The following is a 72089-nucleotide window of genomic DNA, read 5'->3' as shown; positions in this document are numbered from 1 at the left end:
GGTTCTTTGCCTACTATGCCCAGTGGGTGCCCGAGTACGCTGACAAGGCCCGACCCCTCCTCCGTTCCCCCTCATTCCCCCTCCCGCCCGAGGCCTGCCAGGCCTTCCACCTCCTAAAAACTGCTATCGCCAAAGCCGCCATGAATGCGCTAGACGAGTCTGCACCATTCCAAGTCGAGGGCGATGCCTCCGACTTTGCCCTGAGTGCCACCCTCAACCAGGCGGGCAGGCCCATCGCCTTCTTTTCCCGCACACTCCAAGGCCCCGAGATCCGCCACTCCTCTGGTGAGAAGGAGGCACAGGCCATAGTGGAAGCCGTCCGGCACTGGAGGCACTACCTGGCCAGAAAACCATTTATGCTCGTTACTGACCAACGATCAGTTGCGATCATGTTCGACAACAAACAACGAGGTAAAATCAAAAATGATAAGATATTACGGTGGAGGATCGAACTCTCCACCTACAATTATAGTATCTTATACTGGCCAGGTAAGCTCAATGATCCTCCTGATGCCCTGTCCCGTAGTACTTGTGCCAATGCACAGGATGACCGACTGCGGGCACTACATAATGACCACTGTCACCCGGGCGTCAGGCGGTTCTACCACTACACCAAGGGCCACAACCTGCCCTTCTCAGTCGAGGAGGTCAAGGCCATGACTAGGGACTGCCAAGTCTGTGCGGAGTGCAAGCCGCAATTCTACAAGCCAGACAAGGCGCACCTAATCAAGGCTACCTGCCCCTTTGAACGTCTCAGCATTGACTTCAAAGGGCCCCTCCCCACCCACAACCACAACACGTACTTCCTCAATGTCATCGACGAGTACTCGCGGTTCCCCTTCGCCATTCCCTGCCCCGACACGACCTCCGCCACCGTCATCAAAGCGTTGCATGACCTTTTAATGCTGTTCGGTTATCCCAATTACATTCACAGTGACTGGGGCTCCTCCTTCATGAGTGAGGAGCTGCGTCGGTACCTGCTCGCCAGGGGAGTTGCCTCGAGCAGGACGACCAGTTACAACCCCCGGGGGAACGGACAGGTGGAGAGGGAGAACGCGACAGTTTGGAAGGCCGTGCTGCTAGCCCTCAAGTCCAAAGGCCTACCAGTCTCCCGTTGGCAGGAGGCCCTCCCTGCCGCACTCCACTCCACCTGGTCCCTTTTGTGCACTGCAACGAATGCTACCCCTCATGAGCGGATGTTTCTCTTCTCCAGGAGATCGGCATCCATGACATCGCTTCCGTCCTGGCTCCTGTCCCCGGGAGACATCCTGCTCCGCAAGCACGTGCGGACCTCTAAGGCGGAGCCCCTGGTGGAGAGAGTCCGTCTCCTCCACGCCAACCCACAGTACGCATACATAGCATACCCCGACGGGCCTGAGGAGACCGTCTCCATCAAGGACCTGGCCCCCTCTGAGGCCCCTGCCGCCCGCGCCCGCAACCTCCACCCCGCTCCCTCTCTGCTCCCGTCGATCCCTCGGCCTGTTACTACTCCGTGCCAGCCGCTGTCATCCCGCAGTTTCGCCTCGAGCCAGCCAAAGCGGTGGGGAACGTCATGCCGCCTCGCGACCCAGCACCACCGACCACACGGATACCGCCGGACACTACCTCAGCGCCGCAGCTCCGACGTTCAAAGAGATCGACCAAACCCTTCATTCGTCTCGACCTCTGACGACACGGAACCTCCTGATGGACCCTGTTCGTTACTCCCTGTTTGTTCACTGTGTTTGCTACTCCATATTTTCACCCCTTCTAAACAAGGGGTGAATGTGGTGATACACCACTGTACTTCCCTAGCATTGTACATAGTTATATAATAGTTGTGTGTAACATGGCCCTGTAATCCTGTGTATTGTACTGTGTATTGTACTGTAGCTCTGTAGAGGTTCGGTCACCTGTATGTAACCTGACCTGGCCACGGAGAGCTCCGCCTTGGCCACTCCCCCGGGAGTTAGGTATAAGACCCAGCTTCTGAGACCTGACCCATTTTGTCTGGGGTCGTCTGTGTCGTGTAAGCTTCCTATGTAGTGTATTAAAGCCTTGGTTAAAGTCTCACATGTCTTTGTGGTTCTTGACGCTTAGTGCATCACTGGGCTTTCCTGTGTCTGAGACCTCACCACTAATGGTTTATCCCTCCCATCGGCAAGGCTTTCTTAATCTGGGATCAATAAGAAGTCCAACAGGTTTGTTTTGATGTCACTAGCTTTCGGAGCGCTGCTTCTTCCTCAGGTGAATGAAGAGGTATGTTCCAGAAACATATATATAGACAGATTCAAAGATGCCAGACAATGCTTGGAATGCAACAACGCAGAATCGCCGAGCAGAAGCTTATAGCCAAGTTCCGCACACATGAGTGCAGCCTCAACAGGGACCAGGGATTCATGTTGCATTACATTCATCCCCCACCATCTGACCTGCGAAATCCTAACAACTGTCCTGGCTTGACACAATTCACACCTCTTTAACCTGGGGTTACCCCATCTCTGGATCTGGAAAGATTTAATCACCTGCTAATGCTCGCATTCCAAGCGTTGTGACATCAAAACAAACCTGTTGGACTTTAACCTGGTGTTGTAAGACTTCTTATTGTGCTCACCCCAGTCCAACGCCGGCATCTCCACAATCTGGGATCTCATCATTCGTGGCTAATCCCTCCCAGGAATTGTATCCAGTCTTTTTCCTGCATTCGTTAAGATGAATATTGGAACACATATATCAGACGCCAACATTGCAACAAAGAGATCAAGTGTAAGACCTTGTAACTGGAAGGAATGAGTTGTAATGGCTAAATTCAAGCGAGGCTTATGAGGAGATATCTAAACATAAGTTCCAGGTGGAGGAATTAGTGAGATATTGTACCTTGATGCACTGTACATAAAGGCTTGCCATTCCAATAATAAGTGAGGGTTACAGATGAATGAGGAATCCATGAAGTCAAAGTGAGAAAAGGAAAATGGCAGCTATCTTAGCTTGCCTGCCCCCATCAGTTTCATTGAATTTTTCCTGCCTCTGGCCTGTCATTCTGCAAGACAACATCCACTGCCTTGTCTCTTAAGAGCCCAGCAAAGAAGCTCACTTCATCTTCATTTGTTGTATGCATGTCTCCTGGTGCAAGTGTCATGCTCTGCTGTTCAGTTTCTTTATTGTCTGAGAGTGGATTGGGATTGCCATGTACAGATATGAATGCTGTGCTCTATTCCTAAAAGCTTTCAGGCTCCATTCAAATTAGTCTTGGACATTCTGAAAAATACCAGTGTAAGAGTTTACTGAAGGTCAACATGCTGGCAAAGGTTGAAGGAGCAAACACTTGTTGGTACTCTGCAAAGCTGTGGCTTTGTTTGAAATCCTCTCACAATTCTTAGCATTTCCCTGAAAAGATTATTGTCTGTACTTTTAACATGAAATTTGTGCTTTTAGGCCATCATAATCTTAATACAAATGAACTCATCCCACAAATTCTGGCAGGTAGTAGTCAACGTTGGAAAAGGCCTGGAGGAATTTTGAGTCGCTTTCTATTCTTTGTTGATTAATACTGCACAATAAGATATTATGGAACTTTTGGAATTGTTATTTCCACATTGATGAATCACAGAATTGATTGTTACAGCACAGAAGCCAGCTGGGGTCACTGTCTGTGTGAGGTTTGCACTTTGTCCCCGTGTGTGCGTGGGTTTCCTCCTGGTGCTCCGGTTTCCTCCCGCAGTCCAAAGATGTGCAGGTTAGGTGGATTGGCCATGCTAAATTGCCCCTGAGTGTCCAAACAAGGTTAGGTGGGGGTCACTGGGTTACGGGGATAGGTTGGAGGTGTGGGCTTAGGTAGGGTGCTCTCTCCTAGGGCCGGTGCAGACTCGATGGGCTGAATGGCCTCCTTCTGCATTGTAAATTCGAATGATTCTATGATTTAGCCCATTGTTTCTGCATCGGCTCTCTGAATGAACATTTCACTTACCGCCATTCTCCTGTCTACACCATGTAGCTCTGCACACTGTTCCTTTGCACATCCTCTTGAATTAATTGAACCTGCCTCCATCTCACTTTCAGACAGTGCATTTCGACCTTAACCACTTGGTGTGTGAAAACATTTTCTTCCTTTTACTTTTGCTTCTTTTGTCAATTACTTTAAATCTGTGTCCTCTCATTCTTGATCCTATCATGAGTATCTCCCTATTTACGCTGACCTGTCCCATCATGATTTTGAATACCCCCATCAGATCTCCCATCACCCTTCTTTCCTCCAAGCAAAACAGTTCTAACTTCTCCAACCTATCTTCATAACTGAAACACAGAAACATAGAAAATAGTAGCAGGAGGAGCCCATTCAGCCCTTCAAGCCTGCTCTACCATCCGTTATGATTATGGCTGATCATCCAACTTAATAGCCTCATTTCGCTTTGTTGCTCTCGTTGGTTGGCTCTGAATATGGCGGTCAATATGGTCGCCTTCCTTAATCCTAATTATGTTTGCTCTAGAGTCGCCAGGTATCTTTCGATACCGCCACAAGGTTCAAAAAGGATAAATACGGCAAATTTCGGGAATCTTGAATAACAAGAGATTATTGTAGGCCTCGTCAAAAAGAAAAAGGAGGTGTTTGTCAGGGCTGGAAGGCTGGGAACAGAGGAAGCCTGCGTGGAATATAAGTAGGAAGGAACTTAAGCAAGGAGTCAGGAGGGCTAAAAGGGGTCACGAAAAGTCATTGGCAAATAGGGTTAAGGAAAATCCCAAGGCGTTTTACACGTACATAAAAAGCAAGAAGGTAGCCAGGGAAAGGGTTGGCCCACTGAAGGATAGGGGAGGGAATCTATGTGTGGAGCCAGAGGAAATGGGCGAGGTACTAAATGAATACTTTGCATCAGTATTCACCAAAGAGAAGGAATTGGTGGATGTTGAGTCTGGAGAAGGGTGTGTAGATAGCCTGGGTCACATTGAGATACAAAAAGACAAGGTGTTAGGTGTCTTGAAAAATATTAAGGTAGATAAGGCACCAGGGCCTGATGGGATCTACCCAAGAATACTGAAGGAGGCTAGAGAGGAAATTGCTGAGGCCTTGACAGAAATCTTTGGATCCTCACTGTCTTCAGGTGATGTCCCGGAGGACTGGAGAATAGCCAATATTGTTCCTTTGTTTCAGAAGGATAGCAAGGATAATCCAGGGAACTACAGGCCAGTGAGCCTTATGTCAGTGGTAGGGAAATTACTGGAGAGAATTCTTCGAGACAGGATCTACTCCCATTTGGAAGCAAATGGACGTATTAGCGAGAGGCAGCACGGTTTTGTGAAGGGGTGGTCGTGTCTCACGAACTTGATAGACTTTTTCGAAGAGGTCACAAAGATGATTGATGCAGGTAGGGCAGTGGATGTTGTCTATATGGACTTCAGTAAGGCCTTTGACAAGGTCCCTCATGGTAGACTGGCACAAAAGGTGAAGTCACACGGGATTAGGGGTGAGCTGGCAAGATGAATACAGAACTGGCTAGGTCATAGAAGGCAGAGAGTACCAATGGAAGGGTGCTTTTCTGATTGGAGGGCTATGACTGGTGATGTTCCGCAGGAATCAGTGCTGGGACCTTTGCTGGTCGTGGTATATATAAATGATTTGGTGGAAAATGTAACTGGTCTGATTCGTAAGTTTGCAGGCGACACAAAGGTTGGTGGAATTACGGATAGCGATGAGGGCTGTCAGAGGATACAGCAGGATTTAGATCGTTTGGAGACTTGGGCGGAGAGATGGCAGATGGAGTTTAATCCGGACAAATGTGAGGTAATGCATTTTGGAATGTCTTATGCAGGTAGGGAATATACAGTGAATGGTAGAACCCTCAAGAGTATTGAGGGTCAGAGAGATCAAGGTGTACAGGTCCACTGAAAGGGGCAACACAGGTGGAGAAGGTAGTCAAGAAGGCATACGGCATGCTTGCCTTCATTGGCCGGGGCATTGAGTATAAGAATTGGCAAGTCATGTTGCAGCTGTATAGAACCTTAGTTAGGCCACACTTGGAGTATAGTGTTCAATTCAGGTCGCCACTCTACCAGAAGGATGTGGAGGCTTTAGAGAGGGTGCAGAAGAGATTTACCAGGATGTTGCCTGGTATGGAGGGCATTAGCTATGAGGAGCGGTTGAATAAACTCGGTTTGTTCTCACTGGAACGACGGAGGTTGAGGGACGACCTGATAGAGGTCTACACAATTATGAGGGGCAATTATGAGTATAGACAGAGTGGATAGTCATAGGCTTTTTCCCAGGGTAGAGGGGACAATTACTAGTGGGCATAGGTTTAAGGTGCGAGGGGCAAGGTTTAGAGGAGATGTAAGAGGCAAGTTTTTTACACAGAGGGTAGTGGGTGCCTGGAACGCGCTGCCGGAGGAGGTGGTGGAAACAGGGACGATAGTGACATTTAAGGGGCATCTTGACAAATACATGAATAGGATAGAAATAGAGGGATATGGACCCAGGAAGTGTTGAAGATTTTAGTTTAGATGGGCAGCATGGTTGGCTCGGGTTTGGAGGGCCGAAGGGCCTGTTCCTGTGCTGCACTTTTCTTTGTTCTTTGTTGTCATCTGGAAATGTGGAGATATTGGGCTGGATTCTCTGTTCCTGCGGCTAAGTGCCAGCATGGGACACGTGTGGCGTTTCATGACTGGCAAATCGGTGCATACTCCTTAACGATTCTGGTACCAGTGCGTTGCTAGCATCGGCACCATGTGAAATGCCTGCGGATTGCGCAGAAAAAGGGCGGAGAATGGCCGAGTCCAGGGTCGCACATGCGCACGGCTGACGATCTGCAGCAGTCGCGCCGTACAACATGGCGCCGGGCGTGTGCATAACCTACCCGGCAAACCGCGACTACAGGCCACCCCCTGGCCAACATCCACCAGTTGCCCCAGCCCTAGCAGAAGCCTTGCCAGCCAGCGGCATGGGTCCCGGCCGAGTGTGGCAGTGCTGGACACAGTCTGCAGCCAGCTCGTAGGGTTCCAGACAACTGGGATCACTTCTGTCCCTGATGGGAGTTATGTACAGGCCACCTAGCAGTATTCAGGATGTAGGCCAGAAAGTAAATCAGGAGATAGAGAAAGCATGTAAAAAAGGCAATATCACAATAATCATGGGGACTTCAATATGCAGGTGAAGAAGGAAAATGAGGTTGATAGTGGATCCCAAGGAAAGGAATTTGTGGAATGTTTAAGAGACTTTCTTGGAGCAGCTTGTGGTAGAGCCCACTAGGGAACAGGCAATTCTGGATTTGGTGATTTGTAATGAGGCAGACTTGATTAGGGAACTTAAGGTGAAGGAACCCTGAGGGAGCAGTGACCACAATACAATAGAATTTACCCGGCAGCTTGAGAGGGAGAAGCTGCAATCAGATGTAACAGTTTTACAATTAAATAAGGGTAACTACAGAGACATGAGGGAGGGGCTTGCCAGAGTTGATTGGAAAAGGAGCTTAGCAGGGACGACAGTGGAACAGCAATGGCTGGAGTTTTTTGGGGGTTTTTTCGGGAGGCACAACAGAAATTTATCCCAAGGAGGAGGAAACATGCTAAGGAGAGAAAAAGGCATCCATGGCTGACGAGGGAAGTCAAGGACAGCATAAAAGAAAAATAAAAAGCATACAAAGTGGTGAGGATTAGTGAGAAGTCAGAGGATTGGGAAGCCTTTAAAAGCGAGCAGACGACAACTAAAAAAGCAATAAAGGGGGAGAAGATGAAGTACGAGTGCAAGCTAGCTAGTCTTATAAAAGAAAATCGGAGGAGTTTTTTTCAATAAATAAAAGGTAAGAGAGAGGCAAAAATAAACATTGGACCACTGGAAAATGTGGCTGGAGAAGTAATAATAGGAAACAAAGAAATGGCAGAGGAACTGAATAGTTTACTTTGCATCAGTCTTCACGGTGTAAGACACCAGTGGGATGCCAGAGTTCCAGGAGAATCAAGGGGGAGAGTTGAGTTCAGTGGCCATCACTTAGCAGAAGGTTCTGGGGAAACTCAAAAGTCTGGTGGATAAGTAACCCAGACCCAATGAACTACACCCCACGGTTCTAAAAGAGATAGCTGAGGAAATTGTGGAGGCATTGGGAATGATCTTTCAGGTATCACTGAAGACAGGAAGGGTCCCAGAGGACTGGAAAGTGACTACCGTATCATTACTGTTGAAGAAGGGAGGGAGGCAGAAGTCGGGAAATTATAGGCCGGTTAGCCTGACTTTGGTCATTGGTAAGATTTTAGAGTCCGTTATTAAAGATGAGATCGCGAAGTACTTGGAAGTGCATGGTAAAATAGGACTGAGTCAGCACGGCTTTGTCAAAGGGAGCTCATGTCTGACAAATCTGTTAGAGTTCTTTTAGGAGGTAACAAGAAGGTTAGACAAAGGAGAACCAGTGGATGTGATTTATTTAGATTTCCAGAAGGCCTTTGACAAGGTGCCTCATAGGAGATTGTCAAATAAGTTAAGAGCCCATGGTGTTAAGGGTAAGATCCTGGCATGGATAGACTATTGGCTTACTGGCAGAAGGCAGAGAGTGGGGATAAATGGGTCTCTTTCAGGATGGCAGCCGGTGACTAGTGGTATGCCTCAGCGGTCTGTGCTGGGACCACAACTTTTCACAATATACATTAATGATTTGGAAGAAGGAACTGAAGGCACCGTTGCTAAGTTTGCAGATGATACAAAGATCTGTAGAGGGACAGGTAGTATTGAGGAAGCAAGGGGGCTGCAGAATGATTTGGCACGCTAGGAGAGTGGGCAATGAAGTGGCAGATTAAATGCAATGTGGAAAAGTGTGAGGTTATGCACTTTGGAAGGAGGAAGTTAGGAGGAATTTTCTAAATGGGGAAATGATTTGGAAATTAGAAGCACAATGGGACTTGGGAGTCCTTGTTCACAATTCTCTTAAGGTTAATGTGCAGGTTCAGTCGGCAATTAGGAAGGCAAATGCAATGTTAGCATTCATGTCGAGAGGGCTAGAATACAAGGGATGTACTTCTGAGGCTGTAAGAGGTGCTGGTCAGACCCCATTTGGAGTATTGTGAGCAGTTTTGGGCTCCGTATCTAAGAAAGGATGTGCTGGCCTTGGAAAGGGTCCACAGGAGGTTCACAAGAATGATCCCTGGAATGAACAGCTTGTCATATGAGGAACGGTTGAGGACTCTGGGTCTGCACTCGTTGGAGTTTAGAAGGATGAGGGGGGATCTTTTTGAAACTTACAGGATACTGCGAGGCCTGGATAGCGTGGACGTGGAGAGGATGTTGCCACTTCTAGGAAAAACTAAAACCAGAGGACACCATCTCAGACTAAAGTGATGATCCTTAAAAACAGGTGAGGAGGAATTTCTTCAGTCAGAGGGTGGTTAATCTGTGGAACTCTTTGCCACAGAAGGCTCTGGAGGCCAAATCACTGAGTGTCTTTAAGACAGAGATAAATAGGTTCTTGATTAATAAGGGGATCAGGGGTTATGGGGAGTAGGCAGGAGAATGGAGATGAGAAAAATATCAGCCATGATTGAATGGCGGAGCAGGCTCGATGGGCCGAATGGCCTAATAGAACATAGAACATAGAACGATACAGCGCAGTACAGGCCCTTCGGCCCACGATGTTGCACCGAAACAAAAGCCATCTAACCTACACTATGCCATTATCATCCATATGTTTATCCAGTAAACTTTTAAATGCCCTCAATGTTGGCGAGTTCACTACTGTTGCAGGTAGGGCATTCCACGGCCTCACTACTCGTTGAGTAAAGAACCTACCTCTGACCTCTGTCCTATATCTATTACCCCTCAGTTTAAAGCTATGTCCCCTCGTGCCAGCCATTTCCATCCGCGGGAGAAGGCTCTCACTGTACACCCTATCTAACCCTCTGATCATTTTGTATGCCTCTATTAAGTCTCCTCTTAACCTTCTTCTCTCCAACGAAAACAACCTCAAGTCCATCAGCCTTTCCTCATAAGATTTTCCCTCCATACCAGGCAACATCCTGGTAAATCTCCTCTGCACCCGCTCCAAAGCCTCCACGTCCTTCCTATAATGCGGTGACCAGAACTGTACGCAATACTCCAAATGCGGCCGTACCAGAGTTCTGTACAGCTGCAACATGACCTCCTGACTCCGGAACTCAATCCCTCTACCAATAAAGGCCAACACTCCATAGGCCTTCTTCACAACCCTATCAACCTGGGTGGCAACTTTCAGGGATCTATGTACATGGACACCTAGATCCCTCTGCTCATCCACACTTCCAAGAACTTTACCATTAGCCAAATATTCCGCATTCCTGTTATTCCTTCCAAAGTGAATCACCTCACACTTCTCTACATTAAACTCCATTTGCCACCTCTCAGCCCAACTCTGCAGCTTATCTATATCCCTCTGTAACCTGCTACATCCTTCCACACTATCGACAACACCACCGACTTTAGTATCGTCTGCAAATTTACTCACCCACCCTTCTACGCCTTCCTCTAGGTCATTGATAAAAATGACAAACAGCAACGGCCCCAGAACAGATCCTTGTGGTACTCCACTTGTAACTGAACTCCATTCTGAACATTTCCCATCAACCACCACCCTCTGTCTTTCAGCTAGCCAATTTCTGATCCACATCTCTAAATCACCCTCAATCCCCAGCCTCCGTATTTTCTGCAATAGCCTACCGTGGGGAACCTTATCAAACGCTTTGCTGAAATCCATATACACCACATCAACTGCTCTACCCTCGTCTACCTGTTCGGTCACCTTCTCAAAGAACTCTATAAGGTTTGTGAGGCATGACCTACCCTTCACAAAGCCATGCTGACTATCCCTGCTCATATTATTCCTATCTAGATGATTATAAATCTTGTCTCTTATAATCCCCTCCAAGACTTTACCCACTACAGACGTGAGGCTCACCGGTCTATAGTTGCCGGGGTTGTCTCTGCTCCCCTTTTTGAACAAAGGGACCACGTTTGCTATCCTCCAGTCCTCTGGCACTATTCCTGTAGCCAATGATGACATAAAAATCAAAGCCAAAGGTCCAGCAATCTCTTCCCTGGCCTCCCAGAGAATCCTAGGATAAATCCCATCAGGACCCGGGGACTTTCTATTTTCAGCCTGTCCAGAATTAGAACATAGAACATAGACATAGAACAATACAGCGCAGTACAGGCCCTTCGGCCCACGATGTTGCACCGAAACAAAAGCCATCTCACCTACACTATGCCATTATCATCCATATGTTTATCCAATAAACTTTTAAATGCCCTCAATGTTGGTGAGTTCACTACTGTAGCAGGTAGGGCATTCCACGGCCTCACTACTCTTTGCGTAAAGAACCTACCTCTGACCTCTGTCCTATATCTATTACCCCTCAGTTTAAAGTTATGTCCCCTCGTGCCAGCCATATCCATCCGCGGGAAAAGGCTCTCACTGTCCACCCTATCCAACCCCCTGATCATTTTGTATGCCTCTATTAAGTCTCCTCTTAACCTTCTTCTCTCCAACGAAAACAACCTCAAGTCCGTCAGCCTTTCCTCATAAGATTTTCCCTCCATACCAGGCAACATCCTGGTAAATCTCCTCTGCACCCGCTCCAAAGCCTCCACGTCCTTCCTATAATGCGGTGACCAGAACTGTACGCAATACTCCAAATGCGGCCGGACCAGAGTTCTGTACAGCTGCAACATGACCTCCCGACTCCGGAACTCAATCCCTCTACCAATAAAGGCCAACACTCCATAGGCTTTCTTCACAACCCTATCAACCTGGGTGGCAACTTTCAGGGATCTATGTACATGGACACCTAGATCCCTCTGCTCAGCCACACTTTCAAGAACTTTACCATTAGCCAAATATTCCGCATTCCTGTTATTCCTTCCAAAATGAATCACCTCACACTTCTCTACATTAAACTCCATTTGCCACCTCTCAGCCCAGCTCTGCAGCTTATCTACATCCCTCTGTAACCTGCTACATCCTTCCACACTATCGACAACACCACCGACTTTAGTATCGTCTGCAAATTTACTCACCCACCCTTCTGCGCCTTCCTCTAGGTCATTGATAAAAATGACAAACAGCAACGGCCCCAGAACAGATCCTTGTGGTACTCCACTTGTGACTGTACTCCATTCTGAACATTTCCCATCAACCACCACCCTCTGTCTTCTTTCAGCTAGCCAATTTCTGATCCACATCTCTGAATCTAAATTGCCAACACCTCTTCCCTACGTACCTCAATGCCATCTATTCTAATAGCCTGGGTCTCAGCATTCTCCTCCACAACATTATCTTTTTCATGAGTGAATACTGACGGAAAATATTCATTTAGTATCTCGCCTATCTCTTCAGACTCCACACACATCTTCCCATCCCTGTCCTTGACTGGTCCTACTCTTTCCCTAGTCATTCGCTTATTCCTGACATACCTATAGAAAGCTTTTGGGTTTTCCTTGATCCTACCTGCCAAATACTTCTCATGTCCCCTCCTTGCTCGTCTTAGCTCTCTCTTTAGAGCCTTCCTCGCTACCTTGTAACTATCCATCGCCCCAACCGAAACTTCACACCTCATCTTCACATAGGCTTCCTTCTTCCTCTTAACAAGAGATTCCACTTCTTTGGTAAACCACGGTTCCCTCGCTCAACGCCTTCCTCCCTGCCTGACCGGTACATACTTATCAAGAACACGCAGTAGCTGATCCTTGAACAAGCGCCACTTATCCAGTGTGCCCAACACTTGCAGCCTACTTCTCCACCTTATCCCCCCCAAGTCACGTCTAATGGCATCATAATTGCCCTTCCCCCAGCTATAACTCTTGCCCTGCGGTGTATACTTATCCCTTTCCATCATTAACATAAACGTCACCGAATTGTGGTCACTGTCCCCAAAGTGCTCTCCTACCTCCAAATCCAAAACCTGGCCTGGTTCATTACCCAAAGCCAAATCCAATGTGGCATCGCCTCTTGTTGGCCTGTCAACATATTGTGTCAGGAAACCCTCCTGCACACACTGTACAAAAAACGACCCATCTAATGTACTCAAACTATATCTTTTCCAGTCAATATTTGGAAAGTTAAAGTCTCCCATAATAACTACCCTGTTACTTTTGCTCTTATCCAGGATCATCCTCGCCATCCTTTCCTCTACATCCCTAGAACTATTTGGAGGCCTATAGAAGACTCCCAACAGTGTGACCTCTCCTTTCATGTTTCTAACCTCAGCCCATACTACCTCGGAAGTTGAGTCCCCATCTAGCATCCTCTCCGCCACCGTAATACTGCTCTTGACGAGCAGTGCCACACCTCCCCCTCTTTTGCCTCCTTCTCTGAGCTTACTAAAACACCTAAACCCCGGAACCTGCAACATCCATTCCTGTCCCTGCTCTATCCATGTCTCCGAAATGGCCACAATATCGAAGTCCCAGGTACCAACCCATGCTGCCAGTTCCCCTACCTTATTTTGTATACTCCTGGCATTGAAGTAGACACACTTCAAACCACCTACCTGAACACTGGCCCCCTCCTGCGACGTCAAATCTGTGCTCCTGACCCCTATACTCTCATTCTCCCTTACCCTAAAACTACAATCCAGGTTCCCATGCCCCTGCTGCATTAGTTTAAACCCCCCCAAAGAGCACTAACAAATCTCCCCCCCAGGATATTTGTGCCCCTCAGGTTCAGATGTAGACCATCCTGTCTGTAGAGGTCCCACCTTCCCCAGAAAGAGCCCCAGTTATCCAGAAATCTGAATCCCTCCCGCCTGCACCATCCCTGTAGCCACGTGTTTAATTGCTCTCTCTCCCTATTCCTCATCTCACTATCACGTGGCACGGGCAACAACCCAGAGATAACAACTCTGTTTGTTCTAGTTCTGAGCTTCCATCCTAGCTCCCTGAAAGCCTGCCTGACATCCTTGTCCCCTTTCCTACCTATGTCGTTAGTGCCAATGTGGACCACGACTTGGGGCTGCGCCCCCTCCCCCCTAAGGACACGGAAAACACGATCCGAGACATCACGTACCCTTGCACCTGGGAGGCAACATACCAAACGTGAGTCTCTCACGCTCCCACAAAATCGCCTATCTGTGCCCCTGACTATCGAGTCCCCAATTACTAATGCTCTGCTCCTCTCCCCCCATCCCTTCTGAGCAACAGGGACAGACTCCGTGCCAGAGGCCCGTACCCCATGGCTTACCCCTGGTAAGTCCCCCCCCCACAAGTATCCAAAGCGGTATACTTGTTTCTCAGGGGAACGACCGCAGGGGTTCCCTGCACTGACTGCTTCTTCCCAGTCCCTCTTACAGTTACCCATCTATCTCCAATCTTTGGTGTAACTAATTCCCTGAAGCTGCCATCTATGACCCCCTCTGCCTCCCGAATGATCCAAAGTTCTTCCAACTCCAGCTCCAGTTTCCTAACTCGGTCTTGGAGGAGCTGGAGATGGCAGCACTTCCTGCAGGTAAAATCAGCAGGGACACAGGCATCCCTCACCTCAAACATCCTGCAGGAGGAACATTGCACTCCCTTCCCTGCCATCCCTCTAACTTTCTACCAAGATTTGGCTAACAACTAGATTAAATTTAAAAAAAAATAATAATAATAAAATATGGTACTTACCTCACACCAAAGGGTTTTATTATTAGGTTAGAGGAGGAGGGCGGGTAGGAGACACTACACGTGTAGTGTCTCGGGTTTCCTCTCCACCAGAATTTATTGGTGAGGGTCTTCCCAGAAGTCCGCGGGTCGAACTTCCTGTTCCCTCCTTAAACACTAAAATTTTTTTTAAAACAGCAAAGAGGGACCGAAAACGGGACCAGGTAAGTGTTTACCGCTGAAATTGACTAGCCTGCTCCTGTGAAGGTCTCCCAGAAATCACTAACGTACCGCTCCCGCTGAAATCGACTGGCCTGCTCCTGCAAAGACAAGTGTTTTTAAAGGAGAGACTTACCTCCCAGAAATCACTTGCGCACTGCTCCTGCTGAAATTGACTAGCCTGCTCCGCTCCCGCTGAAATCGACTGGCCTGCTCCTGCAAAGACAAGTGTTTTTAAAGGAGAGACTTACCTCCCAGAAATCACTTGCGCACTGCTCCTGCTGAAATTGACTAGCCTGCTCCGCTCCCGCTGAAATCGACTGGCCTGCTCCTGCAAAGACAAGTGTTTTTAAAGGAGAGACTTACCTCCCAGAAATCACTTGCGCACTGCTCCTGCTGAAATTGACTAGCCTGCTCCGCTCCCGCTGAAATCGACTGCCGCTCCCGCTGAAATCGACTGCTTCTATGTCTTATTGTCATGGCATTGGGAACTTGGCCGATTGGGGATGGAGAATCGTGGGTGGGCCAGCTGATGGCGGCCAACACTGTTGAAATGGCACGCTTTTGAAACGGCACGTGGCGCTCGTCATGCTGATGTCAGTTTGGAGGGGGCGGAGCATGATGGACGGGCCTCAAATGGCGCCAGCCCCGATTTTGGTACAAAAATCCATTCTCCGCCTGTTCACTGTACACTATTTTGGCGTCGGGCTACGGAGAATCCAGCCCATTATATTTTGTTCCCTCATCTATCTCATTAATATATATGTTCTCGGGGCAGCATGGTGGCACAGTGGTTAGCACTGCTGCCTCACGGCGCCGAGGTCCCAAGTTTGATCCCGGCCCTGGGTCACTGTCCCAGTTTGCACATTAATAATAATAATTGCTTCTTGTCACGAGTAGTCTTCAATTAAGTTACTGTGAAAAGCCCCTAGTCGCCATTTGCGTGGGTTTCGCCCCCACAACCCAAAGATGTGCAGGGTAGGTGGATTGCCCACGCTAAATTGTCCCTTCATTGGAAAAACTGAATTGGGCACCCTAAATTTATAAAAACAAATATATATATTTTCTATCCACCTCAATGCATAACCCCTAATCCCATGCATTTTAATTTTACACACTGATCTCTCATGTGGGGCTTTGTCAAAGGCCTTCTGAAAGTCCAAATATACCACACCCACTGGCTCCCCCTCGTCAACTATTCTTGTGGATCGTAGAATCCCTACAGTGCAGAAGAAGGCCATTTGACCCATTATGTCTGCACCAGTGCTTGGAAAGGTCACCCTACTTAAGTCCACGCCTCTACCCTAACCCCGTAATCCAGTAAACAGACCTGGGGCGTCATTCTCCGACCCCCCCCGCCGGGTCGGAGAATGGCCGTTGGCCGCCGTGAATCCCGCCCCCGCCGAAGTCTCCGCTCCCGGAGATTGGGCGGGGGCGGGAATCCGGCCGCGCCGGTTGGCGGGACCCCCCGCTGGATTCTCCGGCCCGGATGGGCCGAAGTCCCACCCAGGAATTGCCTGTCCCGCCGACGTAAATCAAACCTGGTATTTACCGGCGGGACCAGGCGGCGTGGGCGGGCTCCGGGGTACGGGGGGGGCGCGGGGCGATCTGACCCCGGGGGGTGCCCCCATGGTGGCCTGGCCCGCGATCAGGGCCCACCGATCCGCGGGCGGGCCTGTGCCGTGGGGGCACTCTTTCCCTTCCACCTCCGCCACGGCCTCCACCGTGGCGGAGGCGGAAGAGACTCTCCCCACTGCGCATGCGCGGGAAACTGACAGCGTCCGCTGACGCTCCCGCGCATGCGCTGGGAAACTGACAGCGGCCGCGGACGCTCCCGCGCAAGCGCCGCATTTCCGCGCCAGCTGGCGGGGCAACAAACGCCATTTCCGCCAGCTGGCGGGGCGGAAATCCCTCCGGCGTCGGCCTAGCCCCTCAATGTTGGGGCTAGGCCGCCAAAGATGCGGAGCCTTCCGCACCTTTGTGCCGGCGTGATGCCCGTCTGATTGGCGCCGGCTTTGGCGCCAGTCGGCTGGCATCCCGCCGTTGGGGGAGAATTTCGCCCCTGATCTTTTGGACACTAGGGGCAATTTAGCTTGGCCAATCCACCTGGCCTGCACAACTTTGGACTGTGGAAGGAAACCAGAGCACCCAGAGGAAACCCCTGCAAACATGGGGAGAATATAATAATAACAGCTTGCTGTCACAAGCAGGCTTCAATCAAGTTACTGTGAAAAGCCCCTAGTCGCCACATTCCAGCTCCTGTTCAGGGAGGCCGGTACGGGAATTCAACCCGCGCTGCCGGCCTTGTTCTGCATCACAAGCCAGCTGTTTAATTCACTATGCTAAACTAGCCCCTGCCCGTTGTGCAAAGTGCAAACTCCACACAGACAGTCACCCAAGGCCGGAATTAAACTTGGGTCCCTAGAGCTGTGAGTTAGCAGTGCTAATCACTGTGCCTAGGAACTATTCTTGTGAAACTTTTGTGCACTTGCCCCAATATCTTTAAATCCTACCTAATGTGCAATGCCCAAAACTGAGTGTAATATTGCAGCTGAGGCTGAATTGTTTCTTATGAAAGTTCAACATGACTTCCTTTCCTTTGTGCTCTAATTCCCTATCAATAAAACTTAGGTGTAATAATAGATGTGTAGTTTTAAATGAGTACAAACATGCATGTGATTTTAAATACTAACAACAATTTTGGACTGTGAATTGTGACACACTTACAATGCCAGATCGATTTGTTTACATGCAGTGTTATTAATAAAGAATCTTTCCATGAAATATCTATATTTGTGATTCCAATAATAGATAATATTCTAGTATTCCACAGGAATCATACATAGTAGTACAGAATTTTCAGTGGCTCATTGATCAGGAAAGGTTGTTCCAATCTTCCCAGAAAACCTTATTCACCTTCAGAAGAAACATTGGCTGTTATTTCACTCTTGTCACGCCCTCCCCCCTCCCACCTCCTCCCTCCCCCCTTTCACCGCCCTCCGGGATCTGGCAGCTAACCCCACAACCATTTAACGGTGGGAGGACTGTTTAGTGCCACAAGGGGGCTAAGCTATGAAATCTAACCATAGGAAACTACGAAGGTATGAAGGCACATTAGCTGTGGTACATTGAGAAAATGCATGAAAAGGTATGATGGTCGACAGACGACGGGTAGCATTCAAGGAATTAATCCATGGTTTGCAAATAACTTACATTCCTTAAGGGCAGAAAAACCCATCAAAAAAAGTGATCCAACCGTGGCTAACAAGAGAAATTGCAGAATGTATTAGATCATAGAAGAGGTTTATAGAGTTGCCAAAAGAGTAGTAAGTCTGAGGATTGGCAGCATTTTAGAATATGGGAAAGGAAGACTATTTTTGTTTTCTTTTATAAATTTAGAGTGCCCAATTCATTTTTTTTACCAATTAAGGGGCAATTTAGTGTGGCCAATCCACCTACCCTGCACAATTTTGGGTTGTGGGGACGAAACCCACGCAAACACGGGGAGAATGTGCAAACTCCACACGGACAGTGACCCAGAGCCGGGATTGAACCTGGGACCTCGGCCCTGTGAGGCAGCAGGCTAACTATTGCGCCACCGTGCTGGGAAAGTTAGATTAAGGGTGCAATCTAACCAAATTAAATCAGAGGCCGTTCTGATCGGGATTAGTGGGGTTGTTCCCGGCGCTTGTAGTGCCTGGAATGACTCCTCGCTCTAACTGCACTCTGTTGCTATTTTGGGCCCCGGTGGGGAACGATCCCCGAAGTCAAACTTAGCGGCATTCCCTGCATTAAGGAGCTCCGACGAATATTACTGTTTATTTATCATATTTGAATTAACTTAGTACAGCTTTCTTCTGATTGATTTTACCTCATTCTAAAAAGCATTACGATAACAACACTAGGAAAGTATGGGGGGAACTTTACCAGAGTTTTGCAAAGTGACAGACTCAGTTTTCTCAAAGAATCTTGAGCTTCTTTGCCAAAAAAGCATGAGTCGGCTTGGTTTACGCCATCACTCTGGACATGTTTTGGACACAAAGGGGCACAAACCTTGGAAACTGCTCCAAAGAGATTGGGTGCCATCTTTAAAAGTGCTGCAGCCTAACGACCCCCAGCCTCCCACCACCGACATTCATTGCTGGCAACCTGCATGGCAACCCCTCTCTGAGATTCATCGCTGGCAATCCGCCCCACCAACATTAATCACCAGCACTCACCCCACTTAGTGTCCACTCTCCCCACCACCCATGACACATCAACGGATTCCTCCCTTGAGGCTCCCACTAGGGCTCACCTTTGGCACTGCCCAAGCACAGGTTGGTACTGCCACGTTAGCAGTGCCAGTTTTGCCAACCTGTGCCAGGGGCATTGCCAGGACAATGCCGAGCAATGTAGCTCTACCCCCCTTGGGGCTGTACTTATCTCTGCACCCCTGGAGGGATCACGTCAACATGCCTAACATCACCTGAGATTGGCGTGGTATGAGTATCTAGTGGGAGGAGACACTAATAGTATTTAAATTCATCCAAATATATTTATCCGTGAATCTCGTGACATTGCTGGAAAAGGGCAGGGAAAATCGGAAAACACAATCTCTCTGGTGAGAATCACATTTCCTGTTTCTCGTGATATTTTCCGCCCATGCCATTAATCCGTGGATGGCAAGTGCGTGCTCAAGATCTTGGCCTAATTGGACATTGTCCTGGGAGCCAACACAGCTCTTGTTAAGTAATGAGTCATTAAATTGTGATAAATATAAGAAATGGTTATATTTTATGTTTGTAGCTGCAATGTTCTTAATAATGGCTTTAAGATACATACAGCCATGTCTGCTAAAGTTGTTGTTAAGGGGTAGTAAACATGAGGTGATCATTGATTTTAACGATTTGCTAGTTTACACATAGTGGGTTAATGGATATTGTTTTGGGTTTTTGAGAATCCCTGGGGTGTAGATAATTTATGAGGGATTGTGTTTTGGTCCTGGCTAACCAGGTCATGAGACATCTTGTGGGAGGAGACAGTAGAATGCCTTTTTCTTATGGTAGAGGTGATAGGTCTGTCTCTAGTTTCAGTTTGTTGTAGGATTTTAAGTTGAAGTGAAGTGTCTTGAGTTGGCTCCTGACAGGTTCTCTCCAAGGTTTGGCACAGGGAAAAGCAGGTAAACCTGATTGTTAAATTTATTTACAAGTGACCTTTTCCACTTGTAAACCAAACAAAGTTTTTTCTTTTATTTAAGAACTGTTTTAAACTGTTAACTGTAGAGCTACTACTTTGTTGCTAATATGATTGATTTGTGTTTGAATTAAAGTTTGTTTTAACACAAACTATACCTATTGGTCAGTGTTATCACTCCTGTTGTGCAGTCACCTATCCTCACAGTATTCCAAATTGCAAATAGTTGGGTTCTCATCCTGCATTCTAAAAAAATGCTGAAATATTTGCATATCTTGAAACGGGTTGGGTGGCATGGTATTTAGCACTTCTGCCTCACAGCGTCAGGAACCTGGGTTCAATTCTGGCCTTGGGTGCATGGAGTTTGCATATTCTCCTCATGTCTGTGTAGGGTTTCCTCTGGGTGCTCCGGTTTCCCCCCACAGTCCAAAGATGTGCAGGTTAGGTGAATTGGCCATGCTAAATTGCCCCTTTGTGTCCAAAACATGTGCAGTTAGGTGGATTTACGGGGATAGGGCAGGGGAGTGGGCCTTGGTAGGGTGCTCTTTTGGAGGGTCGCTGTAGACCTTATGGGCCGAATGGCCTCCTTGGGAATGTCTCTCCCTTCACACTCCCCTGAGGGTGGGTTGCTTGTTTTCACCTTCACCTTGGAAAGTGGACTTGCATTTTTAAGTAGTTTATTCTGTCTCATTTACTTCTAGTCAGTTCTAGAAGGTTGATATTATTTTTCAAAAGTAAAGGGGCATGGCCTTGTGATGGTATAATGTTTAAGAACACATTATATCATTATGGTGAAGTATTGAGTGAACTTGTGGACATTATTGTGAATGACTATGATCAAAATACTATTAGATGAACGAGGAAAGTTAGAGCAATTTAGGTTATGCTTTCAAGATCATGGAGCATCACTTTATAGTCATACTGACTTTTCTTATCTTAGAAAAACTTGACATATGCCTGAAAAGTGAAATCTTAATGGAGAGGGAGTGGAGACAGTCAGTGTAGTTATGTACTGCTAGGTTGTGGCAGAGCTTTGATATGTTTATTATGAACAAATAGAGACACTCTTGTCAGGTGTTTAGAAACAGTAATGGAGGCAATTGAACCTGGCAAAGATGAATTGGAGTACAAACTCTGAAACAGGGATACTAAGTTATGGATTACAGGCTGATATAATCACACAAGATATCTTGAGGGCTTAGTTAGAGGTTGCGTTAAGGTATTTGGTTTGTCTATTAACAACCACTTTAAACTTCAGTGCATGTTACATAGTAGCAGAAACATATTTTTAAAGGGTAATTCTTCCTTCATGTTTAATGAGCTTCAGTCAGCAGGGGGCTGCATAATGCAATCACCCACTGAGTGGACCTTTGACCTGGGGTTCATTAATACTGACAGGAAGTGCCCTGCCCAATAACTCCACTCAGTCTGGAATTTATTAAGTGGAAGAAGTATTTATTTGAGGATCACTATTTCTAACCTTCAGTTGTATTTCCAAGAATGCTTTTAATCTTGTCATATACAACCATGGAGAAAGAGTTCCTAAGTGTTACAGAAAGCAGTTTTGGATTTCGGAAAACTATTTGTTTGAAATGCCTGCTATCAAGAGCTGCTTTTTTTGAACCTAATAAATTAATGTCAGCCGAAAGTAGAAATCTGAATTGACCTGGAAATAGGGTCAGATGGCTCTCTTTAAAAGCTTGCCTTTGACCATTTAAGATGACAAGTTTTAAAATGTTACCTTATTTCATCCAAAATTTGTATTTCTTAGTCTGAAATCATCATCAGAAAGTCCAGAAATGAGTGACTCCAGCCCCATCATTAAGATGCTCCCCTCTTGTTGGCTCGCTTTTCCTGAAGATGATGATTCTTTCTGAGGGTCACTTACATAGACCCCCATCCATAAATGCCTTCTACAAATGGTCATCGTTCATGTATAAATTGAAGAGAAAGGGATACATTTCTTTCCTAATCCCTGTGCTGTTCCCACATCACCCATTGCTACTGCAAAAGCAAATTCCTGCGGATGCTGTGTCACTCTGTCAATCGTGAGGGATTGTGGAACATACTCCTCAAATCCGGCTGGCCGCAGAAACTTGCCACATTTTCCGCCTGCTCCACGATGAAATGCAAGCTGTGATCCTTGTTTTGTTACCTGTGTGGTATGTAACATGTGCTACTCAATCCTTGGTTAATGATGAGGTCTTCTGAATCTCGATGAAGAAGACTCAAACTCATCCAGTAGTGACAAAAGGTTTATTGAGTAACTATAACAATAATTGCATGAGTTCTTTACTTTAACTTTGATACTAGTGATAAGGTTAACAAGATCTAACTACAGTAACTATACGTAACTCCACTAGCCATCTGAACTAATCTGATACTGCCCTGGTCATAGTGCACCCAAGAGAGAGAGGAACACAATGTGGTTGCTTTTTATACCCCTGTTGGTCCAGCCCTCTAGTGATCATGTGGTGCTACTGGTTACACATTAACCCCTTATGTACATGCACATACAGAGATCACTACATCCCCCTTTTTTTTCTTGTGTAACATATTTTCTGTATGTTGTAAAGAAAATTGAACAAACATAATGGATGCAGTTTGCAACTGGATTATGTAAAATCAATGAGTTAATCAGTCAAATGTTAATACATTTAGTCTCTTAGATTTTTCTTCTCGTTTGCTTGAAACAGGGAGACAAATGATGTTATGTACAAGTTGTGATGATATTGATGATTATACAAAGCCAAATAATATTTATGAGTCCAATCTTAATAAAAACAATTGTGAGTCTAAACTTTATGAATTTGTTCGGTTGAGTTGCTGTCTTCTTCTGTTGTCGAAGTGGTGATGTTGATGTCGTCATTTCTTTGTGAGCGTCGGCAGTGTTCTTGCGTTTGAGGGACCAACAAGTCATCATGAGGAGTTTGAATGGTCGAATCACTTCATTGTCTGATTTAGACTTTCCTTTTTTTTCTCCATGCTTTGTGGTAGCGATTCTGTGTTACACCGTTGTCTGACCTGGATTTCTTCATGTGCTTGCGGTATTGATTCTGTATGTCAGCTTTGTTGTCTGTCCTGGACTTTTTCCTGTGCTTGCGGTATTGATCTAGTGTGCCATCTGCCTTGGAAGCTGGTGTGCTTGCTGGTTCTGGAGCAGTTGTGAATTTGTGAGATTTTTTTGTCATGCCATGGCATGTTTGTAGTCTTGTCATTGTTTTGCAGTGTGCTGTGGCATTGTCCTTCATGTGCAGAGTTGTACAATGTTGTACAGGTCGTTGTTTCATTGTTGTTGTTTCTGTCATTTCTGTCTTTGTTGTTTTCATTGTCATTCTTGTTGTTGTTTTTGTCGTGCTTGTTGTTTCTTTTTTTGTTTGTTTTCACTGTTCTTGTTGTTTTTCTTCTCGTGTGTGTTGTTTCTGTTTTTGTTGTTTTGGCGCTGTTCTTGTCATGTTTCTTGTTGTGCTTGTTGTTTCTATTATGCTTCTTGTTGTCTTTGTTGTTGCTGTTGTTATTGTTTCTGCTGTGCGTCTTGCGGTGTTTGTTGGTCTTGTTGCCTCAATGAATGTTCCATGAGGATGATTTAAGTCATTTTCACAGTTATTGGTGTCAGTGTCCATTGTGGTATCTGTTACATTGAGTGTTTCTTCTTGAGAATTGTGAGAATGATCTGATGTTGCATTGATGTTGGTGACATCAGTCATTTGTGGTGGATTTGATTCTTCCTCTTTGCTTCCTTGGTACTCAACTTCTAGAGTTATTTCTGGTTCACTTGAATCATCATTGATTTCTTTGTGCTCCTCTTCTGGAGTCAAAATCTTCAAGATTTCTATTGACGTGGTCTCTCTGGACTCTTGGTGCTCCTCTTCTGGAGTCAAAATCTTCAGGATTTCATTTGACGTAGTCTCTCTGGACTCATGAGTAGCCCTCCTCTGATTGTTGAGTGCTTCTGTGCAGACGAGCTGAGATCTGTCAGTCTCGCTGTGATCCTGCACATCCTGTATGGGAATTGTGATTTCTTCATCACTTGTCTCACATAGGTAGGTAGGTATACATTCAGTGTCTTCTTGTTGATTAAGTGAACTGGGTAAACTTCCATAGTCTTCTTCTGGTGGCTCAAATAAGCTGGGTAGACTGTCATAGTCTTCTCCTGGTGGCTCAAATAAGCTGGGTAGACTGTCATAGTCTTCTTCTGGTGGCTCAAATAAGCTTGATAGACCTTCATGGTCATGTTCATGCATGGATTTCGCTATGGAGTTTTGAGTTGCTTCCATTTTGGAGTCTATCAATGGGCTTTCTGTGGAGGATTGTATCGCTCTCTGTGTGGAGTCTTTCATCGCTCTCTGTGTGGAGTTGTGCAGTGGTCTCGCTATGGAGTCTTTCATCGCTCTCTGTGTGGAGTTGTGCAGTGGTCTCGCTATGGAGTTTTTCATCGCTCTCTGTGTGGCGTTGTCTTTTCTTGGGTATTTGACAAGTTGCTGTCATCCAATGTATTGACGACCTGCTATGGCATCATGGTATTGTATCTACCATGAGTAGAGCTGTGTTGAGCTGTGCAACCGTGTTGCTGATGCTGTGATCAGCAGATCCGATTAACTCAGCCACGTCTGAGTAGTATTGTGTGTATTGTTCGATAGACAAATCATCTCTTTTTGTTTAGGAGTTGTCATTGTGCTCTTCACTTTGGGTGGTGCAGACTGCTTGTTCCAGGGTGTTGTGAAAGTTATTTTCAATTGCTGGTGTAAGTTTAGACATTGTTCTGTCTTTTGAGGTAAGAAAATTGAGTTTTGCAGCTTTAAATTTCTTATTTTCAATTTTTGTGCATTCCCTTTTTAAGTGAGCGTGGTCCGGGTCCTCTGACGTCATGCCGCTCATGATGTCATGCGCAGGGCTCGATTGCGCATGCGCAATCCGAGTTTCCTTTACTGTGCGCTCTTTTCGCAACTGCGCATGCGCGGCTTCTTGCGCATGCGCAGAACACTGTTTCGCCGGTTTGCGTTTTTAGGGTAGTGCGCATGTGTGTACTGGCAGGAACACTCTCGCTCAAGATGGCTGCCAATCAAAAAGTGCTGTTGCATCGAGTGAGATTCTGCTTCTGCCTCGTGGTGAATATTCGTGTCATTTTTACGGATTTTGTTTTCTAGACAATAATTCTGTCTTTGCAAAGACTAAAACTATTGATTTTGTTTTTGTTCATATGCAAGGCATTTTTGTATAGCGATTTCTAATGTTAAATACTTTTTTTCCCTCAAATGTTTTTCAGATAGTCCATAAATTAATTGATCCAATATCATAGCATCTCTGAAATTGGCATAATTACAGCCTTGTGCTAGTACCTGGAGGTTTGTAATAAAATCAGTGATGGGCTCACTGTTTCTCTGGCATCTATGCCAAAAGATAAATCTTTCCAGCATCTCACCAGACTGACTTTTACAGTGTTCTTCAAATTTTGCAATAATCACTTTAAATTTAGTTTTGTCTTCACCTTCCAACAAATTAAGGGAGTTATAGATCTCTATAGCTTCATGTCCTGCTCTTCCAAGTGGTATTGCTATTTTCCTTTCTTCAGAGACCGTGTTTAAATTAATAGCTGCCATATATACTTGGAACTTTTGTATAAACATTTTCCAGCTATTACTTAAGTTACCGTCAGTTTTCAGCTGCATTGATACTTGAACGTGATCCATCAAATCGTTTAGTTGTCGAGGATCCAACTGCTGCAACGTCTTCCACAGTCGAATATCCAGTCTGAATTTTCTTCTCCTTTTTTGTCTAACCTAATGTAACTAGTTCTGTTAAAGCCAACACGCCTGGTACCATGTTTTGTTACCTGTGTGGTAGGTAACATGTGCTACTCAATCCTTGGTTAATGATGAGGTCTTCTGAATCGCGATGAAGAAGACTCGAACTCGTCCAGCAGTAACAAAAGGTTTACTGTGTAACTATAACAATAATTGCATGAGTTCTTTACTTTAACTTTGATACAAGTGATAAGGTTTACAAGATCTAACTACAGTAACTCTACGTAATTCCACTAGCCATCTGAACTAATCTGATACTGCCCTGGTCATACTGCACCCAAGAGAGAGAGAGAGTTACAATGTGATTGCTTTTGTAACCCCTGTTGGTCCAGCCCTCTCGTGATCGTGTGGTGCTACTGATTACACATTAACCCCTTATGTACATGCACATACAGAGATCACTACAATCCTCACCAACGGAACCACCACAGAGACAATACTTGTGCAAACTGGGGTCAAACAGGGCTGCGTCTTTGCACCAATGCTCTTCTCCATCACAGCAACCCTCCACCCCATAACTCTGAAGCTGCCCACTGAAGTGGAGCTAACTTACTGGGCAAGGGGGAAACTGTTTGACCTCCGATGCTTCCAGGCCAGAAACAAGACCACCCCAACCTCTGTCATTGAACTGCGGTACGCAGATGACACCTGTATGTGCGCTCACTCAGAGGCTGAACTACAAAACATTGTCGACACATTCACTGAGGCATATGAAAGAATGGGCCTCAGACTAAACATCCGGAAAACAAAGGTTCTCAACCAACCCGCTTTTGCCACACAAAACTGTCCCCCAACCATCAATATCCACGACGAGCCCCTGGACAATGTAAATAATTTCCCATACCTCTGGAACCTCCTCTCAGAGAGAGCAGACATCGACGATGAAATCCAGCATCGACTCCAATGCAACAGTGCAGCGACTCCAATGCAACAGTGCAGTGTTCGGACGCCTGAGGAACAGAGTGTTTGAAGACTGAGTCCTCAAATCTAGTACCAAGCTCATGGTCTACAGAGCAGCCGCAGTCCCCACCCTCCTGTATGCATCAGAAACATGGACAATGTACAGCAGACACCTCAAAACGGCAAAGTTGCCTCCGCAAAGTCCTGCAAATCCACTGACAGGATAGGTGTACCAATGTGAGGGTCCTCTCCCAGGCCAATATCCCTAGTATTGAGGAACCGGTCATGTTTGACCATCCACATTGCCCGCAGGCCTGACACAAGGGCCGGGAACCTCCGGCCCTCCGCTGGTCGGACAATAGCCGGGGGTCGGCGTGAATTCTCCGGCGCCAGTTTTCGGGCGGGAGCGGGGATCACGCCACGCCGGTTGGGGGCCGTTGGTAGCGGTCACCCTGGCCGCCTGTTTATGGCCAGTCCCGCCGGCGTGAAATGGACATGGTCCCACATGGTGGGACCTGGCTGGGAGGCCATCTAGTGGAGTCCTCAGGTGGGCGCTGGGGGGGTCCAACCCCGGGGGGGGCCCCACGCTGGCCTGGCCCGCGATTGGGGCCCACCGATCTACAGGCGGCCTGTGCCGTGGGGGCACTGATTCCTTCCGCTACGGCCTATGTAGGGCTCCGCCATGGCCGGCGTGGAGAAGAATCCCACTGCGCATGCGCAAGAACACGGCGGTGGTTCTGCGCATACGCGGGACCACGGCGACCCTTCGCCGCCGGTTGGCATGGCGCCAACCCCTCCGCCACCGGCCAGGCCCCCGGAAATGCGGAGGATTCCACAACTTCCGGGTGGCCCGACGCCGGACCAGTTCGCGCCGTTCTTGGCGTCGGGCCATCGCGCCAAGTGCGGGAGAATCCCACCCAAGACTCCCGAAACAAGTGCTTTGCTCCGAGCTCCGCAATGGCAAGCGATCACTAGGAGGGCAGAGCAAAAGCACTCCCTGAATAAATGCGACATCTCCATCGACACATGGGAATCGCTTGCCTTAGTACGCTCAAACTGGAGAAGATGTATACGTGAAGGCGCCAATCAAGTCGAGCGTCGTGGGGTGGAACACGCAGAGGCCAAGCATATACAGCGGAAGGAGAGCGCAGAATCTGGAGCATCCCACCCTCCTCATCAAGCACTACCTACCAAACCTGAGGCAGAGTCTCTGGGTCCAGGATTGGAATATTCAGCCATCGCAGAAGCCACCTCTCCGGAGTGGAAGCGAGTCGTCCTCGACACAGAGAGGTACAGCCCAAGACAGGCTAATATTTAAGCAAAATATTGTGGGAGCAAATCTGAAATTAAAACAGAAAATTCTGGAATGACATGGTAGCATCTGTGGAGAGAAACAGTTAATTTTTCAGATCTGATGAAGGATCATCAACTTGGAAAGTTAACTCTGGGCGGAATTCTCCTCCCCACGCCGGGTGGGAGAATCGCCGGCGCGCCACGCGTGTCCCGCCACACTGCCCCGACGCCCGCACGCGATTCTCCCACCCCCCGCAAACCGGCGCGGCGAGAATCAAATGGGATCTGGCCCGCGTTCGGTGCCCACCGATCGGCGGGCCGGCCTCTCTGAAGGAGGACCTCCTTTTCTCCGCCGCCCTGCAAGATCCATCTGACATCTTCTTGCGGGGCAGCCTCGGGGAGGATGGCAACCACGCCTGCGCGGGTGACGCCAGTTATGCGGCGCCGGCCGCATCATTTATGCGGCGCCGCCTTTACATGGCGCCAATACCCGCCGTGCGTAAATGACGCGACGCCGCTCCTAGCCCCCCGGGGGTGGGAGAATAGGGGGCTGGGAGCTGGTTCCGATGCCGGAGTGAAACATTCCGGTTTTCACTTCGGCGTCAGCACTTAGACTCCCAATGAGAGAATTGCGCCCTCTGTTTCTCTCTTCACGTGTTGCCTGCCCTCCGGAGTATTTCGGCATTTCCTGTTTGCCTGTGTTTATTTGTGCTGTGATATTACGGGGATTACTTGCACATGTGCAGAGTTAATCTCAGTGTCAGAGTGCCAGATGCTGCACTGAAATGAACAAGTTAGCTTGACACAGGCTGCAATTTGACTTGTGGTTGTGGTAAATTGCTGTGGCTTTGACCTGCATCACTTGGCAAAGTGATTCCATTTGTCATTACGGCACGTTGGATTGAGAGTCAGATTATCACCCAACTGATTACCTGTGCTGTGAGGGGCTTCCTGCACAAAATCTTTAAAAAACTGGTTTTAAATATAGCATTTAAATAAACTCATTAACTTCATTTATTTTTGATTTATTATGGATTATAACAAGACGCGGGTTTTCTCTGTGGGAGGTTTGGTCCCTCTGCAGATGCAGTAATTTCTCTACCTTGATATCATTGCAGAGCTTTAAAAATCCACCCACTGCTAATCAATGTGCTAACACTCATTCAAAGGTGATGGGAATAGGCAAGTTTCCAAAACTGGGTTTCATTTAATGATAATCTTTATTGTCACAAGTCGGCTTACATTAACACCGCAATGAAGTTACTGTGGAAAGCCCCCAGTCGCCACATTCCGGCACCTGTTCGGGTTCACTGAGGGAGAATTCAGAATGTCTAATTCACCTAACAAGCACGTCTTTCAGGACTTGTGGGAGGAAACCAGAGCCTCTGAAGGAAACCCACGCAGACACGGGACGAACGTGCAGACTCTGCGCAGACAGTGACCCAAGCCGGGAATTGAACCTATATAATATAATAATTAGGAAATAGAAAAATTCCATCCTGTTGCCGGTATCATGAGCAGTTGCGCATGCACCGATGTTTGGGTCGCGTGCGCATGGGCAACTGTTCGTTTCTTTTAAAATTTAGAGTACCCAATTAAGGGGCAATTTAGCGTGGCCAATGCACCTAATCTGCACATCTTTGGGTTGTGGGGCTGAGACCCACGCAGACACGGGGAGAATGTGCAAACTCCACACGGACAGTGACCCAGAGCCGGGATCGAACCCGGGTTCTCAGTGCCGTGAGGCAGCAGTGCTAACCTCTGTGCCACCGTGCCAACCCCGAGCAATTGTTCGTACTGCACTGCCAGAAAGAGGCAGGATTACAGTGTTTCTGTTTTTATTTCACCCCTGTGATTGCTGACCTAAGCCTACACTGCAACCAGATTACCTCAATTTTAAAATTCTCACCCTTGTGTTTCCCCTCCCGATTCCTGTTCCATATTTCAGCCCTGAAGCAGTTCAGGATTTCTGCAATCCTCCAATTCTGGTCTCTTGTGCAGTGTTGATTACTTTCTCCCCAGTTACAACATGAAAGAGTGGGCTAGATTCCCCCATTCAGCTTCAATGCTGGGCGCTGTGTCGACCTAACACTACTTGCCCATTTCTTCCAGGATCTTCCGATCCTGGGTGTAAGAGAAATAGGCAACGCAGCGTCTCCTGTCTAACTCTAGTGAGCATAGAGTCCTTGCATACATCTCTGTCATACGTCCAATCTTCATCGATCTGCGGACCTGAAGATTTAGGCAATTAACTCTACTTAACTGTTCACAGATTCTTCCTGACCTGCCAAGTATTTCCAGAATGTTCTGCTTTTATTCCAGATCTCCAGCATCTGCTGCATTTGGCTTTTGTACTAAGTTTAAGAAATTATTTGATTGAAACTTTTAAAATTTTGAAAGAAATTGACGAGGTCAATAAAGGGAAATATTTTCCACCGGTCTGGAAATTTAGGGCAAGGATGAGACAACCTTAAAATTGGAGCCATGACATTTAGAAGTCAGAAAAATACTTCTTGCCAAAAAGTGATGGAATTGTGGAAATTTCTTCCATAATAAACAGCGATGAGTAAATTTAAATCTGACATCAATAGATTTTGGTTATCGGAGCGGATTGAGAGATGTGAAGCCAATATGGGTGGATGGAGTTAACATATTGATCACTCATGTTCCCATTGTTTGGTAGATAATGTGAAAGGGGCTGAATGGCTTACTTCTGTTCCTAAGGCCATACATTTCAGTTGAGTAGCACATGTACTTTCGGCAATACAGGTGTCACTTCGGGACCAAGATGGCATCCATGTCATGCGCACATACCTCTGGTGTAAGCTGCCCGAGACTCAATTTTGGATAGGTTTTTCATGCCAGCACTGGGAATATGTCCAATTCCAATTCTCTCCTCGTACCTTGTGGTGCACAAAGGCAAACCTTTGTCTGTTTCCATTACTGGTAATTCCAGGAACAAGTTACCAGGGGTTTGGAGCTCAAGGGCGCCACTTCACGTGAAGCATGGTTGACCAATAGTCACTCCCGTTCTTACTGTCAGCTATTGGTGTGTTTGAAGGATTAGTAGATTGACACACTCAACCTGTTTGAGAATCTGAGTGGGCATTTCATGATATCCTCCGGAATGGAATGCTGATTTGACTCCATTTGCCATTTTCCACCTAAACACTTCAGTTGATGCCACCTCTTAACATTGCACAGCTGGACTTCAGAAAGGACCCTCACTAGGGCTGTTTAAAAGGATCATCAACCACTTACAGATAAGTTTCTGATTAACTTCTACTGACTGTTGCTGCACTAATAAAAATGTTTAGAGGTTCTTACTGCTGCCTAAGGTTGGTCAAGTCTACAGTAAGTGGAGTTCAATATGGTAAAACCCTTGGTTCCCACTTCTGCTTTGATCACTTGTCCCTAGCCGGGCGTGCTATAATTTGTATTCCCTATGACAGGGAGAATGAGCACAGGTGGCACAGAGGAGGACAAGATACTCAAAAAGGGAGAATGAAATGAGGGAGAAGGGGTGTCTCCCCGAGGCCATGTTCATCCAAGCACCTTCAGGGAGTGATTGTCTTGTAACTTCAGCAAGAAAAAGTGCAATGTTATAATTTCACTAAGAAGGTGCACACTGAAACCTGCGACCTGTTACAGTTAGACCTGCAAACTCACAGCAGGGTGAAGACAGCATTGCCAGTGGGTGTAGAGGTGACCATGATATGAATCTATGTATTGGGTTTCTCCAGGCTGGAGAAGGTAATATTTCAAACATCTGAAAGCTCGCCATCCACTATTGTAAGGGAAATCACTGATGTTCTGGATCTAAAGAGAGAGGACTATAATGTAATCTCTTTTTCCAGCGACAAGCCAGAGAGATTATATGGCTTTACCAGGACATCTTTAAGGTGTAGGTTGCAAATGATAATACACACATTGAATTCTTGTGCATGAATTCAGAGATACATCAGAACAGAAAGGGTTGCATTCCCTCAAAGTACAGCTAATGTATCATCATACTCAGTGCATCATGCAGGCTAAAACAGTCATGATACCTTTATTCGGCGCCAGTCCACTGCACCATCTGCATTTAATGACCGTGAGACACCAGAGAGTAATTAATGTGTGGCAAGGGCAATCCCCTAACAACCTGGCTCATAATTCCAATGCTCACACACCCAGATGGTGTGATGGATGGATATGATGACAACTGTGATCAAGTGACCCATGACCTCCAGCGTTATTACAGAAATATTGATATCTTCTTTTCATGAACATGGATAAAAACTCAAACTTTGGAAGCCAAGTTTAAACACAGCCAGACCCTGCAATCTGCAAACTGCAGAGCTGGAACAGACTGTATTCATCCAGACGGGCCAAGGACTGTCTGGTCAGGTGCTAATGGCCTAATTGTTTCAGAACAAACCATTATTTACACCTCCAATGAAGCCTCATTGTTTCAGAATGAACATTTGTATACACCTCCAGAGAACCTGCTTTGTTAGGAGAATGCCGCGCAGACTTACTGGTACCCAGCTAAGTAGGGGGCCAGAGGCAGAACTACACCTGACAGTTGGAGGTTCAAAACTCTGTTCTGTGACCTCCAAATATGAGGAGCAGCCACCTCATTGGACCTTCCTGCCCCCGGTCAACTCTAGTATTTGACACAGGCCACAAAGTCTTCGAGAAGAGGGGTATAATAAGGACAACCTATAACCCCAGCTCTCTCCCTACCTTTGCAGCTTCTTCAACAGTGTCTCCCGAGAGACCAGCTCAGCAAGACGACCCGAAGACCAGGGCTATCATAGAAAAGAGTGGAAGCTCAAATCGATGACTGCAGATCCTGAAACATCAGCCAACTCCCAAAAACTGTCCCAACCTGATTCAATGGGTATTACCAGTCCTTTTCAGACAAACAATTCAAATATAATGATAGGAATCCATGGATAGGGTGTAGCGAAACCTTGCGAACTCATGTCAGAAGTAGATAACTAGTGTACATCTGAGACTGTTTATATTTAGAGAATCTAGTAAGTATAATTTTCTGGAATAAACTGTTCGCTAAAGTTGTGTTGGACTTTCACCTGACTCTTGTCTCCTTTGTTTATCTCACCGTGGAACGCACCTGAGTTAAGAAGGGTGACTGCAAACTGGCCAATGTCAGTCAGGATGCATTTACCCACCTTTCATTTTACAATGTAACCACATTGCTACATGAAATATGACCAACCAGATAATTGGGGTGCTTAAACAATGCTTCCATATCCTGGTCCACTCTGGAGGAGTCCTGCAATACCCATCAGAGCATGTGTCACGATTCTTTGGGGTTCGCTGTATCCTGAACATCATGAGGACAGCTCTTGTCACTGTATTTCCGATGAGTTCCTGAGGAGGAGAAGAAGGAAACCAGGATGAGATGGAGGGTGCAATCAATGCATCTCCTTATCGGATAGACTGTCTGTGATTGACCCACCTGACTGCGATACCAGCGACAGCAACCCCAACTCACCATTCGACAGCAATGCCAGACCGAATACCCTCTCACAGTGCTGAAGTAAAAACCACGAGCAGACAAATATTCCACCCAACTTTATAATTCAGGTCACACAATATTATACACATAAGTCATTAAACACATTTGTGCATTCCCTCAGTGCCTAGTTTCTATGTACCTTTGCTTGACCTCGTGCTCCTGCACAATGCTAAATAATGGCTACAACAGGGCTAGAAGAATGTCTGACATGAGTTCCCGAGGAAGTCTGTAAAAGTGCGTCATTATACCTGGTGACTAGGATAAAATTATCATGACACTGCCTCTGTGAGTATTCTGTTTTTTTTTTAAATTTAGAGTACCAAATTTATTTTTTCCAATTAAGGGGCAATTTAGTGTGGCCAATCCACCTCCGCTGCACATTTTTGGGTTATGGGGGCGAAACCCATGTAGACACGGCGAGAATGCGCAAACTCCACACGGACAGTGATCCAGAGCCGGGATCGAACCTGGGACCTTGGCGGCGTGAGGCAGCGGCGCTAACCACTGCACCACTGTGCTGCCCGTGAGTATTCTGTTTTAATCAAAGTCTGAAAAATAAAATACTCACCTGAATCCCTCTCATTGGGTGAATAGACCCATTTGAGAAGTTAAAATATTGCCAGACCCTGAAGGACAGACATAGAACAAACTATGTCTATGAATTGGACGGTACAGTCAAAAGTTTAGAAACGCCTAGAATGGAGTTTTTCAAACCTTATTTTTCCTGGGACCCATTTTTGTCAACTGACCATCCGTCGGGACTACTCAGCTGACCTTGGGGACCATGTCATGTTTGCTAACCCAGTCTATCCTTATTCAAGGCTGTGTTTGAGACACTAAAGTTTTCTTGTCCCAGGCACGAAAAGGAAAATAAATCGTCTAATTTTCCTGTTCTTAGTCACTGTCCTGTAGTCTCTGGTGCACTAAATTTATGTCAATTTATGTCAATACGGAGGGAGGATAGGATCATATCTGCCTGCAATGTCCTCCCATCTATAGAAGTTCACTGTCCAGAATCACACATGACGTATACGGTGGGAGATACTGGAGAGCTGGCAACAACTGTGAACCTTCATTCACCATGGGACATTGCCTTGAGAAAACTGATGTAGAGATGCCGGCATTGGACTGGGGTGAGCACAGTAAGAAGTCTTACAACACCAGGTTAAAGTCCAACAGGTTTGTTTCAAATCACTAGCTTTCGGAGCACTGCTCCTCACCTGAGGAAGGAGCAATGCTCTGAAAGCTAATGATTCGAAACAAACCTGTTGGTTTTGAGGAAACAAATAAGTGAAAGAGGAAGACTGAGGTGAGGAGTACAAAGGATGGATATCAGTGGGAGAGAACCATTTGTGGTTCTTGTAAATAAAACTGCCATAACCCTGAAGATAGTGAAATTAAAATCTAGATTTATAATTGGCTTAAATTCAATTCAATTAATTGATGCAAGTTTATCAACTTCAAAGTATCCTATTAGAAACAAGTTCATCAATATTGATGAATGCTGACAGCACTTAAACTGACCCACAGAAAACTGACAAACTAACTGTTCCAGTTGTCATTAATTAGATAAAATGGACATTGAAAAAATCTTCCTCAAATATTCATTATTTTCTCAGACATTCAGTTGTGACATTGTGATGTGTTCATGTTTTCCCAACAAGAAGACGAGTCATTGCAGTCACTTCATGGAGAGTGTTTTCTCCAATAATGTGGCTCTTGCTGCAATGGCAGCCGATTCCCTCACACTGAATGTGACTCCATGGTGTCACTGAGTCACACACTTCTGGCCCCTCAGCAGCAACCACACTACAAGAAGATGTGCAGAAGATTTTCAAGCTATTTGTCTGCATAGGCACACAGACACACACATACTCACACACAGGGGTTCCATGCCCAGGTTTGTGCTCACTCACCGAGGGCTCTGACAGACTCTGATTCTCGGATCTGCTGTACTCTGATGGTCCCTTTCTGTTTCATGACAGTCTCTTTCTGCTGCAGGATGATCTCCCAGAGGGATTTATGGTCCCCTTGACAATAAACTTGAAAAAAAGTTGCAAAAATGTATCAAATGAAGTTAAGGAGAAGGAAAACTTAATGAGACAAAGCTGAACTCCACGAAAAAGCAACTAGAAAATAAGAGCAAGTCAGTGAAGAATTGAATCGGGAGAATAAGAGCTTGAAGAAGGAAGCTTGGCAATGAAAAATTAACTCAAGAGCTAAAAACGTTGAAATTGACAGTAGAATCAGCATTTCAGACAGAGAAAGAATTTGAGATTGTATGCCAGAACAAGGGGCAGGATTCGTCAATAATGGGGCTATATCCCCACGCCCGCGAGAAAACGGGCGCGAATCACTCTGGACATTTTTTTAGAAAGTCCGGAGTGATTCTCCATTTTTAAGGGGGCTAGCAGGGCCCTTTAGTGCTCCACGCAGCTCCGGCTGCCGATACGGGGCCCTGTACTTCCGGCCGTGGGTCATGGCAATTGCGCGATGGCCGCCTGCGACGCCGGTCCGCGCGACGTGGCGGACCCACACAGCGGGCTGGTGCCGAAGAAGTAGGCCCCCCCCAGATCACGCGCGACTGCTGATTGGTGGCCCCCAATCACGGGCCTGGCCATCGTGGAGGCCCCCCTCCCCGTGACGGATCCCCCCGCCCCCGCACCAGGACGGCCACCGCAGCTGCGACTCCGAGCTCCCGCCGGGTGGAACATACGTGAACCACGCCGGCTGGAACCCGGCCGGTCGTTCCCGGAGAATTGCCACAGGGTCCTCTTTCAATGGCCCCCGACCGGCGCTGCGTTGACCGCGCCTGCGTGACTGGTGGCGGCTCTCCGGTCACCGGAGAATCGCAGGAAGGCGTCGGACCCGATCGCGGGTCCGATGCCCCGTTCTCCGCCCTCACGCCGAGCGCGATTGTGGCGCAGAGGTTCAGAGAATCCCGGCCAAGATTTCTGAAATGGCAAAGCACAAGAACCAATCTGATAAAATGGTCGATGGAAAAGATGCTGAATTGAAATGCTGGAAAGAGAAGAAACTTTATCACATGACCCAAAGTACCAGAAACAGAGTACCATGACTATTCCTTCACAAGTGACAGACCAAGATTGTGAAAGAATTGTCAAGACATAAGATTGTGCTGGATTGTGATTCTATGAGCTAGCATGCATTATAATGTAAGATGCTCGGCAGAGGAAGGGTCAAGGTGGGATTGGAGAGTGGCACCGTCCACAGAGTGATGTATGTAGTCACATAGTCAGAGAACAGTCTAGGACAGAACTTGGTAAGCAACAAACCTACATGGAACAGCTCTGTCCAAGACCATATTTGGAACTGTACAGAGTTAAAGTCTACTATTAAAAGGGTTCATGTTCAAACACGCAAGTCTCAAGATCTTATCAATGAACCAACACCACTGCAATATAAAAAAAATATTCAGTACATAAGATGACATGTTGGCATAATGTGAAACTTTGGTAGTGGATCAAGTTAGATCCCTCGAATTATTGTCTCTGAGATCGAACTCTTGTTTTACCAAGTAAATATGGAGGGATGGTTCGTTCATAAACACCTGGACCACTTGAAGAGTAGGGCGATGCTCCAGCAGTCGGTGTTGCCAAGATAAATGTTTTTGAACCCGTAAGCACCAAAATACCTGATCGACCTGCTATAAAAATAACTGATGTCTCTGTGGAAGCAAGTTTGATAAACTGCTTGTTCCAGAAGAAGTAACCATTATTGCAGTTCCTTTTAATGTCAATTCTGTGGAAGTATCTCAGATGACAAAATTATCCTGCTCTCCAGGAAATGAGCCCCCACCCGCCACGCCGAGTTCTCGCCAGTTGGAACCATGAGAGAACCACGCCGTTGGGAACTCGGACAGCTGGACTCAGTGAATCGCCGCAGAGCCTCTTTAAATGCCCCCTGACTGGCGCCACACAGACGGCGCGCGATTGGTGGCGATTCTCCGGGGACTGGAGAATCGCAGGAGCGGCATCGGACCCGATCTTGGGTTTGTCGCCCATTCTCCGCCTCCACGCCGATCGCGATTTCGGAGCGGAGGTTCGGAGAATCCCGCCCATAATGTTTGGATAGAATTTAGGACTGAGTAGCTTAGTTCTTGAAGATTGTGTAAAGGAGTTAACGGGGGAGCGATGTGGTGATTTATTGTTATTGTCCCTATAAGGACAACACAGCAGAGTATGGGTCAGCTGTCTTTGGGAACCAATTGGGACGCAGAGTGTGGAATCACCCCAGGGGTGGGGACCTCACTTAAGCAGGGGCTATGTAGGCTATTAACACAGCAGGCTGTGTGGGTGTGGTACTGCTGTATAGTTTTTAAAACATTAATAAATACCTTTTGTGTTTCTATTGAGCCTGTGTAAGTGCATCATTGCAAGCCTCTTTTTCATCTTGTACTCTTCCACTTCTGCTGGACCATGTTGTATCGGAAAAAAAGAAAGACACAAGGATAGCACTGTGGTGAGAGAAGGAGGTGAAAACAAGAGATGCAGGCTTACATATTGTGAAATAGAAGAGATTGGAGATAGGGAAGATGCAAGATGTGAGGGTTACTTTGGAGCTTATCATCACACTTGATGTTTTCAGCTCTGTCACCAGCCATGGCCTTGGTTATGGCCACATCACTGATGGAGATAACCATTTCCTCCGTCAGGGTAAAGACATGCAGCAGCTGTTGTTGTGCCTTGCCAGTTAGGTGATTATGCCTGCAACTAAGTGCCACCTTGTCCTGAAAGAGAGAGAGAAATATTTCAATGAGTGCAGTGCAATGTATTTAAGTGATGTGTTTGTTGTGGTTAAATAGCTTGCGTTGCATGCAATCTGGGAAATGTATTTGTCAGCTTTTTAGAAGTGTGCAGATAAGGTGAAATGAAGAATGTGAGTCATGAATCATGGTTGATAGGGATTGCTGGTAGGTGAGTAAAATGGTGGTGAATTGAGCAGTGTGTGAGATTAATTATTCATGGGCGGATTATCCGGCCTCCCAAGCACATGTTTCCTGGCAGCAGGAGGCAGTGCACCTTTGGCTGAAAGCAGGATTCTCTCCTCCCGACGCTGTCAATGGGAATTCCCATTGAAGCCAACTCATGCCGCCAAGAAGCCCACAGGCAGGGTTGTGTTGCCAGCAGGACCTGAGAATCCTGCTGCGAGTGAACAACTGGAGAATTATGACAATTTGTGAGGAAAAAACACTTTAAAGATGCATTTATTGACTTTGAAGATTTCTGTAAGGTCATTGAACTTTTTATGGTATTGCATCTACAACTCAGTCGCTACTGCTATCTTTGACTTGTCAGCTCTCTGCTCCCATTACCTTTACCACGCTGGCCTGGAGGTCTGCGGTGGTTCAAGGACCTCTCTCCTCCTGCCCACCTCCTGCACCAATACCTCCAGTGCTGCATTAGTAAACCTTGGAGAAAACTCTCTGCCCTATTGTGCGACTTTTCTTCCTGCTTGAAGACACTTCTGCAGCCACCTCCAGCACCTGCTGCAGCATCTCCCCTTTAAGGGGTGCATGCCGGCTAAACAAATGCAGTTTAGCTTGAGCTCCTGCCAGCTTCTAGGAGCTTGTACCAGCTGTTACGTTATAAAGGAAGTTAGCACTCTACTTAACGCTGGCTGCATGCCACAATCAAGGTAATGAACAGGCAGCACAAGGTTTTTGTGTTGCCTGCATTGCAAGTGGTGGGTGTGACTAATCACACACTGTAATTCCTGTTTTTCAGCCTAATCAAATTTCACAGACTAATATGTTTTCATTGATCTCATTGTATATTGTGGGGCCTTTTGTGCACAAATTTGCAGATGTAAGTTAATAGTGAATGCACTTCAAAAGCGATTCACTGGCTGGGAGATGTTTTCAAACAAGTTTAGGATATGAAAACAGCTGTAAAAAAATTAAGTTCCTTCATTGTTATGGTGCTCAGCTGGACTGAGGTTTAGAGAGAAGGGTGAATTTCTTGGGAAAGCCTGATGTAGGAGGACAGGTGTCCAGGTTATTAAATTTCCTCCATTGGAATTAAAAGTACCACAGCAAGTGATGTGCATACCCAGTGTAACTGTTGTAATGCAGCGGATAGTGTCCCTGCCTCCGAGTCAGAAGCTCTGGGTATGAGTCCCACCCCAGAACTCAATGGCCAAGGAAGTTGCATTCAGAATGCGGCAAACAGGTCTACTGTTAACCTGAAAATCCTTCCTATGCACCAATGGCTAGCGGGAGAGCTGACTGGTCAGTCATGCTTGATGCCGAGTGGTGCCCCTCAAGCTATAAGCCCCTGGCGACAGATTAGAGACCTGTTCCAGAAATTGCTACCGATGGAGACAGTCAAATATCTGCCTTAGTGCATTACAGGAAGAGAACTGGAATAGGAACTCTAGTATCTATATTATCTACTACTGTGGACAAAAATAGAGCTTTCTGACCTCGGTTGCTATGGAATTTTGGATCTTTTGATTCTGCACCTCTGAGGAAACAGTTGAAAGAAATCAATATCATATATTGTTTAAAGAATCATGCATCTGTCTTTAACCACAGCAATGAAAATAAGGAGGTAGGATATCTGGAGCATAAGTAAGTCATTTGGCCCTTGTGCCTTACTACTCCACTCAGTAAGTTCATTGCGCAACGTTTACCTCAGCAACACCATGCTGCAATATTTCCAACTCCCTTGACTCTCTTAGTAGCCAAAAATATGTAAATCTCTAACTTGAATATATTCAAGGAGTGAGCATGGGAGTAAGAATTCCAAAGCTTCACAACTCTTTGAATCAAGGAATTTCTCCTTACCTCCATTCTAAATGCCCAACCATTTATTCTGAGACTCCTCAGGCAAATAAAAAGTCTTCTCAGCATCTGCCCTGTCAAACCCTTTTAAAATTGTATATGTTTCAATAAGATCTTCTCTCACTATCACATCAGCTCAATCCGCCCTTGCAGGATAGTTCCCTCATTCACAAAAACAGGCCTTTACTTCACTTTGGGCAATTATGTCCTTCCTTAGGTAAGGGATGGATCTTTGTGTCTATTTGGACCCCTGGATATCCACTATCCCTTCTCAGTTCCCAAATAACAGAGGTCAAGTCTGTGCTTTTTGGCAAAGTCCACTTGAACTTTATTTGTCAGCTATGCCACTGGTAAGCTTATTTTCAATACAACATTTAGAGAGTTCCGACTAGCTCTGCAGTAAGCTAGTCAGATCGAACATAAGATCATAAGAACTATATTATTCTCTAAGTCTGAATAAAGATTGTAAACTTCCAGTTAACACAAATACTTTATTTAGTAGCTTTGTTCTATTTCCAGAGCTTAACTAGATATAATATAGTCAAGAGGTATGACCGGTGAAGCTAAGGTAAGCTGCCTATGCTGAGCTGTCTCTGTCTGCTGCTGCTCCCTAGCCTTGTGCTTCTGAAAGAGGCGGATCCGATCTTGGGCTCGCCCCTTTATACCCGTCTCTTTGATGCCCTCTAGTGATGCTGTGGCTGTTACATCTGTCTGCAGTCCCTGGTGTATGTGCAGATGTATGTACAGATGTAGAGATCACTACATCCCCCCCCCTTTATTGGACATGTTTTCTAGACTGGCCTCACGAAAACTGTACATAACAAGTGGTGAGAATATGCTAATCTGCCACTGTGAAAATGATAAAAGTAATACAGAAACAGTTAACTGTGTTGTGAGTCCATCGTGAGAAATGTCCATATTTGTCTTGTGCGTGTGCTGAAGTATCATCACAAATCTAGCTGGTCGGGTGCCTTACGGCTTCTGCTGGAGCGTCTTAACGGTGGTAGTAGGGATGATGGAGTACTCTCTGGCGTTGTGTGGCGAGGAGCGTCCTGTGGACAAATGGACTCGGTCAAGTCCAGTATGGGAAATACTGGCGCTGTAGGTTGAATCTCGAATAGATCCCGGCGGTTACGGCGAAAAAGTACTCCCGCAGACGATTTGACAATGTAGGACCGCGGTGCCTCCTGCCTGATCACCGTGGCTGACTCAGACCATCCGCCTCCTGGGTCCCTGATTCTGATCGTGTCACCTATTGTCAGTGGCTTGAGTGGGATCGCATGTTGATCGTTGTATAGTTTTTGTATGGAACATAGTGCCCGCATGTCGTCGAGAACCGGTGTGTTGCCGGGGTCTCGGAATTGCTTCGCCGGTAGGGTTGTCCGGATGTCTCTGCCGAAGAGCATTTGCACTGGTGCCAGTCCTGAGCTCAATGGGGTTGCTCAGTACGATAACAGAGCTCGGTTGATGTCGGAACGTGACTCGGCTGCTTTGCTGATGAGCCGTTTAATGATGTGGACACCTTTTTCCCCGTTCGATTTGATTGCGGGTAGCGATCCTGTGTTGCACCATTGTCGGACCACAACTTTTTCTTGTGTTTGTGGTATTTATTCTGCATGCTATCGTTCGTGAAAGCTGTTTTGCTTGTTTGTTCTGGAGTAGATGTGAATTTGTGAGATTCTTTATCATGCCATGGCATGTTTGCAGTCTTGTCATTGTTTTGCAGTGTGCTGTTGCATTGTCCTTCACGTGCAGAGTTGTACCATGTTGTACAGGTCGTTGTTTCATTGTTGTTGTTTGTGTCATTTCTGTCTTTGTTGTTTTCGTTGGCGTTCTTGTTGTCGTCGTTCTTTTTGTCACGCTTGTTGATTCTGTTTTCATTGTTTTTGCTTTTATTCTTGCTCTTTTTCTTGTCGTGCTTGTTATTTCTGGGATGCTTCTTGTTGCTTTTGCCGTTCTTGTTGCGCTGCATGTTGCTTTTGTTGTTGCTGTTGTTCTTGTTTCTGATGTGCTTTGAGCGGTTTTTGTTGTTCTTGTTGTACTCATTGAGTGTACCATGTGGATGATTTGAGTCATTGTCACAGTTATTGGTGTCCGTGTCCTTTGTGGTGTCTGCTACATTGAGCGTATCTTCTTGAGAATTGTGAGAATGATCTGATGTTACATTGATGTTGGTGACATCAGTCATTTGTGGTGGATTCGATTCCACTTCTTTGCTTACTTGGTACTCCTCTTCTAGAGTCATGTCTGGTTCACATGAATCATCATTGATTTCTAGGTGCTCCTCTTTTGGAGTCATTTCTGATTCATTTGAATCATCTGTGATCTCTTTCTGCTCCTTTTCTGGAGTCAAAATCGTCACGATTTCTATTGCCGTGGTCTCTCTGGACTCTTGGTGCTCCTCTTCTGGAGTCAAAATCTTCAATATTTCAATTGACATCGTCTCTCTGGACTCATGGGTGGCCGTCCTCTGATTGTTGAGTGCTTCTGTGCAGACGAGCTGAGATATGTCAGTTTTGCTGTGATCCTGCACCTCCTGTATGGGAATTGTGATTTCTTCGCCACTTGTCTCACATACAGTGGGTAGACATTCAGTGTCTTCTTCTGATTGCTCATATAAGCTTGATAGATCTTCATGGTCATGTACATGCATGGCGTTCGCTATGGAGTGTTTGCTTGCTTCCATTTTTGAGTCTGTCACCGAGCTGTCTGTGGAGGCTTGCGGCGCTCTCTTTGTGGAGGCTTGTGTCGCTCTCTTTGTGGAGGCTTGTGTCGCTCTCTTTGTGGAGTCCTTCATCGCTCTCTCTGTGGAGTCTGTCATCGCTCTCTTTGTGGAGTTTGTCATTGCTCTCTCTGTGGAACCCTTCATCGCTCTCTCTGTGGAGTTTGTCATCACTCTCTCTGTGGAACCCTTCATCGCTATCTTTGTGGAGTCGTGCAGCGTTCTTTGTGTAGCGTCGTCTTCGTCTTGTGTATTGCTGTCATCCAATGTATCGAGATCTGCCATGGCATCTTGGTGTTGGATTCATCTACCATGAGAAGAGTCCTATTGAGCTGATCAACCGTGTTGCTGATGCTGTGATTAGGATCTCCGAATAACTCAGCCATATCTGAGCAGTATTGAGTGTGTTGTTCGATAGACAAATCATTGCTTTTTGTTTCAGTGTTGTGATCGTTCCCTTCATGTTCAATGAACAAATCATCTTCTTGTGTGGAGGCTGGGACCCTTCATGGTGCGTGGACCACTCTCTGTTTCTTGGCATCAGGCCGCAGCATAATCCTGCACTCACGAGTCGGGTGTCATATATGCTGGGCTGAAGATTTCCCATTCCGAAGAACTCATTGTCGGGGTCTTCACGGTACAACACCTCGAGTTGCGGTTTGGATTTGGTACTGGGGTAGCCATCTCCCAAGATGAAATCTTCGTCTGAGTCGTAGTCTACAAAGACCAAATCATCTTCTAGGGCGGTGCTAACTACTTGTTCCAGGGTGTTGTGAAAGTTATTTTTTACTGCTGGTGTAAGTTCGGGCATTGTTCTGTCTTTTGAGGCAAGAAAATTGGGTGTTGCAGCTTTAAATTTATTCTTGTTCATTTTTATGCATTTCCCTTTTAAGTGGGCGTGGTCCTGGTCATCTGACGTCATGACGCTAGTGACGTTGTGTGCCGGACTCGATTGCGCATGCGCAATTCGAGTTACCTTTACTTTGCGCTCTTGGCACAACTGCGCATGTGCGGCTCCTTCCTCAAGATGGCTGCCGCTCAGAACTTCCTTCAATCCTGTCTCTGCCTTGAGGTAAGTTTTGGCGCCGTTTTTTCCGATTTTCTTTTCTGGACACTGATTCTGTGTTTGTAACGACTGACAGTGTTGCTTTTGTTTCTGTTCATAAGCAAGGCATTTTTGTATTGCGATTTCTAGAGTTAGATGCTTATTTTGTAATAGTTCTTCCTTCAAATTTTTATCAGATAGTCCAGAAATTAATTGATGCATTGTCACAGTGTCTCTGAAATCAGCATAATCACAGCCTTGTGGTATTAACTTGAGATTTGTAACAAAATCAGAGATGGGCCCTCCATTTCTCTGACAAGAGTTAAATCTTTCCAGCATCTCACCAAACGGACTCTTGCAGCATTTAGCAAATTTTTTGAGTATGATTTCTACTTTCGATTTGCCTTCATCTTTTAAGTAATTAATGCAATTATAGATTTCTCTAGCTCCATGCCCTCCTGTTGAGAGAAGTAGGGCTATTTTCATTGCATGGTTTAAATCATTAGCTATAATAAATATTTGGAACATCTGTTCAAACATTTTCCAGTTATAACTTAAATTACCGGTTGTTTCCAGCTGCCATGGAGTTCCAACAAGTTCCATCGAATCAGTTAGTCGAGGATCCATTTGCTGCGAAGTCTTCCACAGTTGAATATCCGGTTTTGGTTTTTCTTCTCTTGCTGGTGTCTAGCTAGCTGTCTGAAATCACTCCGGCACCATATATTATTCTCTAAGTCTGAATAAAGATTGTAGACTTCCAGTTAACACAAATACTTTATTCAGTAGGTTTGTTCTGTTTCCAGAGCTTAACTAGATGTAATACAGACAAGAGGTATGACCAGTGAAGCTAAGGTAAGCTGCCTATGCTGAGCTGTCTCTGTCTGCTGCTGCTCCCTAGCCTTGTGCTTCTGAAAGAGGCGGATCCTACCTTGGGCTCGCCCTTTTATACCCGTCTCTCTGATGCCCTCTAGTGATGCTGTGGCTGTTACATCTGTCTGCAGTCCCTGGTGTATGTGCAGATGTATGTACAGATGTACAGATCACTACAAGAAGTGGGAGCAGGAGTAGGCCATCTGGCCCCTCGAGCCTGCTCCGCCATTCAATGAGATCATGGCTGATTTTTTGTTGACTCAGCTCCACTTTCCGGCCCGAACACCATAATCCTTAATCCCTTCATTCTCCAAAAAACTATCTATCTTTATCTTAAAAACATTTAATGAAGGAGCCTCAACTGCTTCACTGGGCAAGGAATTCCATAGATTCACAACCCTTTGGGTGAAGAAGTTCCTCCTAAACTCAGTCCTAAATCTACTTCCCTTTATATTGAGGCTATGCCCCCCTAGTTCTGCTTTCACCCGCCAGTGGAAACAACCTGCCCGCATCTATCCTATCTATTCCCTTCATAATTTTATATGTTTCTATCAGATCCCCCCTCATCCTTCTAAATTCCAACGAGTACAGTCCCAGTCTACTCAACCTCTCCTCGTAATCCAACCCCTTCAGCTCTGGGATTAACCTCGAGAATCTCCTCTGCACACCCTCCAGCGCCAGTACATCCTTTCTCAGGTAAGGAGACCAAAACTGAACACAATACTCCAGGTGTGGCCTCACTAACACCTTATATAATTGCAGCATAACCTCCCTAGTCTTAAACTCCATCCCTCTCGCAATGAAGGACAAAATTCCATTTGCCTTCTTAATCACCTGTTGCACCTGTAAACCAACGTTTTGCGACTCATGCACGAGCACACCCAGGTCTCTCTGCACAGCAGCATGTTTTAATATTTTATCATTTAAATAATAATCCCTTTTGCTGTTATTCCGACCGAAATGGATAACCTCACATTTGTCAACATTGTATTCCATCTGCCAGATCCTAGCCCATTCACTTAGCCTATCCAAATCCCTCTGCAGACTTCCGGTATCCTCTGCACTTTTTGCTTTACCACTCATCTTAGTGTCGTCTGCAAACTTGGACACATTGCCCTTGGACCCCAACTCCAAATCATCTCTGTAAATTGTGAACAATTGTGGGCTCAACACTGATCCCTGAGGGACACCACTAGCTACTGATTGCCAATCAGAGAAACACCCATTAATCCCCACTCTTTGCCTTCTATTAATTAACCAATCCTCTATCCATGCTACTACTTTACCCTTAATGTCATGCATCTTTATCTTATGCAGCAACCTTTTGTGTGGCACCTTGTCAAAGGCTTTCTGGAAATCCAGATATACCACATACATTGGCTCCCCGTTATCTACCGCTCTGGTAATGTCCTCAAAAAATTCCACTAAATTAGTAAGGCATGACCTGCCCTTTATGAACCCATGCTGCGTCTGCCCAATGGGACAATTTCCATCCAGATGCCTCGCTATTTGTTCCTTGATGATAGATTCCAGCATCTTCCCTACTACTGAAGTTAAGCTCACTGGCCTATAATTACCCGCTTTCTGCCTACCTCCTTCTTTAAACAGTGGTGCCCCGTTTGCAAATTTCCAATCCGCGAATTGTCTTTAGCGAATACAATGGTTGAGTTTTCATTCGATTACAGATCGTGGTACTTCTTCAAATCATAATACACAGTATAAAATAACTAAGTGATTTTAACAAAAGAAAGATGGCAATTAGCAAAAGCAAACAGCAAAGACATAGGTTTCAGAAACATAGCTAGAGTGATTCCGGAAAGAGTTTTTCCATCCAGTAAGTGATTCTTAAGGAGATTATTATTTTAAGGTCTGGCCTTTTTACTTCCTGATTGGCTTTAACTAATTTATAATTCACTCAATTCGGCCAAACTGTCTGTTTATCAATTTTAAGAAATATATGTATTTAAATATCTTGGGGCCACTTTCCCATACCATTGCTTGTCAACCCTCCAAATTATCCACACCTGCATCTACCATTAATTAGAAAAATGCAGTTTTCACAAAGAAATTATATCTCTAGACTGGCTATTCCCATAGAAACTGAACTATTTGTACTGGACCGCCGCCCATTTTTTACCATGCAATGGGGCCTTTTAGCTAGTTGACATCAATGACCTTGCAGTCTCAAGCGGCTTGCAAAATGTGAAAGCTTAAGAAAGAAATTAGAAAGTGTTATCTGGATTAACCCTTAGTGGGTTCCCAGCTAGTTGCACTGAAGTCATGCTTAATATGATTATAGTTAATTATTCGTATTGTGTTCTCAATTGAATCCCTATCATCTCCCATTACTCTCATGGTTATAGCTGATTAGAAAAGTCAATCAGTAAGGAGACAAAATCTGTACCCAGAACCCCAGGTGTGACATCACCAAGGCACTACATAACTGCGTTAAGACTTCTTTACACTCATAAAGGCTAGCGTAAAAGAAACATTTCTAATTGTTTGTATCTGCATGTTAACCTCCTGTGATTTGAGTACAAGAACATCCAGGTTCCTCTAATGTGGCAGGGGGATGGAAACCAGATTAGGAAGTTAGAGGTCAGTAAAGAGGCAGCAACTAAAGCCAGTAAGATACTAGATAATAAACTCAATGTGACTAAGGGGAAGAGTAGACAGGGAAGAGATGATGAACGCAAAGGGACAGGTGGTCTGAGGTGCATTTGTAGCAGGTAAGGCAGATGAACTTAGGGCTTGGATTAGTATCTGGGAATATGATGTTATTGGTATTACTGAGACTTAGTTGACGGAAGGGCAAGACTGGCAACTAAATATCCCAGGGTATAGATGCTTCAGGAGGGATAGAGAGGGAGGTAAAAGGGGTGGAGGAGTTGCATTACTGGTCAGAGATGATATCACAGCTGTGATTAAGGAGGGAACAATGGAGGATTCGAGCACTGAGGCACTATGGGTAGAGCTAAGAAATAGTAAGGGTGCAGTAACATTGTTGGGACTTTACTACAGGTCTCCCAAAAGCGAGCGTGAAGTAGAGGTACAAATATGTAGTCAGATTATAGAAAAATGTAGGAGCAATAGGGTGGTCGTGATGGGAGATTTTAACTTCCCCAACACTGAATGGGACTCATGTAGTGTTGGAGGCGTAGATGGAGCAGAATTTGTAAGGAGCATCCAGGAGAGTTTTTTAGAGCAGTATGTAAATAGTCCAACTCGGGAAGGGGCCATACTGGACCTGGTATTGGGGAATGATCCCGGCCAGGTGGTTGAAGTTTCAGTCGGTGATTACTTTGGGAATAGCGATCACAATTCCGTAAGTTTCAGAATACTCATGGACAAAGACGAGAGTGGTCCTAAAGGAAGAGTGCTAAATTGGGGAAAGGCCAAGTATAACAAAATTCGGCAGGAGCTAGGGAATGTGGATTGGGAGCAGCTGTTTAAGGGTAAATTCACATTTGAATTGTGGGAGTCTTTTAAGGAAAGGTTGATTAGAGTGCAGGACAGACATGTCCCTGTGAAAATAAAGAATAGAAATGGCAAGATTATGGAACCATGGATGACGGGTGGAATTGTGAGACTAGCTAAGATGAAAAAGGAAGCATACATAAAATCTAGGCGACTTAAAACTGATGAAGCTTTGGAGGAATATCGGGAAAGTAGGACAAATCTCAAACGCGCAATAAAGAGGGCTAAAAGGTGTCATGAAATATCTTTGGCTAACAGGGTTAAGGAAAATCCCAAAGCCTTTTATTCGTAGAAAAGGAGCAAGAGGGTAACTAGAGAAAGGATTGGCCCACTCAAAGACAAAAGAGGGAATTTATGCGCGGAAACAGAGGAAATGGGTGAGATTCTTAATGAGTACTTTGCATCGGTATTCACCAAGGAGAGGGACATGACGGATGTTGAGGCTCGGGATGGATGTTTAAATACTCTAGATCAAGTCGGCATAAGGAAGGGGGAAGTTTTGGGTATTCTAAAAGGCATTAAGGTGGGCAAGTCCCCAGGATCCGGATGGGATCTATCCCAGGTTCCTGAGGGAAGCGAGGGACGAAATAGCTGGGGCCTTAACCGATATCTTTGCAGCATCCTTGAGCACGGATGAGGTCCCGGAGGACTGGAGAATTGCTAATGTTGTCCCTTTGTTTAAGAAGGGTAGCAGGGATAATCCAGGGAATTATAGACCTGTGAGCTTGACGTCAGTGGTAGGCAAACTGTTGGAGAAGATACTGAGGGATAGGATCTATTCACATTTGGAAGAAAATAGACCTATCAGTGGTAGGCAGCATGGTTTTGTGCAGGGAAGGTCATGTCTTACAAACCTAATAGAATTCTTTGAGAAAGTGACAAAGTTAGTTGATGAGGGAAGGGCTGTAGATGTCATATACATGGAATTCAGTCAGGCATTTGATAAAGTTTCCCATGGCAGGTTGATGGAAAAAGTGAAGTCGTATGGGGTTCAGGGTGTACTAGCTAGATGGATAAAGAACTGGCTGGGCAACAGGAGACAGAGAGTAGTGGTGGAAGGGAGTGTCTCAAAATGGAGAAAGGTGACTAGTGGTGTTCCACAGGGATCCGTGCTCAGACCACTGTTGTTTGTGATATACATAAATGATCTGGACAAAGGTATAGGTGGTCTGATTAGCAAGTTTGCAGATGATACTGAGATTGGTGGAGTTGCAGATAGCGAGGGAGTACTGTCAGAGAATACAACAAATTATAGATTGATTGGAGAGTTGGGCAGTGAAATGGCAGATGGAGTTCAATCCAGGCAAATGTGAGGTGATGCATTTTGGAAGATCTAATTCAAAAGTGGACTATACGGTCAATGGAAGAGTCCTGGGGAAAATTGATGTACAGAGAGATCTGGGAGTTCAGGTCCATTGTACCCTGAAGGTGGCAACGCAGGTCGATAGAGTGGTCAAGAAGGCATACAGCATGCTTGCCTTCATCGGACGGGGTATTGAGTACAAGAGTTGTATAGGACTTTGGTTAGGCCACATTTTGAATACTGCATGCAGTTCTGGTCGCCACATTACCAGAATGATGTGGATACTTTAGAGAGGGTGCAGAGGAGGTTCACCAGGATGTTGCCTGGTATGGAGGGTGCTAGCTATGAAGAAAGGTTCAGTAGATTAGGATTGTTTTCTGTGGAAAGACGGAGGTTGAGGGGGGACCTGATTGAGGTCGACAAAATTATGAGAGGTATGGACAGGGTGGATAGCAACAAGCTTTTTCCAAGAGTGGGGGTGTCAATTACAAGGGGACACGATTTCAAGGTGAGAGGGGGAAAGTTTAAGGGAGGTGTGCTTGGAAAGTTTTTTACACAGAGGGTGGTGGGTGCCTGAAACGCTTTGCCAGCGGAGGTGGTAGAGGTGGGCACAATAGCATCATTCAAGATGCATCTAGACAGATATATGAACGGGCGGGGAACAGAGGGAAGTAGATCCTTGGAAAATAGGCGACAGGTTCAGATAAAGGATCTGGATCGGCGCAGGCTGGGAGGGCCGAAGGGCCTGTTCCTGTGCTGTAATTTTCTTTGTTCTTTTTCTTTGTATATCAACATTTCCCAGTCATGCAGCACTTAAAGAAATCTTCTTTACAATTTTTCGTACCTAAGTGGGGCGGCACGGTGGCTCTGTGGTTAGCACTGCTGCCTCACATTGTCAGGGACCTGAGTTCAATTCCGACCTCAGGTGACTGTCTGCGTGGGGTTTACACCTTCTCCCGTGTCTGCATGGGTTTCCTCCGGGTGCTCCGGTTTCCTCTTTCAGTCGAAAGGTGTGCAGATTAGGTGGATTTGCCATGATAAATTGCCCTGAAGTGTCCAACGGTTGGGTAGGGTTATGGGGTAGACCGGGGGATTGGGTCTAGGTAGGGTGTGCTTTCATACGGTCGATGCAGACTCAATGGGCCAAATTATCTCCTTCTGCACTAAGGGTTCTATGGTTCTATGAACTGGTTAGCTGTGGGAGGATGTTTGATATGTTAGTCAGAAAATTCAAGCGAGGATATTTTTAAGCATTCAAACTTTTCTGAAAGGGCAAAAAGACTAATTGGCAGTGCTCAAAAAATCTTTCCATTGTAACTGTGCAACAATCAACTAGCTTTAGGATAGCATGAAGTAAAATCATAGAATGTTAGTAAATACGGCATTAACCCAGCAATTCTGAACTGTACATCTTTTCATGACCACCTTAACCACATATTTTGCATGACTACTTTATCCACATATTTACTCCTGTGTGTGAAAGCAACCAGTAGTTTAACCACAGGCTAAAAGGAAGTTTGAAATTCGCCTGATCATCCTCTCCAATGTCATATTTGGTCTCAGAGAGGAGTTTTATGGTTGACCACATAAATGATCACATATGTTTCTGAAAGATCTACTGGATGCTGCCTGCGTGTCATTCAGCTCTGCTTATTTTGGCTTAATTGCTGAGTGGTCTTTTCAAAATGGGGCTTGTATTTCACATGGGACCTTGGATAAACATCTCAGACTTTCAAACCCTTGAGACAACTTCATCAAATACTAATGGTCCTTTCAGCACAAAAATAACACTCAAAGCAGACTGACAACATTGTTCCTAACACTTGCCAATTTGTTATCAATTTTGCATCCATGAAACGTTTTTACACAATTTTGCAACCCTCCTAATTGTCTCCCTTTCTGCATAAAGTCGGACGGCGGTTTCAAAGGCACTTCTCTGCTCTCCAGTGCTTCACCTAAATAACTGTTATAAGCCCCACAAGACCCAGGGGGATGAGCCGATTAATCTCCCCATGAGCCTCGTGGAGTACAAGCTGCCATGCTGAGGGGTGGAAGCCCATCAATGAGCTTGTTAATTAATTGTCTTAAAAACCGGCCCAGGTAGGAGCCAAGCTGCAGAATAGTCCCAGCTGGGACTTGGACTGTTGCATGTAAATAATTTCCTTTTGGAAATAAACCATCGTTTGACTCTCCTTTCCAGACTCCTCCTTGACGATTAAGGTAACAATCTTTAAGTATAAATCTAGGCTGCGTGTATCGGCAACTGGCATGGGCTAGGGGAGTGACAGGCACCACAGTCCTCTTCTGATATCTAAGCACAAAAAATTTCCAATGGCATTCACTGAATGACAAATAAGAGAAAAGTATTGGATGATTTTCCTCATCTCAGTACTGAAATCTCAATATGTATTCCGACACACAAAGCTTCCCATCAAAAGCACAAATTCATAAATTCTACCCTTATATTTCCAAGATTTTCGAAGAATAGCGTTAGAAATTTGTTCTTTGCCTTTTCATGCTAGGTGTTGGGTTTTTGCACAGATATTGCCCTTCCTTACTTCAGTAATCATGGGCATGGTTCAGAGACCACGTAGCACCCGGCACAGACCTGGTGAATAGCAGGAGAGGACAAAATCGTGATTCGCGTCAGACGCGGACCATTTCGCGATTCCCTCAGCAAGCTCCCAGCATCGAGGACCAGACCTCACCCAAAAGTGATGCAAATGTCATTAACCCTAATTTGCATGCATTTCAATCTCATTAATCTATGCAGCAGAGGCTCCTTCATTAAATGTTTTTCAGATAAAGATAGATAGTTTTTTGAAGAATAAAGGGATTAAGTGTTATGGTGTTCTGGCCGGAAAGTGGAGCTGAGTCCACAAAAGATCAGCCATGATCTCATTGAATGGCAGAGCAGGTTCGAGGGGCCAGATGGCCTACTCCTGTTCCTAGTTCTTATGTTCTTATTAACAAGACTGAAGTCGAATGCAGCGACCTCCTGGGAATTATCCGACTCCCCAGTGGAATGTCACGTGGACGTCGTTTAGTACTCCTTCTCAAAAATGCGAAGCTCACTCAATGGTGACTGAGGGGTAGTAAGAAGGTGCGTAGCCATTTCCATTTGCTGGCATGTAGATCAAGGGCACCACAGCTGCTGCCTCAGTGCTGAGGGAGGGGTGGAGTGGGGAGAGGAGCCCTCAGGGTGGTTGGGCTTGGTCAGAGGGCTGAAGCCCTTCAGGTTGGGGGTCACCCTTGGGCCGTGGGGGTGGTGGTGAGGGGGGCTTTGCATCTGTGAGACCTTCAAGCCACCTTTGAATATTGTGGAGACCCCATGATGAGGCAACCACATCTGCAGCCTGTCTGTCTTACTAAACTCTTCCAGGACAGAGCCATGGTGCAGCTTCTCTCCTGAAAGCCAATGTCAATCCCTTTGACTGTGAGCAGCCTCCAGCTTCACAGCTGTATGCTATTTCAAATGTGGAATTAGCCTTGTTAGTTGTTGCAGTGATCTGCATATCTGCATGTGCACAAGGGGTTAATGTAAATACACTACAACTAAGTAATCACTAGAGGAAGCACAAGAGATGTATAAATAGACAGACGAAAGCCAGGATCATTCTCTTCACAGGAACAGTAGCTAGAGACAAGACACAGACAGACAGTTCAGCACAGGTGTACTTCTTAATCAATCATGTTCGTGTAACATCTAGTTTAAGCTCTGGAGAGAGAACAAACTTACCCAATAAAGCATTTACTTCAACTGGAAGACTACGAGCATTATTCGGACATAAGAAATAATATATGGTACCAGGACTTGACTTCGGGAAACCTTACTAGAGAAATTAGAACCAGAAAGAGAAAAGAAAAAAGAAAATTTGTACCGGACATTCGACTTGGGAAGGCTTCGTAGCATTCGGATCCTTCGGAGACCAATCAGCTCGATGGACCAAATTCAAGCTCCACATCAACTTCAAATGAACGGTGATCTTGAATCTAATTGGAAAATTTTTATACAGCAATTCCATATCTTTATGGAAGCACATGATTTGAACATCGCTTCTGAAGCTAGAAAAATAGCTCTGCTTTTATCCTTTGCAGGACAGCAGGCTGTAGAAATGTACAACTCTTTCACTTACTCTGAAAGAGAGGACAGATCCAAACTTGCTGTAATAACTAGAAAATTTGAAAGCCATTGCAAAACGCAGAAAGATGAAATCTCTGAGCGATTCAGGTTCACCAGCCGTTTGCAAAAACATGAAGAATCATTCAACAGCTTTGTCACAGATTTAAAGTCAGTAGCACTAGCCTGCAACTTTTTAATGCTGCATGATTATAAAATTCATCACCAAATTGTTTCGGGCAGAAATGATGAGCATCTCAGAAAAAAAACTACTGAGTGAAAACGATTTAACATTAGAAATCACTATACAAAATTGCCTTGCTCACGAACAAAGTAAAGAACAGTATAATGAGTTTTACTACCATGAAAACAACACAAAGGGCCACCACGAGGTCGAGTCTGTTAAAATGGTGTCTCAGATTCTAAACTGTCCGCACATGCGCACAGCAACAAAAGACGCAAACCAGCAAAATTCCGTTCTGCGCATGCGCAGGAAACCGAAGCCGCGCATGCACAGTTGAGAAAAGACGCATTGTGCGAAGATCATTCTGCTCATGCGCAAGTGCGCATGCGCAGTTGAAGAAAAAGCGCCCGATGCCCGATGATCGATTTGCGCATGTGCAATCGATTAGTACGCATGACGTCACGAGCCATCATGATGTCAGAAGACTCAGACCACGCCCATTTCTAGGGGAAATTCCTGAAAATCACAAAAAAGACTCTTAAAGGACCAATACCCAAAAATGTAACCTCAAAAGACACCACATTGCCTGAACTTCAACCAGCAGTTGAAAATAACATCCGCAGCACCCTGGAACACGCAGTTTGCAGCATCCAAAGTGAAGAGCACATTAACAAATCCAAAACTAAAAAAGATGATTTGTTAATTAAAAGTGAAGAGCACAATAACAAATCCGAAACCAAAGAAGATGATTTGTTTATTGAAGAATACTACTCAGACATGGCAGAGTTATTCGGATATGATGCTATCATAGTATCAGCAACATGGTTGCAAAGCTCAATACAACGCTACTCATGATGAATCCAATACCATGATGCAATGGCAGGTCGTTGATACATTGGCTGACAACAACCTGTCAAATAGCCAAGATAAAAACAATGCAACACGGAGCGTACCGACCGACTCCGTTGAGAGAGCACAGGTCGACTCCACAGAGAGAACACTGCACGACTCCACACAGAGAGCGAAGAAAGACTCCACAGAGAGACCAACACAAGCCTCCACAGAGAGCTCGTTGACAAACTCCAAAATGGAAGCAGTTAAAGACTCCAGAGTGACAACCATGCATGAAGAAGACTATGAAGCTCTATCCACCTTATTTCAACAACCAGAAGTAAATCTACCCAGCTCATTTAAGCAACAACAAGAAGACTATGATGGTCTATCCACCTTATTTGAGCAACAAGAAGCAGACTATGAAAGTCTACCCAGCTCATTTGAACAACAAAAAGAAGACAACGAATGTCTTACCATTGTATGTATGAATAGTGGTACAGTGATCATAATCAGCATACACGGTGTGCAAGATCACAGTGAGACTGAGACATCTTAGTTCGTCTGTACAGAAGCACTCAACAATCAAAGTAAAACTACTCTTGAGTCCAGTGAGACGGCATCAATTAAAACCTCATCTACTCTTGACAGCCTACAAGAAACTGAAATCTTGATAACGTTGACTCCAGAAGAGGAGCACCAAGGAATCAAAGAGGAATTAAATCAACCTCAAATGACTGATGCCACCAGGATCAATGCAGCAGCAGATCATCTCACAAACCTTAAGTCGAAACGCTCAATGAACCATCAGATACCACAAACGACACTGATACCAATAACTTTGAGAATTACTCAAATTATCCACGAAGAACAGTCATTGAGCACAACAAGAACAACAAAAACGACAACAAGAAACGCAACAAAAACAACAACAAGAAGCACAACAAAAACAAGAACAACAATGAAAACAACACCAAGAAGCACAACAAAAACAACAACAAAAACAACAACAGAAACAACAAGCACAACAAAAACAACAACAAGAACAACAACGAACACAACGACAGAAACATCAAAAACAACAACAATGAAACAATGACCTGTACAACATGGTACAACTCTGCACAAGAAGGACAATGCAACAGCACAGTCCAAAACAATGGCAAGAATACAGACATAACATGGCATGACAACAAATCTCACGAATTCATATTTCATAGAATTTACAGAGCAGAAGGAGGCCATTCAGCCCATCGAGTCTGCACCGGCTCTTGGAAAGAGCACCCTACCCAAGGTCAACACCGCCACCCTATCCCCATAATCCAGCAACCCCACCCAACACTAAGGGCAATTTTGGACACTAAGGGCAATTTATCATGGCCAATTCACCTTAGCCGCACATGTTTGGACTGTGGGAGGAAACCGGAGCACCCGGAGGAAACCCACGCACACACGGGGAGGATGTGCAGACTCCGCACAGACAGTGACCCAAGCCGGAATCGAACCTGGGACCCTGGAGCTGTGAAGCAATTGTGCTATCCACAAGGCTACCGTGCTGCCCTGCTCCAAAATAAATTATTTTGCTCCAAAATAAATAAGCAAACCAGTTTTCAAGGCAGATGTCACACAGAATCAATACCGCAAGCACAGGAAAATGTCCAGGTCAGACATCAAAAGTGATCTGACCATTCAAACACCTCATGATGACCTGTTGGTTACTTAAACACAATAACACTGATGATGTTCACAAAGACATTAAAATATCAACATCACCACTTCAACAACAGAAGAAGAAAGAAACTCAACCGGCTAAATTTATAAAGTTTAGACTCGTAAATCTTTTTATAAAGATTGGACTCATAATATTAATTGGCTTTGTATAATTATCAATATCATCACAACCTGTACAGATATAGATATCATCATTTATCTACCTGTTTTGTACAATTTTCTTTAACACCGTACAGAAAATATGTAAAATGAAAAAAGGGGGAATGTCGTGATCTGCATATCTGCATGTACACAAGGGGTTAATGTAAATACACTACAACTAAGTAATCACTAGAGGGAGCACTTATGATGTATAAATAGACAGACAAAAGTCAGGATCACTCTCTTCACAGGAACAGTAGCTAGAGACAAGACACAGATAGACAGTTCAGCACAGGTGTACTTCTTAATCAATCATGTTCATCTAGTTTAAGCTCTGGAGAGAGAACAAATCCTTACTCAATAAAGCATTTACTTCAACTGGAAGACTACAAGCATTATTCGGACATAAGAAATAACATAATTGTGAGAGCACTTCATGTTCCTAAACTCAGAAGGGCAACCTGGCAGTAAACCTTAATGCCTGAACTTTAGGAGCATCAGCACCACAGAGGCAGCGGCCAACAATCAAAAAGTAAAGAGCAGGACTTCACCATTGATGATTTTCCCGAGGCCAAAGAGTTAGTGTGTGGAGCGGAGGGCATCTGAGCATGGCCTTCCTCATGTCCCCGGCAGAAGCCTGGGGTCTCGGATCGAGGGGTGCCTGGTGTATCTGGGGTTTGTGTGCAGAGCAAGGTTTGCCATCACAACTCGCTCGCTGGATGGCACTCTGAGAGAAGGCAAGACTGTCATGATAAGAGTTGGGGTGGCTTGGGCGATTGGAGGGTCCCAGGGTGGAAGCCCTGACTGATTTTTGGTCTCTCTCCTCCTCCAATTTCTTTCAGATAAAACTATGTTTGCTGATGTTGATGCCATAAAGGCTTCCCTCGCAGTGCTTGTGGCAGCTGAGGTGGGCGATCGCTGTAGAAGGCAGAAAGGACAATGCAGTGTGCAGGGGGCAGCCGCATACCCTGAAGTCATAGCCTCACATCAGGCAGAGGCGGGACCCAGAAGGTGAGGCACGCAACAGCTCAACGTATACAGGCATCGTTGGTCAGTCCGTGATACTATATTCTGCAGAAGATTGTGTCTCAGCAGAGAGGCAGTGCAGCACTGTGCCACTTCCTTGGGGACATGGCACCCTGTGGAGGAGGAGGTCACCCGCTGCCGAGGGCTGTGAAGATCACCGCAGCCCTCAACTTCCATGCTATCTGGTCATTCCGGGGCTCGAGGTGGGACCTGTGTGTCTTATCCCAATCTTCCACCCATATGTGCATCCATGAGGTGTATGCCAGGGCATCAGATGATATCAATTTCGACCGAGAACGTGCTCACCAAGATGGGAAGCATGGTAGCACAATGGTTAGCACTGTTGCTTCACAGCTCCAGGGTCCCAGGTTTGATTCCGGCTTGGGTCACTGTCTGTGCAGAGTCAGCACGTTTCCCCCGTATCTGTGTGGGTTTCCTCCGGGTGCTCAGGCTTCCTCCCACAGTCCAAAAATGTGCAGGTGGATTGACCATGCTAAATTGTCCCGAGTGTCCAAAAAGGTTAGGTGGGGTTACTGGGTTAAGGGGATAGGGTGGAGGTGTGGGTGATAGCTGTGATGCCTCACCAGTACTCTCTTCAGAACTCTCCTCTGAGGTGCTCTCTTGGGTGGTGAGGTAGGAGGGAGTTATGACATTGAATGGCCCTGCCTCATCGGATGGTGATTCTGCGAGACAATGTTCATGCGGTCAGTGAGAGCAAAGGACCATTTTGTCTGACATGAACAATTCACTTTAGACAGGTCATCTGGGTGAAGGGGAAATGGTTCCTCAGCTCTCTGGCACAGGCCAACCTCACTGATGGTGAGTTCTCTCTCCTCAGGCAACCCTGCAATTTTCAGGGGCCTGTTCCTCATAGGGTATTCCTTGGGATTCCTCCTCCCTTCTTGGTCCCTCCCATTTTATTTTGGGTATTATCTCCTGCTGGGACAAAGAGAGGGCAGTGTGAGACGGACGCTTGATGGGTCAGGGGCGTCTATAGCAGGTGGCATGTGTGGGCACTGCACCTAGACATGGACGGGTTGTGCTGTTGGGTGCCAGGGGGTTCTGAGAACAAGCTTGAAGATCACGGGTGAAATTCTCCGGAAACGGCGCGATGTCCGCCGACTGGTGCCCAAAACGGCGCAAATCAGACGGGCATCGCGCTGCCCCAAAGGTGCGGAATGCTCCGCATCTTTGGGGGCCGAGCCCCAACCTTGAGGGGCTAGGTCGGCGCCGGACTAATTTCCGCCCCGCCAGCTGGCGGAAAAGGCCTTTGCTGCCCCGCCAGCTGGTGCGGAAATGACATCTCTGGGCGGCGCATGCGCGGGATCGTCAGTGGCCGCTGACAGCTTCCCACGCATGCGCAGTGGAGGGTGTCTCTTCTGCCTCCGCCATGGTGGAGACCGTGGCGGAGGCGGAAGGGAAAGAGTGCCCCCATGGCACAGGCCCGCCCGCGGATCAGTGGGCCCCGATTGCAGGCCAGGCCACCATGGGGGCACCCCCCCCGGGGCCAGATTGCCCCGCGCCCCCCCCAGGACCCCGGAGCCCCCCCACGCCACCTTGTCCCGCTGGTAAGGTAGGTGGTTTAATTTACGCCGGCGGGACAGGCATTTTAGCGGTGGGACTACGGCCCATTCAGGCCTGAGAATCGAGCGGGGGGGCCCGCCAACCGGCGCGGCGCGATTCCCGCGTCCGCCGAATCTCTGGTGCCGGTGACTTCGGCAACCGGCGGGGGCGGGATTCACGCCAGCTCCCGGCGATTCTCCTACCCGGCGGGGGGTCGGAGAATTTCGCCCCAGATGTGGGCAGGGTGCTCGGTGTCAGTCAATGGATTGGAGATGGTGCGAGTTTGGGAATTTGAGGGGCGGCAGTTGGAAATGATGCCAGGAGAGAGGTAACTTACCCTTACAACTCATTGGAGGTCGTTGCTCTTCTTCTGACATTAGACGGTGGTCCACTTTGTCATTCTGCCTGCACAGAGAGCCACAACCACTGTCTCCCAGGCGGCATTGCTCAGCCTGCTGCTGGTCCTCCGATCCCTTCAAGGGACCAGGGTCCCCAATTCTCATCCACACCATCGAGAAGCCTTGTGAGGTCGCCATCCCCAAAGTGAGGAGCAGGTCTGTGCACTGCTATACTTGTGTGTTGACTGGGAGTGAGTGGTGAAGGAGCGTTTAAAAACAGTTCTCCCTCAGCAAGCAGCTGAGGTTCGAGTCAGGCGAATCAGACGGCAAAGGAGCAGGCAATGTCAAAAATGTCATGGAGGCTCATTTTTGGCACTAATTGCCATTGAATGTGGGTTGTGATCTCGCCAACGCGGCCATCGCGAAACTCCCACCAACAGGCCCAAAACCGGATTTTAACTTTGGGCTGCTCAATTGCATCTCATATGTTTAAATAAACTTTTCACCCTTCCTATGGTAGACTACTCATTGTTCAGATATGTCCAATTTGTAAATGATTCCATCATCTGTGGATGCTCTCATGACTGAAAAATCGGATACAGGACCAGCATGGACGTCCAGAAGAACTGGCAGTTCATGTTGTTGTTGTTGATGGCTGGGGATATTCTGCAGCTACACCACGTCTGGCTTTCCTCTGGGCATGTTGCAAATTTGGCATGGATGGTCTTCAAAATGCGTTGTACTAATTTTCAGTACTTGCCTTCAAATGGGCTAGTTGGCTATAATCTTTTTACAGGAGACGTAGTCCAAGCCGAGGTTTGTAAGGCTTGTAAAGAATCTCTTTTAAATCCTTGTCTGATCTTGGTCTCCTTTTACTGGCTGTCCTGCTGGCTCATTTTAAAACTTTGAACTGAACCCCCCCCCCCACTGCAAGCTGCTATTTGAACTGGCACAGGCACAGTCCTCAATCCTGTGCGCTCTGCGGCATAGCTCGCGATGTAATTTTGCTCCCCTCTTCTGAAACTCCTGGAAAGTTCCTGTTTTTGCTTGGGATTGGTCGTGCCTTTCATAAGATTCTAGAGCAGAAGGCACATTCCATTTTTGCTTTCAGTTTTGTTCTGAAAAGGAGCTGGGCAGAAGCCAATTAAATATCTCTCCCAGAAAGGCCGAAACATCTTCTCTCTTTGATATCTCAGCTAGAGTGAGCATATCTGGAGACTCTTATCAGTCCTGTGCAGGTTTAACTCCTGGTTTAAATGCTGCAAGCATTCTCTATCCATCCAGGCCTGTGCAAGTTTGTATCTCTCCTGAGAATCCAAAAGGGTCCCAAAGTCCAGGCTCTTATTTCTCGCTCTATACCACAGTCGGAAACCCTGCACAAAGACCAGACAAGCAGCTGAATGGCAGAGTGAATAGTGAACTTGCTGTAAACTCTCAGGTAGAGAATTCTAGTTCTATCTCAGTGACAGTCAATCTGGTGGATGCGTGTACAAGTGAAGGTGACTCTCCAGAGGAATTCCTGCAGCCCACAAGATCTAATTGATGGCAGATGCTAAAAGATCCAAACTAACCGATGATTTCATGATTGCCAACTACAAAGGCTACCACCTCTGCAGCAAAGATTCAACTCAGCTCTTTTAATCACGGTAGCACAGTGGGTACCACTGTTGCTTCACAGCTCCAGGGTCCCAGGTTTGATTCCCGGCTTGGGTCAAAGTCTATGTGGAATCTGCATGTTCTCCCTGTGTCTGCGTGGGTTTCCTCCGGGTGCTCAGGTTTCCTCCCACGAGTCCTGAAAGACGTGCTGTTAGGTGAATTGGACATTCTGAATTCTCCCTCTGTGTTCCCGAACAGGTGCCGGAATGTGGCGGCTTGGGCTTTTCACAGGAACTTCATTGCAGTGTTAATGTAAGCCTATTTGTGACAATGAAGATTATTATTTTTCAAAGAAATCCCTGTTATTTTTGAACCTTTCCTTCCCGCTCACCGTGTGTCTGTATTGTATGTGTGTGGGTGGAGAGAGGGATGGGGTTTGGGGAATAATTAGATTAGTAAACCATTGTTCTATTATTTATTTTACATGTTTACCTCTTCTCTTATTATTGAGGGTCAAAGATCTCTAAAAACATACAAATTATTGATTCATTTGCTTGTGTTGGGACCTGTGGGGATGGAATTGTCCTCACACTAGCCCAGGGTGTCGTAACGGATTCTTTCCCTTACACCCCTTACAAACATGAATGTTGGTTTTCCTAACCAGAATTTAGGCAAAAGTAAGGAGGTGGGGGATGTTTGTCGGGGGTGGTGGGAGGGGTGGGAGAGGTGTCATTCTGCTAATTTATTGGAATATATTACTTGCTGCAATGTGATGGAGATTGTTCCTTTGAGAAGGAATTTCTTCCCTCGGGGCTTTAGTCCAGAGAGCAGAGGAGACTGGGTCATTTGAATATGCTCAAGACAGGACTAGAACATTTTTGATCTACAGAGTAGTCAGAAATTACAGGGGCAGACAGGAAAATGTTGTTAAATATATAATCAGATCAGCCATGATCTTATTTATTGGCACAACAGGCTCAAATGGCATACTCCAGCTCTTATTCCTTATGTTCTTGTATTCATCAGAATGTGTTTGAGGCTGTAAGACAAATGACAAACAGGTGATGTGTAGAGACATACTCGCAGAGGCTTCGTTAGTAGACCAAAATAAATATAGCCAAACGGCCACTATCCCAAGAAAGACACCCGACCTGAGTCCGTCCAGACCAGCAAAAACCCTCCTGACCCCACCTCCCATGAAAGATACCCTCGGTATCCTGGAGGCATTTGTAAGGAGGGCACTCACACTCTTGCCACCCCTCGGATAGCAAGTTGCCAAGTCCCCGTTTCTCAGGATTTGCACCAATCCACTAGGAGGGATGGAGCATCCGAGGAGACAGGTAAATTGGGCGCCCTGCCCATAAATTAGACTCAAAAACAGCTCTAATGTATTTTTTGTATGTTTCCGCTGGGTCTGCGTGGGAACCTCATTGGAGGCATTGGAAAGCTCGACGGGGCCAATGGGTTGGGGCCAAAATGGACATTGAAAAAATCTTCCTCAAATATTCATTATTTTCTCATTCAGTTGTGGCATTGTAATGTGTTCATGTTTTCCCAACAAGAAGCCGAGCCATTGCAGTCACTTCATGGAGACTGTTTTCTCTAATAATGTGGCTCTTGCTGCAATGGCAGCCGATTCCCTCACACTGAATGTGCCTCCATGGTGTCACTGAGACACATACTTCTGGCCCCTCAGCAGCAAACACACTACAAGAAGATGTGCAGAAGATTTTCAAGCTATTTGTCTGCATGGGCACACAGACACACACACATGGGCAACATGTTGGAGGTGGTCAATAGCATAGTGGTTAGCACCATAGCTGTGTCTGTGTGGGTTTCCTCCGGCCGCTCCGGTTTCCTCCCACAAGTCCCGAAAGACGTGTTATTAGGTTATTTGGACATTCTGAATTTCCCCTCTGTGTACCCGAAGAGGCGCCGGAATGTGGCGACCAGCGGATTTTGACAGTAACTTTTTTGAAGTGTTAATGTAAGCCTGCTTATGACAACAATAAAGATTGATAAACACACACACACACACACACACACAGGGGTTCCATGTCTAGGTTTGTGCTCACTCACCAAGGGCTCTGACATACTTTGAGTTCTCTGATGGTTTCCTTCTGTTTCTCTGCTGCAGTATGGTCTCCCAGAGGGGTTTATGGTCTCCTTGATGTCATCCACCAGACCACTGTTTTGCTTTGGGGCAGAACCCATGGAGTCCATGTCCAGGTGGTGGCAGTGCAGATGGACTGCACCTGGGCGAACTCTTGAGCTGCACCTTTTACCAGGAGAGTTCGAGGAATCCCCCAAACGTTTTACGTCACATGGCTTTCGAAGTGGAGCCACCGCTGGGAAGAGATTGGTGGTGGTGGGTTGTTGGGGGGGGGGGGGGGGGGGCCTCGAGGCTTACAGGAAATCTGTCAAATACTGCTTCCTCTGGAGGACTGAATTGACATGTTAGGCAGGATTTTCTCTGTAGGCTTCTGAATGCTGACGTCGGGAAACTTGGAGTTAGTGGCTGATGGATTCAGAACGCCATGGCCATTAGCTCCACAACCCTTCTGACACCACCCGCGACCCATCCACTGGTTGCCACCCGCAATTTGAAATCCCCTGTTTTGGATGGTGGACAGGTTTTGGGGAGTCAGGAAGTGAGTTACTCATAGAATTCCCAACTGTTGACTTAGTCTAGTAGCCACAGTATTTATATTGCTGATCCAGTTAAATTTCTGATCAACAGTAAACCCCAGATGTTGATAGTGGATGTTTCAGGAGTGCTCAAGCTGTTGATTTTCAAGGGAGATGGTTAGATTCCCTCTTGTTGGAGGTGGTCATTTTCTGGCACTTGTTTAGTGTGAATGTTACTTGCCACACATCATCTCAGTGTTGTTCAGATTTTGTGGTATATGTGGACAAGGACAACTTCAATATTTAAGGAGTTGCGAATGGTGCTGAACATTGTGCAGTCATCAGTGAACATCCCCACTTCTGATCTTATAATAGAAGGTGGGTCATTGATGAAGCAGCTGAAGATGGCTAGACCTAGGACACTACCTTGAGGAACTCCTGCAGTGAAGTCCAGGGACTGAGATGTTTGGCCTCCAACAACCACAGCCATCTTCCTTTGTGCCAGGTATGACATTAGGTCCACAGGGTGGTTAACCTCAAAGGAAAAAAATGGTATATCAATAGCATAATAACTGGAGAAAGGGACAATGTAGAGGCAGCTACAGTCACAGCCACACCCACCTGCAGAAAACAGTCTTGCCTGAAAACAACTATTGATTAAAATCCAAAACTCGAACTGAGAAGATTATGGCTTCCCATAAACTGAAGATGGTTTCCCAAATGTGGGCAAATAACCTGCGCATGGTAATTATCTGCTGCATTTAGTCCATAGAGTTATGTAGTGTTAGTGTTGTTTGTGAATAAGGAACATCTCAGTGTTCAGGAAACGTAAGTAGTTGGGAACAAAAGGGTAACTTCATGTAATCTGTGTGTATAGCCATCAGTGTGATTAAGTGTACTTTTGTAGTGTATTATAATCTTTTGTCTTGTCTGTTTTTCTTTTAAGTTAATAAATATTCTTAATTAACTGATCACAATATATGTGGACTATTCTTCCTCAGTTTGTGTATCTTTTTGGACAGTATAACAAATTGAAAATATGCACCACTAAGAACCGGTGTTCCACGATATCTTCGCATTTAACATCAGCGGGGTTCTTTACAAGAGGAACAAACCTACTTTATAACCTAGAATATATAATGTTAATAAACCAGTTCAATCAAGTACCAGAGTAAGACTACAGTCTCTCTAGATAGGGTATGTCAAGCATACCTCCCTTTTGAGTTCAACTCTTTTGTCCATGGTTGGACAAAGGCTGTAATGAGGTCTGGAGCTCAGTGGCCCTGGATGAACTGAATCTGAATCAACGTTATGTGGTTTTCCAATTTCCATTTTGATTCATTAAATTCATTCTAACGTTATTGTGTGAGAGTAATGCAGTGAATTACACCTGTCAAAATAAGCAATTTTATCTATGAGGCATGTTCTGTTTTTTCCACTAGACTACTAACAATAAAGAAACATTGTTGGTAATTGACGAGAATTTTATTCGCTAACAATGTATTCTTCTTGCATTTTTAACTTCAGATGTGGACCTTCTAACGTTTGATGATATTTCCATGGAACTAATTCTGAGGATTAGTGCACTGCAGGATTGTGGCTTATCCAAAACGTCCTTATGTGCTAGGTGCGGAATTTGCTTTGCATTTCTGTGTCAGCTCCATTGAATGTTACAATAGCTAGTCACTGGTGGTACAGTACATTATTATTGTCAACTGTGTTATCTTGATTCAAATCTACGCTGATAGATTGAACTGGATTCTCCGTCGGTGGGATCCTCCGCTTTGCCGGCAGCCACTCACGCCCGTGGATTTCCTGACGGCGTGGGGTGCTCACAATGGGAAACCCCATTGGCCAGCTGGTGGGGCGGAGGATCCCGCTGCTGGCGGGGCGCACCGTACCAGAAAATGGGTGCGGCGAACGGAGAATCCCGCCCAGGAAGTCTCATTTTTCTGTTGGCCGTAGGTATTCCTTGTTAAATGACACAATCCAATTTCTAATGAGAGTAATTCATCAGCATGAAACAACACAAATTTTAAAACATAAATTCAACATCTTTTTTTAATGAATAAAGTTATTCATTAAAAAATGTTTTTTTGAGTTCCAATTTTTAAAACCCTAATCGTGTTTGGATGTAAACATTGTCACATATCTGAGGTAAATGTTACAAAATGATAAGAAATTTACAAGACCCTTATCACACTGTAAACTGCATACTTACAGTTCCTGTTAAAAAAAAAAAGACCTAGACTAATAACTTAAGGATTAAAGTGGCAGTACTTGCTGAGTTAACAGGTACCATCACTCATAGCACTCCTCAGTTACATAACCTTTATGCAGATTATGCTCATTTTTGGAAGTATGTTCTGGTATGCTTGTAATCACTGAAACTGAGGTGGAGAACCATCTTTAATGATAAATGTGTTACATTTTTTTAGATCTGTGAAAGAAACTCTTTCATTTGTGAGGGAGACACAGTGCAGTCCTTGTACTTTCCCTACTGTTGGCGGAGCTCCCAGCTTCAACTCCTGATAACTCAAATTGAAACTGACTTTACTCTATCAGCAGAGAAATCGTTCCACTCCAGAAAGTTAACAAATGAGGCCACACAGGATTTGTAATAAGTTTTACATTTCCTTATCAGAAGAGAAGTGAAATAAAATTGCACTCCATTGAAAACTGCAATACATTGTGTCATAATCAACATATATTGCAATGTTTTGACATATTGGAGAGTCTCAATGTGTTAGGCACGTAAACGGTTGGACTTGGCAAGTTTTTTAATTAATTCTTCAGGATATTGGTGTTGCTGTCAATGCTGGCATATATTGTCCATCTCCAAGGTTCTGGGACCTGACATCATCCTTGCTTTAATACTGAAGAAATGTGCTCTTGAACTAGCTGCATCCCTAGCCAAGCTGTTCCACTGCAGCTCAACATCGAATAACATTGTCGAATGACAATGATCAATGTCATATTTCAATCCAGGAATGTCCACCCACAAAAAGCCCATGCCTGCCAAATCACAACTCCTGGTCATCAGAAAAGTGATGGAAGGTGTCATTGGCAGTGCTATCAAGCTGCACTTAAACAGCAATAACCTGTTCTCTGATGTTTTGTTTTGGTTCGGTAAGGGCCAAGCAAAACTGAAGTCACTGGGATTCAGAGGAAATTCTCCACAGGTTGGATTCATACTGGACATGAAGGGAGATCGTTCTGGTTGTTGGACGCCAGCTCTTGAGATACTGAAGCAGATGTACATGTATGTAGCAAAACCTGAACAGCATTCAGGCTTGGACTGATAAGTGGCAGTTAACGTTTGCATCACACCCATGCCAGGCAACAACCACTTCCAACAAGACAGAATCCAACTGTCTCTCCTTCACATTCAATGGCATTATCATTGCCGAATCCCCCACTATCAACATCCAAGGGTTTGTCATTGACTAGAAACTTAACTGGACCAGCCATATAAATACTGTGGCTACAAGAGCAAATCTGAGGCTGGAAATGTTGTGGTAAATAACTCACCTCCTGCCTCCCCAAAGCCTGTCCACTATCTACAAGACAAGGGACCACTCTTTTCCAAGATGTCACCATGTGTCTTGTCTTTTGTCTTGCAGGCTCACCATCAGATCAGGCCGGGCAGTCCGGGTATCTCGCCCTCACCTTCAGCCTCAACCCAATAAACAACAACACCTCCTCCACAATAGTACTCAATACCGGAGCCCCGCAAGGCTGCCCCCTACTCTACTCCCTGTACACACACGACTGCGTGGCAAAATTTGATTCCAACTCCATCTACAAGTTTGCTGACGATACGACCATAGTGGGCCGGATCTCGAATAACGACGAGTCAGAATACAGGAGGGAGAATGAGAACCTGGTGGAGTGGTGCAGTGACAACAATCTCTCCCTCAATGCCAGCAAAACCAAAGAGCTGGTCATTGACTTCAGAAAGCAAAGTACTGTACACACCCCTGTCAGCATCAACGGGGCCGAGGTGGAGATGGTTAGCAAATTCCTACGGGTACACATCTCCAAAAATGAGTCCTGTTCCACCCACGTCGATGCTGCCACCAAGAAAGCACAACAGCGCCTATACTTCCTCAGGAAACTAAGGAAATTCGGCATGTCCTCATTAACCCTTTCCAACGTTTACAGATGCACCATAGAAAGCATCCTATCTGGCTGCATCACAGCCTGGTATGGCAACTGCTCGGCCCAAGATCGCAAGAAACTTCAGAGAGTCATGAACACCGCCCAGTCCATCACACGAACCTGCCTCCCATCCATGGACTCCATCTACACCTCCCGCTGCCTGGGGAAAGCGGGCAGCATAATCAAAGACTCCTTCCATCCGGCTTACTCACTCTTCCAACTTCTTCCATTGGGCAGGAGATACAGAAGTCTGAGAACACGCACGAACAGACTCAAAAACAGCTTCTTCCCCACTGTCACCAGACTCCTAAATGACCCTCTTATGGACTGACCTCATTAACACTACACCCCTGTATGCTTCACCCGATGCCGGTGTTATGTTGTTACATTGTGTACCTTCTGTTGCCCTATTTTCTTTTATTTCCTTTTCTTTTCATGTACTTAATGATCTGTTGAGCTGCTCGCAGAAAAATATTTTTTACTGTACCTTGGTACACGTGACAATAAACAAAATCCAATCCAACCATAGCACACCTGGGAGGACCAGTCCAGTGACGACACAGACATCCTGGCACTGCATCCTCTACCATTTCAAAGACTATCATCTCGATAGGGCATTTTAGTGAAGAGGCTCCTGGGTCATCTTCTGGTGCGCACACCACACATGCTGCAGCACATCAGGTGGGGGTAGGGATTCCCGAGGGAGAATACAATAGCGGGCTGCCCAATCCCAGGAAAAAGCTGTAATCCGGCACTTCTGGAAAGTATGATCCCATCACTGGTGGAGATGCAGATGCAAAGCCAGGATCAACAGGACGGGGTGTCAGCAACTTTCCAGCCTCAGGTACAGTTGGAGGAGTCTAATCATCTTCAGGTGCAGGAGATCATGCCGACAATATGTGCTACTCAGGCCAACACTGAAGGTGGAAACCTTGGGTCAAAAGGTCACAGCTTTGTGTCAAGACATTCAAGGCTTGGTGCACACTGTGCAATCGATGACTAAGGCTCAGGACAAGGAGCCCAGTCACAGCCGGACATGTACCGGGCCCACATGGACATTGTTGCAGCACTCCAGAGCTTGGCCAAGTCACAAATGGTCATGGCTGAGGGAATAGAGAGCATTGGCTGAGTGGTGACTGACCTGGGCCAGTAGCAGAGGGGCATGACCGAGGCAGTGAGGGACTTGTCTTGCTTGCTGAGGGACATGTCCCAGTCCCTGTGCTCCGTGGGTGAGGGCATTGAGACCTTGGTTGAGATGACAACAGGCCTCCAGGACTGGCAGTGCCAGGTGACAGTGGAGCCTGCAGAACTCGCTTTGACCTCACCTCCATCCCATTGAGCACCCCTAGGGAGGAGGAAGTGAAGGGGCCCGTGCCGGTGCCTCCCACAGGGGAGGTGCTGGAACACTTCACCGCTTCTGAATTCCCCACACCTGACACTGGTGCATCTGATGGGAGCAGGCAGAACAGGGTGTCATCTCATCAACTGTGACACCTGAAATTCGGTTGGGCAAATCCAGGTCCAGGCTCGCCAGAGGAAGTACAACAGTGCCTATACTTCCTCAGGAAACTAAGGAAATTTGGCATGTCCACATTAACCCTTACCAACTTTTACAGATGCACCATAGAAAGCATCCTATCGGGCTGCATCACAGCCTGGTATAGCAACTGCTCGGCCCAGGACCGCAAGAAACTTCAGAGAGTCGTGAACACCGCCCAGTCCATCACACGAACCTGCCTCCCATCCATTGACTCCATCTACACCTCCAGTTGCGTGGGAAATGCGGGCAGCATAATCAAAGACCCCTCCCACCCGGCTTACTCACTCTTCCAACTTCTTCCACCGGGCAGGAGATACAGAAGTCTGAGAACACGCACGAACAGACTCAAAAACAGCTTCTTCCCCACTGTCACCAGACTCCTAACTGACCCTCATATGGACTGACCTCATTACACTACACCCCGTATGCTTCATCCGATGCCAGTGCTTATGTAGTTACATTGAATATGTTGTGTTGCCCTATTATGTATTTTCTTTTATTCCTTTTCATTTTTTAAAAATCTTTTTATTGGCATTTCTCATATTTATAAAACAGTTGTATATATACACATAACATTTTTCTCGCCTGCACTAATTCCTTTATTACACAGAGGTTTAGTTTGTCCTTCGTTTAACAGACCGTACGTGCCTTTCATTGCCCTCTGGATCGGTCTATGGTTCCTCCCCCTTCCCCAAACTGATCAACAAACTGCCCCCAAGTATCCAGGAAGCCTTCCTCTGACCCTCGGGTGGCGTACTTAATCTTCTCCAGGTGGAGAAATTCCGAAAGGTCAGCGAGCCAGTCTGCAGCTGTGGGTGGTGCTGCCGATTGCCAGCCGAGCAGGATTCTCCGGCGTGCGATTAGGGAAGCGAAAGCAAGGGCGTTGGCCCCTTCCCCATGTGTAACTCTGGCTGCTCCGATACCCCGAAGATTGCCACTATTGGGCATGGCTTCACCCTCTCCCCACAACCTTGGACATTGCCTCGGAGAAGGCTGTCCAGAACCCAGCAAGCTTGGGGCAAGCCCAAAACATGTGGGTGTGGTTGGCCGGGCCCCTCTGGCAGCGCTCACATTTGTCCTCCACCTCCGGGAAGAACCTGCTCATTCGGGTTCTGGACAGGTGCGCTCTGTGCACCACTTTGAGCTGCATTAGGCTCAGCCTTGCGCAGGAGGAGGTGGAGTTCAACCTGCTCAGTGCTTCGCTCCAGAGTCCCCATCCTACCTCTGTCCCCAGTTGGTCCTCCCACTTTTGTCTGATCTCGTCCAGTGGAGTCCGGGCTCTGTCCAGTAGCTGTCCGTATATTTTCCCATATAGCCCCCCCTTCTCGTTGCTTTGACTATCAGATCCTCTAGTCGTGTGCTTTCTGGGGCCCCAGGGTACCCCACTGTCTCTTTGCGGAGGAAGTGTTTTATTTGGAGGTGTCTCATTTCCTGTCCTTTTGCTAGCCTCCACTTCCTCGTCAGTTCGTCTAGTGTCGCCAGTCTGTGCCCTACGTAGAAGTTCCCGACCGTCAATGTGCCCCCGTCACGCCTCCATCTTTTGAAGGTGGTATCTAGCATGGCTGGGGGGAATCTGTGATTGCCACAGATGGGGGCCATGGGGGCCATTTTAGTTATCCCGAAGTGTTGTCTGAGCTGGGTCCATGTTCTCAGCGTGGCCGCTACCACTGGGCTCATTGTGTATCTTATTGAGGGGGATGGGAGTGCTGCTATAGACAGGGCCCGGAGGGTTGTTGCTTTACAGGATGCGTCCTCCATTTTTACCCAATCTGTGTCAGGTTCTTGTACCCATCCCCTCACTCGTTCTGCCGTTGCTGCCCAGTGGTAGTATTGTAGGTTTGGTAAGGCCAAGCCCCCTTTGATTTTCCTTCTTTGCAGTGTCTGTTTTGGGATTCTCGGGTTCCCCCCCCCCCCCCCGCCCCGCCGAGGAGGTATTTCCATTCGACTCAGTCGAAGACCTTTTCTGCGTCCAGGGAGACGATCACCTCTGGTGTTCTCTCCCGGAGGGGGTCATTATTACGTTCAGCAGCCGCCTGATGTTTGCTGTGAGCTGCCTACCCTTGACAAAGCCGGTTTGGTCCTCTGCGACCACCTCTGGTACATGGCCATCCAACATTTTGGCCAGGACCTTTGCGAGTATTTTCGCATCCACGTTCAGCAGTGAAATGGGTCTGTATGATCCGCATTCCGTCAGGTCTTTATCTTTTTTGCGTATCAGTGAAATTGTGGCCTGCGCTAACGTTGGGGGCAGGGTGCCCCTTGCCAGTGAGTCCGCGAACATGTCCCTTAGGTGTGGGGCCAGGACTGGTGCAAATTTTTTGTAGAAGTCCGCCGGGAACCCGTCAGGTCCTGGTGCCTTCCCCGCCTGCATGGAGCTGATGCTCTCCATGATCTCTCCCAGGTCTATTGGTGCTTCCAGCTCCCCCCATCTGTCTTCCCCCACAACTGGTAGTCCCAGTCCGTCTAGGAACAGTTTCATCCCCACGTCCCCGTTGGGGGGCTCGGAGGTGTACAGTCCGCGGTAGAAGGTCTC

General features: G+C 46.3%; 1 long non-coding RNA gene across 1 annotated transcript; it reads left to right on the top strand.

Moving 5' to 3' along the window:
• Positions 1-19825: 19825 nt before the first annotated feature.
• LOC140411710 (uncharacterized) lies at positions 19826-70129 on the top strand. The gene is made up of 2 exons (XR_011940958.1): positions 19826-19937; positions 67479-70129. It is a non-coding gene; the product is annotated as an uncharacterized lncRNA (long non-coding RNA).
• Positions 70130-72089: the final 1960 nt, after the last annotated feature.

This window comes from Scyliorhinus torazame, chromosome 4 (genome assembly GCF_047496885.1).
Source record: "Scyliorhinus torazame isolate Kashiwa2021f chromosome 4, sScyTor2.1, whole genome shotgun sequence".
Classification (NCBI taxonomy): Eukaryota; Metazoa; Chordata; class Chondrichthyes; order Carcharhiniformes; family Scyliorhinidae; genus Scyliorhinus; species Scyliorhinus torazame.
Note: the sequence above shows the minus strand (reverse complement) of the source record. Positions and strands in the feature narration are given on the sequence as shown.